The 72,089-nt window shown below is 44.0% G+C and overlaps 2 protein-coding genes and 1 long non-coding RNA gene across 4 annotated transcripts; 2 read left to right on the forward strand and 1 right to left on the reverse strand.

Moving 5' to 3' along the window:
- The first annotated feature begins 8,810 nt into the window (after nucleotides 1–8,810).
- On the forward strand, nucleotides 8,811–13,262 carry LOC119884198 (microfibril-associated glycoprotein 4-like). 2 transcript variants are annotated; one of them, XM_038694659.1, is made up of 7 exons: nucleotides 8,811–8,926; nucleotides 9,591–9,641; nucleotides 9,879–10,034; nucleotides 10,208–10,246; nucleotides 10,400–10,496; nucleotides 11,596–11,763; nucleotides 12,610–13,262. In XM_038694659.1, exons 2-7 carry the CDS (start codon nucleotides 9,636–9,638, stop codon nucleotides 12,861–12,863), a joined length of 720 nt encoding a protein of 239 aa, XP_038550587.1. In that variant the 5' UTR covers nucleotides 8,811–8,926; nucleotides 9,591–9,635; the 3' UTR covers nucleotides 12,864–13,262. The 2 variants fall into 2 exon arrangements, with proteins under 2 accessions (XP_038550587.1, XP_038550588.1); XM_038694660.1 differs by having other exon boundaries at nucleotides 8,832–8,912.
- Nucleotides 13,263–37,004: 23,742 nt separating this feature from the next.
- Nucleotides 37,005–42,693, forward strand: LOC119884196. Its single transcript, XR_005440954.1, has 2 exons — nucleotides 37,005–37,064; nucleotides 42,379–42,693. It is a non-coding gene; the product is annotated as an uncharacterized LOC119884196 (long non-coding RNA).
- On the reverse strand, nucleotides 39,038–58,817 carry LOC119884194 (arginase-1-like). The gene is made up of 8 exons (XM_038694657.1): nucleotides 58,654–58,817; nucleotides 58,492–58,564; nucleotides 44,769–44,943; nucleotides 42,590–42,749; nucleotides 42,406–42,500; nucleotides 41,821–41,925; nucleotides 40,406–40,542; nucleotides 39,038–39,483 (listed from the first exon to the last, which is right to left on the reverse strand). Exons 1-8 carry the CDS (start codon nucleotides 58,786–58,788, stop codon nucleotides 39,320–39,322), a joined length of 1,044 nt encoding a protein of 347 aa, XP_038550585.1. The 5' UTR covers nucleotides 58,789–58,817; the 3' UTR covers nucleotides 39,038–39,319.
- Nucleotides 58,818–72,089: the final 13,272 nt, after the last annotated feature.

Genomic DNA, 72,089 nt, shown 5'->3' on the forward strand with positions numbered 1-72,089 from the left:
CTGGAAGCCAATGCAGAGAAGCTAAGACAGGAGAAATGTGATCTCTTTTCCTGGTTCCTGTCAGAACACGTGCTGCAGCATTCTGGATCAGCTGAAGAGTCTTAATGGACTTTTTCGAGCAGCCTGATAATAAGGAATTGCAGTAATCCAGCCTAGAAGTAACAAATTCATGGACTAGTTTTTCTGCATCATTTTTAGACAGGGTATTCCTGATTTTCGCAATATTACGTAGGTGAAAAAAGGCGGTCCTTGAAATTTGCTTAATGTGAGACTTAAACGACATGTCCTGATCAAAGATAACTCCAAGATTCCTCACAGTGGTGCTGGAGGCCAGGGCGATGCCATCAAGGGAAACTATATCTTTAGATAATGCGTCACAGAGGTGCTTAGGCCCCAGAACTAAACTAAATAACTTCAGTTTTATCTGAGTTTAACATTAGAAAATTATAGGTCATCCAGGTTTTAACATCCTGAAGGCACATTTGAAGTTTAGCTAACTGATGAGTTTCATCTGGTTTGATCAATAGATATAACTTAGTATCATCTGCATAACAATGAAGGTTTATGGAATATTTCCTGATAATATTGCCTAAAGGAAGCATATTTAAAGTGAAGAGGATTGGTCCAAGGACAGATCCTTGAGGAACTCCATGACTAACGTTCATCGTTAACATGTACAAACTGAAATCGATCTGAGAAATAGTACTTAAACCAGCTTAGAGCGGTTCCTTTAATGCCAATGAAGTGGTCCAGTCTCTGCAATAGGATCTGATGGTCAATGGTATCAAATGCAGCGCTAAGATCTAATAAAACCAGTACAGAGACAAGTCTTTTGTCTGATGCAATAAGGAGGTCGTTAGTAATTTTCACCAGAGCTGTCTCTGTGCTATGATGAGCTCTAAATCCTGACTGAAAAACCTCAAATAAACTATTGCTCTGTAGAAAGTCTCACAGCTGTTTACCAACTGCTTTCTCCAGAACCTTAGAGAGAAATGGAAGGTTAGATATAGGTCTATATTTGGCTAAAACATCTGGATCAAGTTTGGGCATTTTCAGAAGAGGTTTAATTACAGCTACTTTAAAGTACTGTGCTACATAGCCTGTTGATAAAGATGGATTGATCATATCTACTATAGAAGTGCAGACTAAGGGTAAAACTTCTTTAAGCAGCCTAGTCGGGATGGGGTCTAAGAGGCAGGTTGATGGTTTAGACGAAGAAATTATTGAAGTTAGTTGGCAAAGATTGAGGGAAGCAAAGCAGTCCAAACATATATCTGGCTTTACAGTTGTTCCTAAGGTTCCTGAGTTTAGAGATAAGTCGGTGCCAGTTGAGGGCAGGTCTTGGTGAATTTTGTTTCTAATAGTTATAATTTTATCATTAAAGAAGCTCACGAAGCCCTTGGGTTGTTCCTATTTTCCTCCGGCATTACGGAGGGCATTCCTATAAGTTTTAAGACTATCTTGCCAAATTAAACAAGAATTTTCCAAATCCACACTGTTTGTTCACAACATTCATCCCATCTTTGGAAAGCTGAGTTCAATTCCTCTAGCCACACCATGGCCTGATTACTGCCACACCTGTTCTCAATTAAGAAATCACTTAAATAGGGCCTGCCTGACAAAGTGAAGTAGACCAAAAGCTAGACATTATGCTGTGATCCAACGAAATTCAGGAACAAATGAGAAACAGAGTAATTGAGATTTATCAGGCTGGAAAAGGTTATAAAGCCATTTCGAAAACTTTGGGACTCCAGCGAACCACAGTGAGAGCCATTATCAACAAATGGCAAAAACATGGAGCAGTGGTGAACCTTCCCAGGATTGGCCTGGCTCTTTGGTGTTGTGGTCAAGTTGCATGGTTGTACTCGTAGACCCGGGTTCAAATCTGGGTGGGGTTACTGCTCTTGCCTTTCCGTCACACATTACATCTGGCGTAAAAGTAACACAGCATTTCAGAAAAGGAACATCATACCAACAGTAAAATATGGTGGTGGTAGTGTGATGGTCTGGGGCTGTTTTGCGGCATCAGGACCTGGAAGACCTGCTGTGTGTTGGACCAAAATTATTTATCCTCTATATAAACAACATATGTAAAGTATCTGAACTACTGAAATTTGTATTATTTGCAGACGACACAAACATTTTTGGTTCTGAATTCAGAATTAAAAGAAAAATTAAACAAATTAAACAGTGGTTTGATTGAAGTTGCATTAAATTTGAGCAAAACTAAATTCATGATATTAGGCAATTGTAAATAAATCAATCAAGTTCAGTTACAGATAGAAGGTGTCAACATAGAAAGAGCATATGAAATAAAATTCCTTAGTATTTATACATGCGTTACATTCATTTAGACCTTGCTCCGGGCGGACCACAGTCCTTACAATTGCTATTTATGTCAGTGGTCGCACGCCTCTGGAGCAACTAGGAGTTAAGTGTCTTGCTCAGGGACACATACCAAAGGCCTGTGTCTTATCCACTGCTCCATCACCACCCCAGATTATAGATTACAAGATTTGCTGGAAATCTCACAAAACATATCCAAACAAAACTGTGTGTTTAAGTATTTCAATCCTTGCTAAAGCAAAGAACATTCTAGAGCACAAATGCATTTGTATTGTTCACTGGTGTTACCATATTTAAATTACTGTGTAGAGGTCTGGGGAAACAGAGTTCAATTTTCATTCATTGCATCGTTATTTATACTTCAAAAAAGAGCAATGAGAATAATTCATAACACTGGATTTTTGGAACACACCAACTCATTATTTTCACAGTCCAAAGCATTAAAACGACTCAATCTTTGTAAAGGCCCTTGTTCTTGCAACACCTCGTTTAGACATCTTTTAATTTGGCTGTGGATGCAAGTGACACCGGCGTGGGCGCTGTTCTTCCACAGAAAGGGGAATGATGAAGTAGAGAATCTGATTTGCAACTTTGCTTTAGAACATTTTGATGTTTATGTTGGCTCATCTAATGTCGCTGTGGTGGTTTAGACAGACCACAATCTGCTTGTTTTTCTGCAGAGAATGCAGAATAAGAACAGACGATTTATGAGTTGGAGTTTGTGGTTGCAGGTCGCGGGTTATGATTCAGATTTATTTGCGATATTGTGACTCATGATGTGATGCTCTGTTTTTTTTTCTCTCGTGTTTCAAGTCTGGGTGATGAATGGAGAAACAAATAAGAGGGGGCTGGTGCTTGCTTCGCTCTCTTGTCCACCTGGCCTCCCCAGGGGGGCTCCAAACATATTTATAGGAGGTTCAATGGTAAAAATATTTTTAGTGATCACATTAATGTGTGTGATTTGCTTAAAGAGATAGTTTCTTACTTTCCCAGAGACTAATAAATGCCTGAGGACAGACCTTTGGTGTTGCTTATTTACTTGTTAAGTCACATATTATTTACAGAAATTACAGAAATTAATGTTGCAGTGTAACAGTTAGCTAACAGTAAGTTACTTTTGTAGTTTTAGCTTTGTAAGCTTAATTTGGTATCAGGACAGTGGCTTAATTTTAACTTAAAGGTTCAGTGCGTACATTGTGGTGATATCTAGTGGTCACGTTGCGAATTGTAACCATCAGCTAAAGGCCCATTTATACTCCTGTGTAGGGTCTACGTGCGTACTTCCGCCGCAGGCTACGCAGGTAGCCATGCATTGATACTTTTGCGTAGGTCTGTCCGTCATTCTGCAATTACACCCCCAAACGCTATTTGGCAGTAGCGCTACAGCGTCCACTGTGTTGACTTTTGCCGGCCGAGCAGGCTAACTTCCAGTTTAGCACTCCACTAACGTAAATGGGGGTAAAATTGTAAACGTGCGGCTGGTGTTGCCTTTTCAAATGTTACCAACCGAATGAATCCCATTCTGATAGCGAAACGAGTCATTTTGCTCGGGTTGCGATGGTCAAATATATATATTGATTCACTGCGTTACAGCCGCCGTTTTGGCCGCTAGTAAATGTAACTTCAAAGCGCGGGTTACTTCCGGTCGGCTCGGAGGCATTGCGAGGCTTCCCAGCCGACCAATCAGAGCTTACGGTCCGCGTCGACTCGACGTGTAGTTACATTTTTGAGGAGGTGCACATCAGACGACGGCTTCGCCCTGCGTCTAACGCTCCATGGTTCTGCGAAGCTCCGCCAGATCTTCCTCAGAGGGACCCCCCTCTGAACCATCTCCTGTAGCAGGTCAGCTTGGTAGGCTTGAAGCACCGCCATGGTGTGCAAGCTCGCACCTGCCTGGCCCGCTGCCATGTACGCCTTCCCCCACGAGCGTAGATGTGGTGCGACATGGCTTGGAGGGTAACGCCGGCTCCTCCCAGGGAGGACGCAAGTCGAGAGGAGAGATAGCTCGCAAGCGCATCCTCCACCCGATGCATCCTCCCATAACCACGGTCCCTAACCCCCATCACATTACTGTAGTTCAGTGATTGGGGTGTGGAAAGCCATGTAGAGAAGGGTCTGCCCCATGATTACTCAGTTCATCATGTAAATCAGGAAAGAATGGCAGAGACCGGCGTGGAGGTGGCGCGTGGTGCTTAAGAAACCTTTCATCAAGCTTACCACTAGCCTGTGGTGTCTGCTCCTCCTGTGGCTAGTTGATGTTGAGCTTAGCCACGGCTCTAGTCACCACCTCCAGCAGCACATCATAGTCGGGCGCCGCCAGATGACGCTGCCACGACACCCGGAAGTCATCGTCCACTACGCTGAGCACATCCGCCTCCTCGGAGTCGGATTGCTGCAGCGTCTCCGGATCCAAACCGCGAGCGGGAGAAGCCAAGAACGGGCTCCCGAACAATGCAGTACGCACGGAAAGGGCTTCGCAACGGGCGCAGGCAGCCCCCTCGAGAGCTGCCCGGGCGTGCTCCATCCCCAAACATGAGACACACATCTCATGAGAATCTCCATCCGTGATGTACCGAGGGCAAGAAAAAACACACCTTCTGTACATCTGATTGCCGGACATGCTGGTAGACTTCTTCTTCAGGTAAGACACACTGCTTGTAGGACTGGAGCTTTCTTCAAACAACATACAGAGCGCCTGCTGAATAGAAAAAAGCTAATGATGAGTGTGTACAGGTGTGCTTTATACTCCTCCGGTTATTCCGTCACACCTTACCGTTCTAGCAACAAGCCAATAGGATTGGAGTGATTTCATTCACGTTCAGACCTGCTACGCCTAGAGGCGTTCCCATAGTGTCGTGACCGACGCAGTTCGAGTTCTCTCGAAGGGGAACTGTAAATGCCCAGCATCTTGTGCTGTGTGTTTTAAATGATACAGAAAAACTTAAATGTTTTCGTGTGGAAATGAGATCTGTTCGAGGCATAGTCCTTGTTCCTGAACCTAGTTATAAAACTTAATTTAGTGAAACTCACTGTTTTTACTAATACTAGTAGTAACTCTTGTTAACAACTATGAGATTTTAAAGAGGGTCGTTAAAAGATGGAAAGAACAGTGAGTGCTTAAGCAGAACTACTGTGAGATTAAGTGTGTAGTGAGCTGCTGTAATGAAGAATCAACACATTTAACGTCTTCTAGTATCTTCAACCAAGTCCAGTTGCCCTTGACCTCAACCTTCGCTTGATATTTAACTGGTATTCAGTGACCAGTGACACTGGCTGAGATGTGGTCCTGTTGACATCATCGGTCCATGACCTTTAGCACTCACCGGATCGGTTCGCAGCCCAGTGTGAAGCGGCTGGAATGAGAATTAGCACCTCTAAATCTGAGGATGTGGTTCTCAGCAGGATGGAGTGCTCACTACAGGTAGGGAATAAATCCTTACCCCAGGTGAGGGAGTTCAGGATGCCCACCAGGCACATCCAGCTGGGGGGAGACCTTGGGAAGACCCAGGAGTAGGTGGAGAGATTATATTGCCACACTGGCCTGAGAACACCTCAGGATCCCCAAGTCAAAGCTGACTAATGTGGCTTGAAAAAGGGAGGGGTCCCCTGCTGGAGCTGTTGCCCTCGCGACCTGACCCCAGATAAGCAGTTGATTTTTTTTTTTCTGTAGTAGCATTTCTACTAATACTAGTAGTAAAGTAAAGTATATATTGCAATGATCAAACTCAATGTAATTAGTTTCTAGGTATGTTCTTTTTTCTTACTGTACTGTAAAATGGCTGCCGTATCTTATTTTGAAAATGAAGACTTAATTAATTAAAATGACAATTACAACAAATACTACAGTTAAAACATTATGTACATTTCTGGCAGGCTTCGCAATCCATTCATCCATTATCTTTCACTTTTCCGGGGTCAGGTCAACTAAAGCTCAATTTTTGTCTGAGGGGAGGCCCACAGTCTCACACTTTGAAAACCCCTGTCTTGGGGGATCCGAAGGTCTTCCCAGGCCTGGTTCTTGGTCTACCCTGGGTGTGCCAGGAAAACCTCCAAAAGAAGGTGCCCAGGAGGATCCTGATGCCTGAACCACCTTAACTGACTCGTGAACAAGATGCATTTATAGTGAAATATTCATATGTTGCTTATTTACTTGTTAAGTCACACATTATTTACAGAAATAAATGTTGCAGTGTAACAGTTAGCTAACAGTAAGTTACTTTTGTAGTTTTAACTTTGTAAGCTTAATTTGGTATCAGAATAGTCACTTAATGTTAACTTAAAGATTCAGTGTGTACATTGTGGTGACATCTAGTGGTCACGTTGCGAATTGTAACCATCCGCTAAGTCTACCGCTCCCCCCTCCCCCTTATCAAAATTGTAGCATAGCTATGGTGGCTGACACAGGACAAAAGATTGAGTCATCTGAGACAGCAGAGAGTAGCCACTCAAGGAATGAGGTTTCTTTAGATAGATACAAGGTACAAGGTAGATTATTTATCATTATACATTTATCATTATACAGCACTTTGTGAAAGTCTGTAGTTTGTAGTCCCTTCATGCTACACACAGAGAACTTAACAGAAAATTAAAGCTGCAAGCAGCGTTGGGCGGGCCCTCGCACTTGTAGCGCGTCCGGGTGTGAGCCGGCCGAGTTGCACATTCTGGAGCTCTGCCGGTACGGCTGTGAATTTGCTACGCGGTTCCGACGCCACATGAAGATGCTATATGTCACCTCCTGTGTCCCCTATGTGGAGCTACATAGCACTTGCCGCTATGAATATAAATCGGTATTGGTGTGTAGATGTCTGCGGGGTGGGAGAGTTATCAAGCACGTAAAGTTTGGTGCAGATGTGAGCATGTACACTGAAGTTACAACAACTTCCTGTGTCGTGGTGAAGAGTTGATCTTTGACGCCACGCCACGGATACGGCCATTGACGAAAACTCGCAAATAGCAAAACTTTTCATCTTCAATGCCTTTAGAAGGCACAGCAGAAATTTGAAGTTGGTCGGACTAAATCCCTAGGAGGAGTTCGTTAAAGTACGAAGTGTGTAAATCATCCAAAATTTGACGTAAAATTCAAAATGGGCAGACTTCCTGTTGGGTTTAGGCTATGGCTCCAAGAGACTTTTTTGTGCGTCTGCACAAGATACACGTACCACAGAAAATTCGTGCACTTAGGTGAAACGTGCGGCGGGGGCTGCTTCGTTAAATGTCACTTTCTGTTGCCAGCAGGTGGCGCTATGACTGTGGGTGAATGTCGGCATGCACATGTGTTCAGGGCGGGACTCTCATCCTACATGTACAGTTTGGTGCAGATGTGAGCATGTACACTGAAGTTACAACAACTTCCTGTTTCATAGCGAATCATCGACGCAATGGACACGCCCATTGACGAAAACTCGCAAATAGCAAAACTTTTCATCTTCAATGCCTTTAGAAGGCACAGCAGAAATTTGAAGTTGGTCGGACTAAATCCCTAGGAGGAGTTCGTTAAAGTACGAAGTGTGTAAATCATCCAAAATTTGACGTAAAATTCAAAATGGCCGACTTCCTGTTGGGTTTAGGCTATGGCTCCAAGAGACTTTTTTGTGCATCTGGACAAGATACACGTACCACAGAAAATCCGTGCACTTAGGTGAAACGTGCGGCGGGGGCTGCTTCGTTAAATGTCACTTTCTGTTGCCAGCAGGTGGCGCTATGACTGTGGGTGAATGTCGGCATGTACATGTGTTCAGGGCGGGACTCTCATCCTACATGTACAGTTTGGTGCAGATGTGAGCATGTACACTGAAGTTACAACAACTTCCTGTTTCATAGCGAATCATCGACGCCATGGACACGCCCATTGACGAAAACTCGCAAATAGCACAACTTTTCATCGTCAATGCCTTTAGAAGGCACAGCACAAATTTGAGGTCGGTCGGACTAAATCCCTAGGAGGAGTTCGTTAAAGTACGAAGTGTGTAAATCATCCAAAAATGGCCGTAAAATTCAAAATGGCCGACTTCCTCTTGACTTTAGGGTATGGGTTCTTGAGGCTTTTTTGTGCGTCTTGACATGATACATGTCCCCAGCAAATTTCGTGCATGTAGGTTGAATGTGAACGAGGGGCTAATTTTTTCCAATTTTCTAGGTGGCGCTAGCGAGTCATTTTGCAACGCCCATGTGCGAAACTTGTAGAATACGAAATTTTTCACCGGTTCTGACATGTTTGCAAATTTTGGTGAGTTTTCGAGTATGTTTAGGCCATGTCAGTTGAGCCTACTTTGCAGAAAAAAATAAAAAAATAAAAAAATAAAATCCGAGCAAATTCAGTAGGGACCTCACACGGTCGTGCTCGGGCCCTAACAAGAACAGGACGTCCTGGAGGTCAGTTACACTGTTCCATGGAATTGTCTGCATTTATTTAATGTGTTTTTCTAAAAGGTGTGTCTGCCTTGACATCACAGCGCCTTCTGTAGATATAAGTAGTGAAGTTGTGAGAGTGTGACAGACTGAAGGAGAAGCAGCAGTTTGTTTCCTCTGAAGGTGAAGCCGCAACATCTCCTCAGTTCAACCTGCAGGTGAGTTCAGACAGGTAAGCATCCAACCAGGAGACATTATACATGTCTGATAAATCAGCTGTGTGCAGTATTATTCTCAGCTCCTCCAGGATCTCACAGAGGCTTTGGGCAGTTTTTTTAACCAAAATGACTGAATTAGCAAAACATAGAGCTGAACTTCATAAACATTTAGTCATGTTGCAATAATTTGCAATATTTAAATATTGCATTTCAATTAAAAATGCAACTGTTTTATGAACTTTATATAATCATGTGTGATATTCCCAAATACTGATGAGCTTTGGTTGAGTATGTGTTGATTCCTGAGTGACTGCAGAGCGTCTGTAGAGCTGCAGACTGTGGTTGTATGAAGTGATGGCGGTGAAGTCAGTCAACATGTCTGTAGTTTGTGATGCTGCAGAATTGTGTTTGATTTTACTGAGAGGTGACTCTAATATTCTAAAAATCCTATATTACCATGAAATAACAGTTCTAAATCACAGAAAGACTTTGAACCCTGATAAATTCTATTCAACAGTCGGTGTCATGATTTGTATCTAATCCCAGCTTAGTGTATTGGGGAGTGACGGAGCTACAACCTAAACACCAAATTTAAATTCTACTTATTCTGCATTCACATAATAATCTGTTCCATGTGAGTTCAGTGACGGAACAAATATATTGTTGCTGTATTTTCAGAGCATCAGACGGATCCACATCAGCAGTTTCAGCAGAAATCTGACAATGAAGGTGAGTTTGTGAACTGATATTTTACAGATCTCAAAGTCCTGTTAAACTGTGAAGAGGCTTGTGACATCGGTAGCTTAGATGGTTGCTACAGCAACAACCCAGGCAGATAATTATTGTCAGTTAGCTCCACCTTAGAGGTGTCTTTGCCCACACCGCCATGAAACTAGAGGCCAAACTGTTAAAACAGTGTGTAAGAGTCAAAGCTCAGTCAGAACGACAACATGTGCTCTGTTCCAGCTGGTATCAGTCGTCTTCCTCCTCCTGGCTCCTCTGTTGACCAGCTGCCAGCAGCTCGTCCAACCGGTGGACTGCAGTGACATCTACAAACAAGACAAGAGCCTCCCCAGTGGAGTGTACACCATCTATCCCCTTGGAGAGAGGTCTGCTGTCCAGGTACACTTCACCTCTAACAGAAACATAGCTACAAGTTCTGACTGATACTTACTAATACAACAGATATGGATAACAGATGTTATTGGATGGATAAGTATGTTAGATAGTTGTTGCACCAGTAGCATGTTTGAATATGCCGTGTTAAGTTTCCTACTGAATGTGTTTGTGTGTAGGTGTACTGTGACATGAAGACAGAAGGAGGTCGCTGGACGGTGAGTATTACCACAGAGTGACTTTCAGTATCAGCACTTCCTGTTGGACTTTCACAATAAATGACATAGCAGTAAAACCTTGTTGCCTGGAAACATGAGCTGTCAGGTATCTGGTGTGTTTAGCTAGTTCTCCCTCCATCCCGTCCCCCCCAGGTGTTCCAGAGGAGGATGGACGGCACCGTGAACTTCTACAGGGGCTGGGATCAGTACAAGCTGGGCTTTGGTAGCGCTGCTGGAGAGCACTGGCTCGGTGAGAAACCAAACCTAACTAACACTAATGTGACTTTGTGAAACTTTGTTGTGTGAATCCAGAAATGAGACTGATCAAGTTTTGTGTCTAAAGTCTAGATCAGTTAGTGTGAGAGTGTTTTAATGAATTATCTCCACGTCTGTCCAAAATGTCAAACTGTGCCCAGTGTGTACATGTATATATACACTCACCTAAAGGATTATTAGGAACACCTGTTCAATTTCTCATTAATGCAATTATCTAATCAACCAATCACATGGCAGTTGCTTCAGTGCATTTAGGGGTGTGGTCCTGGTCAAGACAATCTCCTGAACTCCAAACTGAATGTCAGAATGGGAAAGAAAGGTGATTTAAGCAATTTTGAGCGTGGCACGGTTGTTGGTGCCAGACGGGCCGGTCTGAGTATTTCACAATCTGCTCAGTTACTGGGATTTTCACGTACAACCATTTCTAGGGTTTACAAAGAATGGTGTGAAAAGGGAAATACATCCAGTATGCGGCAGTCCTGTGGGCGAAAATGCCTCGTTGATGCTAGAGGTCAGAGGAGAATGGGCCGACTGATTCAAGCTGATAGAAGAGCAACTTTGACTGAAATAAGCACTCGTTACAACCGAGGTATGCAGCAAAGCATTTGTGAAGCCGCAACACGCACAACCTTGAGGCGGATGGGCTACAACAGCAGAAGACCCCATCGGGTACCACTCATCTCCACTACAAATAGGAAAAAGAGGCTACAATTTGCAAGAGCTCACCAAAATTGGACAGTTGAAGACTGGAAAAATGTTGCCTGGTCTGATGAGTCTCGATTTCTGTTGAGACATTCAGATGGTAGAGTCAGAATTTGGTGTGAACAGATTGAGAACATGGATCCATCATGCCTTGTTACCACTGTGCAGGCTGGTGGTGGTGGTGTAATGGTGTGGGGGATGTTTTCTTGGCACACTTTAGGCCCCTTAGTGCCAATTGGGCATCGTTTAAATGCCACGGCCTACCTGAGCATTGTTTCTGACCATGTCCATCCCTTTATGGCCACCATGTACCCATCCTCTGATGGCTACTTCCAGCAGGATAATGCACCATGTCACATGTGTGTGTGCAGGTCTTGAGAACATCTACCAACTGACTAAGCAAAGAAAATATGAGCTGCTGGTCGACATGGAGGACTTTGAGGGGAAGAAAGTGTTTGCTCGCTACTCTTCATTCTCCATCGATTCAGAGTGTAACGGATATAAACTGAGTGTATCTGGATTCATCGATGGAGGGGCGGGTGAGTAAGATGTGTCTTTCTACACTTCTACATCTTGAGCAGGTTGCTGCACCCCAAACTCCCCCTCTCTCTAGCTCACACACACACACACGCACACACACACACACACACACACACACACACACACACACACACACACACAGATATATATCTACATGTATATATATATAGATTTATTTACTTACTTCTGTGTAGTGAAGCTTCATTTAATGTAGAGTAGCTAGTAGCTTAGCTCACTACATTTTCCAAGTAGCTTGCCCAACACTGCTGGGTGCAATCGTAAAACCGCACCGCTAGTGGTCGCTGAAAACTCATAATGCCCCTTCAACACAAGTCAGAAACATTTTTCCACTGGCCGCCTCAGCAGGGGTAGAGTGACCTCTGCTGGTTGAGCTTCCACATAGCAAGTATGAATTTGTTATGAAGGTTTAATTAAATAATAATATCTAAAATATATAATTAACTTAAGCTTCATATGAGACCAGTTCACTTTTCTTAATCTGAAGTTATAGGTCAGGTCTTTTGTTGAGTTTTACTAAAATTTTGGCTTAGTTTTAGTCTATAATAACCTTTCTAACTACACCGTACATGAGCCTACTTTTATTTTGAAAGTTTTACCTGTTACTTTCACTTACAAAAAAGGAATAGACCGTGTGATTTTCTTACGTTTCATCCAGGTGAAACACTGAGTCGATCAGAGATCGACCTGCTGGTGACTTCAGCTGTCTGGACCATAACTGGTCTCATCAGTCTGTCTGATAGAAGACTGCAGGCTGTGAAAAGTTCAGCTGATACTTATAGATAATGCAAATTTACTAACCCTGTGGTTCTTCTGTGTGTCTGTAGGAGACTCCTTTAGTCTTCACAGCGGACAGAAGTTCTCCACCTTTGACAAAGACCAGGACTCCTGGCCCGGTAACTGTGCCAGATCATTCTTGGGGGCGTTCTGGTACAACGAATGTCACTCTACAAACCCTAACGGGGTTTATCGCTGGGGGGCTGACAAAACTCTCTTTGCTGTTGGAGTGGAGTGGCGCCATTGGAAGGGTTATGACTACTCCCTGAAGGCCATCAGCATGAAGATCCGTCCTGTGCAGTAGTTCTCCAGGACCAACGTACAGCAGAATATCAGCAGCTGATCTCTCTCCTCATTTCTTTCTCTTTCTCTCATTAAGCATGTAATCTCACAACGGGCCTTATTTTCCTGAAACTGGGCACGAGCACAATCCACCAGCAGCAGAACACCAACTCAGATTAGTCCTTTTTGTTACCATCTGTGGCTCAAAGCGGTCGCAGCTCGGCGCAGCGTGGAAGAGAGGCTGAATAAATGATTAGTAGGAGGAGCACAGAATCAGCAGGTGGAGCTTCAGTAACGACCAATCACATGAGCTCCTCTCATCCTTTTTAAAAGCAGCAGACAGACCAAGTGGACCAGGACGAGTCAGGCCGAGGCGTCTATGAGAAATAAAGAAGGCTCCGAACACAAATGTGGAACATCCCAAATATTAATATACGTTAGCAACACATCAGGATTTCAGGCCAGTTTGAGAAGTAAAATGTCACTGCACCACCTGACCTGCTCCAACAGCCTCAGCTGCACCACTCCACCTTCCACCAGTGGAAAGTCAGCTGGCTGCAGTTGAGCTGCTGCTGGATTTGTGTCGGCAGGAAAGTAGGGCCCAGAATCTTGAAATCGTGTGAAAAGCTGATAGTGACAGGTTTGAAACCCTTGTGTGAATCATTATCTGCTGTACGCTGACAATAAATAAGAAGCTGAGCATTAAGATGATCTGATGTCTTTACTGTGTCTCCTGAGCCCGGAGGGGATGGGGGGGGGCCCTCTCCTCTGTCTGAACAGGGTGCGTGCCTGCAGTCACTGATATCTCTCATCTCACGCTATCCACACAAACAGCCCCTGATCTAGCAGTATAACTCATCACTTTACGCCCTAAACTCACTGAATAAAACACAGATAAAAACTAACCTACATTTGTATAATCCCAACTCCAACGGTGTCTTACCTTTGCTGTTTCTGTAATAAAAGTGGTCTGGTCACATAAAACTAGTGTTAGTTATAGTTGGTCAGAAAACTGGAGTAGACATTACAGCAAAGATCCATTTGAACACACGGTATTTATCTCCATCTTGCGGCTGACTCATAGTACTGAGACCTACAAGCCTCTTTAGCTCTGACTGAGACAAATGTTTTTCACACATCTTTTTATTCTCATTTTACCTCCCTGTGTAGCATTGATCTCTTCTATATTGATCGATATTCATTTGTGTTATTTGTAACATGACTACGTGTAAATAAACAGTATTTTACATAAAACTCCCAGTAAACAACATGTAAATAGTAAATATGACCAAAACATTCAATTCAATTCAATTCAATTTTATTTATATAGCGCCAAATCACAACAACAGTTATCTCACAGCGCTTTTCATAAAAGAGCAGGTCTAGACCGTACTCTGTGATGATATTTACAGAAGCCCAACAGTTCCCACCAAGAGCAGCACTAGGCGACAGAGGCAAGGAAAAACTTCCTTTTAAGAGGCAGAAACCTCGAGCAGAACCATGGCTCAGGGTGGGCGGCCATCTGCCTCGACCGGTTGGGGTGAGAGAGAGAGAGAGAGAGAAAGAGAGAGAAGAGAGTGAAGAGAGAGAGAGAGAGAAGAGAGAGAGAGAGAGAGAGAGGGATGTAAGGAGAGAGAGAGGGGAGGGAGGCAGCCTACACAATATACACACAGAGGTACAGACAGTGAAGGTGATGTTGCTATAAACTAAATGAAAAATGGTACAGATATTTATAATAGTGTTAATGGTAACCATCGTAATGTTAATGATTATAATAACAATAAGACCAGCACAATAGTCGTTGCAGCAGAGGGTGTCGAGCAGGAACACAGGGGCAGCAGGCGACCCGCAGCCACAGATCCAGACTCCACAGCTCCAGAGCCAGAAAACCTGCAGGAAGTGATAGGAGGAGAGAGGAGAGGGACGAGAAAGCACAAGACTACCAGAAAGGGGAGAAGTTGTGTTAGTAACATGCAATAATGGGATAAGGTTGCATACAGAGGGAGAGAAAGTAGAGGAGAGAGGAGCTCAGTGCATCATGGGAAATCCCCCGGCAGTCTAGGCCTATAGCAGCATAACTAAGGGATGGTTCAGGACTACCTGAGCCAGCCCTAACTATAAGCTTTATCAAAGAGGAAAGTCTTAAGCCTACTCTTAAATGTGGAGATGGTGTCTGCCTCCTGAACCCAAACTGGAACCTGGTTCCACAGGAGAGGAGCTTGATAGCTGAACGCTCTGGCTCCTAGTCTACTTTTGGAGACTCTAGGAACCACAAGTAACCCTGCATTCTGGGAGCGCAGTGCTCTGGTGGGGTAGTAAGGTACTATGAGCTCTTTAAGATAAGATGGTGCCTGACCATTAAGAGCTTTGTAGGTAAGAAGAATGATTTTAAATTCTATTCTGGATTTTACTGGAAGCCAATGCAAAGAAGCTAAAACAGGAGAAATGTGATCTCTTTTCCTGGTTCCTGTCAGAACACGTGCTGCAGCATTCTGGATCAGCTGAAGAGTCTTAATGGACTTTTTCGAGCAGCCTGATAATAAGGAATTGCAGTAATCCAGCCTAGAAGTAACAAATGCATGGACTAGTTTTTCTGCATCATTTTTAGACAGGATGTTCCTGATTTTCGCAATATTACGTAGGTGAAAAAAGGCGGTCCTTGAAATTTGCTTAATGTGGACTTAAACGACATGTCCTGATCAAAGATAACTCCAAGATTCCTCACAGTGGTGCTGGAGGCCAAGGCGATGCCATCCAGGGAAACTATATCTTTAGATAATGCGTCACGGAGGTGCTTAGGCCCCAGAACAATAACTTCAGTTTTATCTGAGTTTAACATAAGAAAATTACAGCTCATCCAGGTTTTAACATCCTGAAGGCACATTTGAAGTTTAGCTAACTGATGAGTTTCATCTGGCTTGATCGATAGATATAACTGAGTATCATCTGCATAACAATGAAAGCTTATGGAATGTTTCCTGATAATATTGCCTAAAGGAAGCATATATAAAGTGAAGAGGATTGGTCCAAGGACAGATCCTTGAGGAACTCCATGAGTAACTTTGGCGTGCATGGAGGACTCATCGTTAACATGTACAAACTGAAATCGATCTGATAAATAGGACTTAAACCAGCTTAGAGCGGTTCCTTTAATGCCAATGAAATATTCCAGTCTCTGCAATAGGATCTGATGGTCAATGGTATCAAATGCAGCACTAAGATCTAATAAAACCAGTACAGAGACAAGTCCTTTGTCTGATGCAATAAGGAGGTCATTAGTAATTTTCACCAGTGCTGTCTCTGTGCTATGATGAGCTCTAAATCCTGACTGAAAATCCTCAAATAAACTATTGCTCTGTAGAAAGTCACACAGCTGTTTAGCAACTGCTTTCTCCAGAACCTTAGAGAGAAATGGAAGGTTAGATATAGGTCTATAGTTGGAAAACATCCGGATCAAGTTTGGGCTTTTTCAGAAGAGGTTTAATTACAGCTACTTTAAAGTACTGTGGTACATAGCCTGTTGATAAAGATAGATTGATCATATCTAGTATAGAGGTGCTGACTAAGGGTAAAACATCTTTAAGCAGCCTAGTCGGGATGGGGTCTAAGAGGCAGGTTGATGGTTTAGATGAAGAAATTATTGAAGTTAGTTGGTAAAGATTGAGGGAAGCAAAACAGTCTAAACATGTATCTGGTTCTACAGCTGTTTCTAAGGTTCCTGAGTTAGAGATAAGTCGGTGCCAGTTGAGGGCAGGTCTTGGTGAATTTTGTCTCTAATAGCTAGAATTTTATCATTAAAGAAGCTCATGAAGTCGTAACTACTGAGAGCTATGGGAATACTTGGCTCAATAGAGCTGTGACTCTCTGTCAGCCTGGCTACAGTGCTGAAAAGAAACCTGGGGTTGTTCCTATTTTCCTCTATTAATGACGAGTAGTACGCTGCTCTGGCATTACGGAGGGCCTTCCTATAAGTTTTAAGACTATCTTGCCAAATTAAACGAGAATTTTCCACTTTGGTGGAACGCCAATTCCTCTCAAGTTTCCGTGATATTTGCTTTAATTTGCGAGTTTCAGTATTATACCATGGAGCTAACCGTCTTTGTTTTAGTATTTTCTTTTTTAGAGGGGCTACAGAGTCGAGTGTCATTCGCAGCGAGCCTGCAGCACTATCAACAAGATGATCGATTTGGGAGGGACTGAAATTAGCATAGGAGTCCTCCGTTACTTTGTGACTAGATAATGTATTTAGAGCTGATGGAATCGCATCCTTAAATTTAGCTATAGCACTATCAGACAGACATCTTGTATAGAAATTTTTGCCCAATGGCGAGTAGTTCAGCAATACAAACTCAAAAGTTATCAAACAGTGGTCGGATAAAGAGGGATTCTGTGGGAACACCACTAAATGTTCAATTTCAATACCATACACCAAAACAAGGTCGAGGGTGTGGTTAAAACAGTGAGTCGGTTCATGAACACTCTGAGAGAAGCCGATGGAATCTAACAAAGAGATAAACGCAGTACTGAAGCTGTCATTCTCAACATCTACATGAATATTAAAATCCCCTACAATAATAACTTTGTCCGTTTTAAGGACTAAAGTTGACAAAAACTCTGCAAATTCAGATAAGAATTCAGAATACGGGCCAGGTGCTCGGTACACTATAACAAAAGAATTGGTTGCAGTGATTTCCAACTTGGGTGCGAAAGACTAAGAACAAGACTTTCAAATGAGTTATAGTTTAGTTTAGGTTTAGAGCTGATTATAGGCTAGAGTCGAAGATAGCTGCAACTCCACCTCCTCGGCCTGTGCCTCGAGGAATGTGAGTATTAATATGACTGGGAGGGGTGGATTCATTTAGGCTAACATATTCTCCATCACCCAGCCAGGTTTCAGTAAGACCAAATAAATCAATATCATAATCTGATATTAGTTCATTTACTAGTACACCTTTAGAAGAGAGAGATCTGATGTTTAAGAGTCCACATTTAACTCTCCTATTGTTTGCACTATTGCTCTTGTGGTTTTAATTTTTATAGGTTTTTATGCACAGCTCCTCTTCTGTTTACCTTTTTAAATAATTTCGATGGTCGGGGGACAGACACCGTCACTATAGGTTTTCACTAAGTAACTCCTGAAATGGAGGAGCAGAGAAGTGTGTTAGACTGCGACTCTGCGTAGGGTTTTGGGTGGGTAACTGCTGAAAAAGAAGGGCAGAGAAGTGTGTTAAACTGCGACTCTGCCTCCTGGTCTCAACTCTGGGTTGTCATGGATTTGGTCCACTAATAAACTTGGCCAGATTTCTAGAAATGAGAGCTGCTCCTTCCCAAGTGGGATGGATGCCGTCTCTCCGGATCAGACCAGGTCTTCCCCAGAAAGTCTGCCAATGATCAACAAAGCCCACATCGTTTGCTGGACACCACCTCGACAACCAGCGGCGGAATGACGACATGCGGCTATACATGTCATCACTGGTCAGATTTGGCAGGGGTCCAGAGAAAACTACGGTGTCCGACATTGTTTTTGCATATGTACACACCGACTCAACATTAATCTTAGTGACCTCCGATTGGCGTAACCGGGAGTCATTACCGCCGACGTGAATAACAATCTTACTGTATTTACGTTTATCCTTAGCCAGCAGTTTCAAATAAGACTCAATGTCGCCCGCTCTGGCCCCAGGGATGCACTTAACTATGGCCGCTGGCTTCGCTAAATTCACGTTTCTCAAAATGGAGCTGCCAATGATCAGAGTTGGTTTCTCAGCGGGTGTGTCGCTGAGTGGGGAAAATCTGTTAGAAACGTGAACAGGTTGATGATGCCCCGTGGACTTTGAATGCTTACTATTCCTCCTTCGGACAGTCACCCAGCCCCCCTTTCCTGGCTGCACAGGGGATGCCGGAGGACGGCTACCAGAGGCTAACTCAGGCCGTTCCGCACCGACTACCGGGGACTGGCTAGCTACAGTAGCTAAAGACTGATCTACCAGGTGCGGAGCCGGACTTCTAACTCACTGAGCCTCGCCTCCATGTCTATAAATAAACTACACTTATTACATGTACCATTACCGCTAAAGGAGGCAGAGGAGTAACTAAACATCTGACACACCGAGCAGGAGAAAGTAGAGAGAGAGAGGGAGAAGGAGAAGCCATCGCTAGCTGCTAAGCTAAAGTCGCTAACGGCTAAGCTAAAGTACTGTAGCGTCAGTTACCAAAACTTTAGAACAACTATGAGATTGAACAGCAGTCACTAAAAGATGGAAAGAACTGTGAGTGCTTAGGCAAAATTACTGTAAAGAATAAGTGTTTAGCGAACAGTTGGCCGCTGTAATCTAACAAATGTAACTGTTATTTAGCGAGAGCAGCACAACACGGTACCAACACACAAGCACCGGAAACGGAAATGAGTCGACACGCTTACCGCAATACGTCACCACCACATGGAGACTGGCTGATTATATCTTTAAACATTCTATTTTACTGTCTTTTAATCCAATTTACAGTTTGTCGTAGCAGATTTGTGTGTAAACTGTGTTACAGAACAAAAAGCAAAAGACTGTGGTGGTTTAGAACTGCCAAATTTTTATCATTACTTCCTGTCCAATAGACTACAATATATCTCAAAATGGATCAATCAGAGCCATCTCTCTCTCTCTGCATCTGGGAGTCTTTGTTTTGTTTTTTTTATTTTTGTTTTTATTTGATTTATTCTTTTTCTTTCTCCCACCCCTATTGGCTACTGGGGTTCTTGCCTGCCTGTTACAGTCGTGGCGTCTCACTCTCACTAACAACTACATTCTTTAACAGGCTTATGCGCACACACATGTACACACACACACATACAGACACATTCACCCACACGCACACAGACACAAACAAATTTAGTTTGTCCCTGGTAGAATTATTCCTGATGCTTTTCTTTCAATTACTTATTTAAATTAATTATTATTCCAGCTCTTGTGGCTGTGCTGTGTTGCTTATTTAGAGTGTGTGACTGTTTCTTGTTTTCATTGTTCTCTTAGTTGTCTTACTATGTCAGCTGTTTATTGCTGCTGTTCGGCTGGTTGTCTTTTACTATTATTATTTTTATTGTTTTTTTGTTTGTTGTTGTTTTTCTCCTCCCCAAGCCCCCCTCTCTGTTCTATTGCAGGTTTCGTTGCTTTCTGCAATTGGTGTTTCCCACAGCTTTTCCCTGTTGTCCCCACCTTCCATCCCCCTTCTCTTACAGGTCTTGTCCTTTCTCTGTGCTGTCTGTTTGTGCCCCCCCCATCCCCGTGTCTGCCCCCCTGTCCGGCCCGGTGACAAATCAATACATAATTAAATAAATAATAAAACAGACAAAGGAGTATTTTAATACTCTCTTGTTAAAGTAAAATCTGTCTGGCACAATATGGTATCCAGGTCATTATACTCTATACCAGGCTGCTGGGCAGGACAGGTTTAAAAAACAAACAAACAAACCAAAAAAAACTGTGTTACAGAACATATACCAACATATACTTATTAACTATAAACACATCTGAAGTTCAAAACTTTGTAGCTCTGTGACTGACTGTATGTGTGCTTCCTTCTCTACCTGACTGCCTCGAGTAAGAGAGAGAGCACTGTGAGATCAGCTGATCACAGAGTGTTGAGGCCGCAAGGAGGGCGAGGCGATGCACAGTGGTGCTGGGAGCTCTGGCCTCAGTACCGTCCAGTGTATCAGCTCCCAGTGCTTTAAAAAACAGCCACCTACTCTCTATGTAGGTAAAATTTATCTATTTCTGCTAACCAGTACTGACCTGGAGAAGCTTCCTCATGCTATGGCTTTTCTCTGACCTGTGACCTAGTAAGAACCTTGGGGAACCTCTCCTCCATGTCAAACCTTCCCTTCGCAAGTTGGGTGTGATGTTTGACTCTGAGCTCGATTTTGACACACAGATCAGCCAAGTAATACAATCATGCTTCCTCCAACTTCAACAAATATCACAGAAGCTAAAAATGTTTTATCTCATGCAGGCCCTGAAAAAGTCATCCACGCTTTCATCTCAGCCCGTCTGGATTACTGGAAATCCCTGTATAAAGGCCCGATCCCGTCTATAGCTCGTTCAGAACTCGGCTGCCTGGCTTTTGACAATTTGACAAAAGTTTGACAAAAGAGACAAGAACATACCACATCCATCCTGGCAACGTTACCCTGGCTACCTACCCGTGCTCTCAGACAAGCATGTCAGCAACCTGAGAGAAGGTGGAAGAACAAACTCAGAGTGTCAGATGAAACCCTACAGCACCATCTGTCTGTCCATCAGAGAGCTGTAAAATCTGATACTTCTAACCTGGTTTCTAATAACTGTCACAGGCCTGTAGTTCTTTTTAATGTGTTTAACACCCTCAGAAACCCCCGTAATTCTGTTCATATTATACCTACATTAGACCTCTGTGACTCCTTCCTTAAATTCTTTGTCGAAATACTTTGATCTTCTGTAACCACACCCTCTGACCGTGACCCCTCTGTTCTTGCTATTTGGTCCTGGATCAGTTTGAGCCCATTTCAATCTCCCTATCTGAGGTGATTCATCATCTGTGGCTCACAAATTGTTCTTGTAATGCCTAAAGGACATCAAAACAAGGATGAGTCTAAACTTCCTCAACCTAAACGAGGTCGAGGTCATAATGTTTTGACACCATGAACTGCTTTGTGTCGGTACTCTCGGCCCTTTAGCTTTTAATACTTGCTCAACTGTGACAAGTGTTGATGTCTTTTTGGACAGTGTCTTTAAATTTGATGAACAGATTTCCTCCACTGTTAGATTCTACTTCTTCCAGTTAAGAACTATAGCCAAGGGAAAGGCCTATCTCCCTCCTACAGATTTAGAGAGGGTGATTAATGTCTTCATAACTTCCTGTCTTGCCTATTGTAACTCTTTTTAGGGGGGCTTAGATCAGTCATCAATTCTACGCCTGCAGCTAGTCCAAAATGCTGCTGCCCGCCTCCTGACAGGAAAGAAGAAGAGGGACCACATATATCTGTGTTGAACTCCCTCCACTGGCATCCTGTTCATTACAGGACTGATGTTAAAATCTTACTTTTCGCTTTTAAATGTCTAATTGGATTGGCGCCGCCCAGAGGTGGAAATTAAATTTTTGGCTGCCAAGGGGACTGGTAGATAAATAAATCCATCTGCCAAATTTTTTTTACCGGCCCGATTAATAAATTTCCTTTTTGTGTCACATATACATTGTTTCAGTACATTAAATTTAGATTATAAGGTATGATGTTGAATACGAAAAAAATAAGAGAAGAGAGAAGCAGCATTCATTGAGATTCAGCAAAAATATGCGGTGATAACCCCATCTGATCAGTGTGCAGAGCAAAGGATCTGAAAAGAACCTTTAAGAGGTGAATGCATAATTCAGCAGAACAGATGATGAAGGCTACCTGCCCAGATTTGCATCCACCTCTTTTCTCAGCACAAATGAGCGTTACCAGCCGCGAGGTGCATGAAATTCTCGGCAGGCGTGCAGAACTCTGCACAACCGGGCATCTCCCATTTAGAGCATTTACTCTTTTTCAACAAAGACAAAAACCACCTCAAGCGAGCGTAAAAACTTTTTTGCGAAATTAAGGATTTTTTTTCCCGGATTTTGCCGTTTCCATTAACCTTTTCTAATGCGATACCTCAAAATGCGCATTAAACGCTGATGGAAACATGGCTATTGCTGTTAAATAATCTTAGGACAAAACAGTAAAGTTTGTCCAACGAAGGTTAAAATCAAGGGCAACTGGACTCGGTTGAAGATACTAGAAGACGTTTCGTCCATCATCCAAAGGACTTCTTCCTTCTTCTTCCTGGACAACAGAACTAGACTCAGACTGCAAATTACTCGACCTCTGTCTAAACACCACCTACTTCCAGTACAACGGTGGATTCTACAGACAGAAGCATGGCTGCGCCATGGGCTCACCGGTATCCCCGATTGTGGCCAACATCTACATGGAAGAAGTGGAGAGTAAAGCCCTCAACTCCTTCAGAGGAATAGCACCGAGCCACTGGTACAGATATGTGGACGACACCTGGGTCAAAATTAAAAGCCAGGAAGTGCAAGCCTTCACAGAACACATCAACTCTGTGGACAGTAACATCAAGTTCACACGAGAAGATGTTCACAACAACAGTTTGGCCTTCCTGGACTACTGTACACATTGAAGAGGACAGGAGCCTGCAGATTGGTGTTTACAGAAAACCCCCACACACAGACCAATACCTACTGTTCGCACTAAGACAGATGCTGGTCCACCCCAAAGACCGCACACCCAAACACAAGAAAAGCAATCTAGTGTATGCGGTCCAATGCAGTGAGGAATGCACAGACCTGTATATTGGGGAGACTAAACAACCACGACACAAACGCATGGCTCAACACAGAAGGGCCAACTCCTCAGGTCAAGACTCTGCAGTCTACTTACATCTGAAGGACAGAGGACACTCGTTTGAGGACCACCAGGTGCACATTTTAGACAGAGAAGATGGATGGTTTGAAAGAGGTGTCAAGGAAGCATCTACACCAGGGTAGAGAAGCCGTCATTGAACAGGGGAGGGGGTCTACGCCACCACTTATCCCCCACTTACAATGCTGTCCTTTCATCACTTCCCAGGAAACTCAACAAACGTAACCTATTGGCCTCAGGTGAAGATACCAACGATGGTCGTTCAGTCTTGGCTACAGGTAGTCTTAACGACTGTAACGACTGTCGTTACAGCAACCAGGAACACTAACAAACCAGCGGTATCGATGACCCGGGCCAACGACCCCACTGAGGTTAAATAGCTGAGTTTCCCTGCCAGTCAGTCACAACTGAAGAAGTCCTTTGGATGAGGGACGAAACGTCTTCCAGTATCTTCAACCAAGTCCAGTTGCCCTTGATTTTAACCTTCGTTGGATAACTATGACCTGGATGACTGAGAATCTTCATAGACAGTAAAGTTTTGTAAACATACAAGATGCTTATTAATCATTTAACTTCAACCTCCTCATACCTATAACAGGAATTAATATCAATATCAACTTTTTCTATTAGCGTATACAGTGTATCATAGACTATATGATATATTTTGATAAAATTAAATATATGAAGGGAATGCAGCCGCATAGGGGCCCGTAGTTGTGGCAGGGCCTGTAATTTACCTCTGAAGTTAGTATAATTTAAATTTAGGTAGAGTAATCTGACCATGTACACTGATACTGGATACATCCAAATGATTTCTAGTGTGTCGCAGTGAGTTAAACCTCTTCCTCCGTGGTGTCTCTGTCTCACACTTGATTTCACTCATATTCAATACCAATAACATTAAAGTGGTGCAGTGGTTAGCACTGTTGCCTCACAGCAAGAAGGTGTGTGGAGTTTGCATGTTCTCTCCTTAGGTGTGGATGTGAGTGGTTGTCTTTCTGTCTGTGTGTGTGTGTGTGTATATAAATGTATCTAGAACATAATAATAATATAAAAATTGTTAATTGAAAGAATGTAAGAATTAAAGGGGTAGGAGTACATATGTTTTACTTCTTCCTACTCCCTTTCGCACATGTGATAGAAGTATGTTAACGCAGGAACGAAGGGTACTTTTGCTGCTCATCTGGTTTCAAAGATTTAAATTTAATCACTGTTTAAACACTGTCACCATTCATGTGTTCATAAAAGTGCGCTGTCACCAGTCGTGTTCATATGTGTGAAGGTGCGCTGTCACCAGTCATGTGTTCATATGGGAGAAGGTACACTGTCACCATTCATGTGTTCATAAAAGTGCGCTGTCACCAGTCGTGTTCATATGTGTAAAGGTGCGCTGTCACCATTCATGTGTTCATAAAAGTGCGCTGTCACCATTCATGTGTTCATATGGGTGAAGGTGCACTTTCACCAGTCATGTGTTCATAAAAGTGCACTGTCACCAGTCATGTGTTCATATGTGTGAAGGTGTGCTGTCACCAGTCATGTGTTCATAAAAGTGCGCCGTCACCATTCATGTGTTCATATGGGTGAAGGTGCACTTTCACCAGTCATGTGTTCATATGTTTAAAGGTGCTCTGTCACCATTCATGTGTTCATATGTGTGAAGGTGCGCTGTCACCAGTCATGTCTTAATATGTGTGAAGGTGCTCTGTCACCATTCATGTGTTCATATGTGTTCATATGGGTGAAGGTACACTGTCACCAGTGTTCACCCATATGAACACATGAATAGAGATTGGCATATGCCAATTGGCACATTGGCATTTGATCACTACATGGTAGGGATCACTAAATTGCTTTGAAGTTGTAGATTTACTACATAACAAATGTAATAAAAATTAAGAGTTAACCCTAGAGTTTGGGTTATCGATGGCAATCTGTTTTCCTCTTTTGTAGTGTCTCTGAAAAATGCTATGGAAGGGGACACTAGAAAAAAAAATAGAAACAGCATGGTCTCAAAAAAGAGGTCGCAGCAGAGACTTTTTACTAAAACCTTATTGTCAAGGGCAAACTAGCCACTAGGTTGAATGCATGACCTGCAATGAAACAGTGTAAGACTGCTGAACATCCTGTTCTGGCTAATCAAGAACTTTTATTTTCATCAACAGAAAACTACTGTCCTGTTATGTCAACAAAGTAGTTAACTAGCATTTGAATACTTCATCCCCAAGGGAAGGGTTCTGGATTTCATGACCTCTGTAATAGTCTAATAAACCCTAATTAGCAAAAGGCAGCTGGTTCTCAGTAGAAGGATCAAACTTTAGCTCTTGAAGTTTTCAGTTGATGAAGTTGTAAACTATATTTTGTTATAATTCTAGCTTTTCTAGGAAATCCCATACAAACAAGGAATTCTAGGAAAGAGGAGGCCTGTTAGCGTGACTAGTGACTTAGGCTTTAGTTTAGAATGAGGGACATAGTCTATATGTTACTGAAAGACTACATTTAGAGTTATTTGGACGCTGTAAACACATTTGGTTTTTTTGCTACTTAAGAATTGTCCTTATTTTGTAAGTGTAACTAAAAATTAAATATATAGTTTAGATTACAATATTCTCTTAATAGAAATATCCCATTCTTTATTCATCCATGCTGGAGTGTCGCTCCATGCTAGCTAAGAAGGAACTAAGAGGGAACTCCGTGTCATTACATGCCAGCCAACAATGGACGTTTCTGTAATGCAGTCAATAAATAAAATGCAATCCTATAAAATTTAGATCGAAGAAACAAGTACATTGCAAAATTGATAGAAATCTTGTCCATAACTGGTCAATTTCATTTCACAATATTGGGGGACAGAATTATTCCAAAGGTTTAGTAAAAGTTGATAAACCTGTTTTAGTGATTACTTACAAAAAAATAAAAAAATAGGATCATGCTGCTGAGCATTTTAATCCTAATTTATAATTATGAAGAGCAAATACAAAATAAGATAAAGATGAAGGCCCTTTAAAAAGGCCTACTTCACCATTCAACAAAGGTCATAAAGCACCACAGACAAACCTGAATTCCCCTAAGAGAAAGTTTAAATGACAGCACTAATAAAACATTTTATATAATTGAACCCTGGATAAAGTACCTTTTGCTGCTAATACTGCAATCTTTGATATTTGTGCATGCATCCAAGTTATTTCTGAATAACAGGTAAAACTGTAAATTCTCAATAAAGTGAATATTGTGAATATTTTTGTATCACAGAGAAATGTTTAAATATTACTAACACTGATGTCCATTTTTGAAAGAAACAAGAAGTCTTTAACAGATACAAACACTCATTAGCTGAAAAAAATTAACCGCATGGAGGTCCCCTCTTTGGTAGGTAGATACTGCTCAAGGATCCAAGTGCCCTCTTGGCAATTTCTTGAAGACAATGTTCTGGTTTTATTTTCACAGACCCCATCATTGGCCTATGGTAACCCCTCTTAGTCTCTTATCATTGGCTCACGGTAACTCTGCCCACCCTCTTATTTGTATGTGACAGCATGTGGGAGATAACTGGTGAGGGGTTGGGGACCGTTACTTCTGGTACAACCAGATTATTATATATAGTCTGTAGTTCCAAACTCTTGTCTGCGACTGATAAAAATAGGTTCCCCTTCGAGGGAACTCGAACTGCGTCGGTTACGACACTATGGGAACGCCTCTAGGCGAAGCAGGTCTGAACGTGAATGAAATCACTCCAATCCTATTGGCTTGTTGCTAGAACGGTAAGGTGTGACGGAATAACCGGAGGAGTATAAAGCACACCTGTACACACTCATCATTAGCTTTTTTCTATTCAGCAGGCGCTCTGTATGTTGTTTGAAGAAAGCTCCAGTCCTACAAGCAGTGTGTCTTACCTGAAGAAGAAGTCTACCAGCATGTCCGGCAACCAGATGTACAGAAGGTGTGTTTTTTCTTGCCCTCGTACATCACGGATGGAGATTCTCATGAGATGTGTGTCTCATGTTTGGGGATGGAGCACGCCCGGGCAGCTCTCGAGGGGGCTGCCTGCGCCCGTTGCGAAGCCCTTTCCGTGCGGGTACTGAGGTACAGCATGGCTCTCTTTCCGAGGATGGTCGGATGTGTTTTCCCCGTGGTGCGGGCCCTGCGGCCGCTGAGGCGGCCCGGCGGCTTCACTCATGGGTTCACAGCGTGATCTGTCGGAGGATTTCGGGACGGCTGAGGCTTTTTCCCGACCTTCATCCGCTGGCTCCGACGCTTCCTTTCCTCGTTCGGGAGCCCGTTCTCGGCTTCTCCCGCTCGCGGTTTGGATCCGGCGACGCGGCAGCAATCCGACTCCGAGGAGGCGGACGTGCTCAGCGCAGTGGACGATGACTTCCGGGTCTCGGGGCGGCGACATCTGGCCGCGCCCGACTATGACGTGCTGCTGGAGGTGGTGACTAGAGCCGTGGCCAAGCTCAACACCAAGAGACAGGAGGAGCAGACACCACAGGCTAGTGGTAAGCTTGATGAAAGGTTTCTTAAGCACCACGCGCCACCTCCACGCCGATCTCTTCCTGATTTACATGATGAACTGAGTAAATCATGGGGCAGACCCTTCTCTACACGGCTTTCCACACCCCAATCACTGAACTACAGTAATGTGATGGGGGTTAGGAACTGTGGTTATGGGAGGATGCCTCGGGTGGAGGATGCGCTTGCGAGCTATCTCTCCCCTCGACTTGCGTCCTCCCTGGAGAAGCCGGCGTTACCATCCAAACCATGTCGCACCACATCCACGCTCGTGGGGAAGGCGTACATGGCAGCGGGCCAGGCAGGTGCGAGCTTGCACACCATGGCGGTGCTTCAAGCCTACCAAGCCGACCTGCTACAGGAGATGGTTCAGAGGGGGGTCCCTCTAGGGAAGATCTGGCGGAGCCTCGCAGAACCACGGAGCGTTAGACGCAGGGCGATGCGTTCCGCCGGTACCTCCCTCGCCGGTCTGCACCCCAGGCAGCTGAGGCTGCCGGGCGTAGGTCCCTTCCCTCTACGAGCTCCTACCGAGAGGAGAGCAAGCAAAGTGTCGCTTCTCGGGGGCCCCCCCGAGGGGCTGGGGCAGCGAGGCGGCGCTCTCAACCTCAGCCTTCTGTGAGACGCGATCTGAGGACCGTCATCCAGTCCCGACGGAGCTCAGGGAAGAGGTCCTGAAGACCGGGGTAGGGGAGTTTTTTCTCCCCTCCCGCACCCCCCCCACCCCCCCCGGAGGCCGACCGAGGTCCCCTCCGCCGTGGCAACAGGTGATGTTATCCCGCCGTTTACACGTTCAGGACGCACCTTCCACCAACGAGTCCGCGCCGTACTGCCTGCCCCGAGGGTCTGCAGGCGGACGGCATCCCGACTCACTCACCGTGGATCTTCGGCGGCTCCCCCCTGCCGTTCTGGGGCTTCAGGGGTCCACCAGAAGAGCACACGAGACACCGACCACCAGCCCTGAGGGGCTGGTTCCGTTGGCAGACTTTGCAGAGGCTTGGCGGAGCCTGACAAACATTTCTCCGCGGGTCCTGCGCACTGCCATAGATGGGTATCGACTACAGTTCAAACCCGCCCTCCAATTCAACAGAACAGAGGGGGTGGCTTGGACTGTGGTCCGCCCGGAGCAAGGTCCGGTGTTGGGACAGGAAGTTCGTACTCTGCTGAGGAAAGGGGCCGTGGAACGTGTCTCCCCCCAGACAGAGACGCCGGTTCTACAGCCGTTACTTCATAGTCCCCCAAGAAGGACGGAGGGCTGCGTGCCCTATTTTTGGATCTGCGGGTTCTAACCGGTCTCTGAGGAGATTCAGGTTCACGATGCTCATCATCCCCGCCATCGTGACGCACACCCAATCTGAGGATTGGTTCGTCACGATAGATCTAAAGGACGCCTATTTCCAGGTCTCCATCCGTCCTTCTCACAGGAAGTTCCTGAGGTTCGCCTTCGGGGGTGTGGCTTACCAGTATCGGGTTCTTCCATTCGGCACCCCCCCCGGAGGCCGACCGAGGTCCCCTCCGCCGTGGCAACAGGTGATGTTATCCCGCCGTTTACACGTTCAGGACGCACCTGCCACCATCGAGTCCGCGCCGTACTGCCTGCCCCGAGGGTCTGCAGGCGGACGGCATCCCGACTCACTCACCGTGGATCTTCGGCGGCTCCCCCCTGCCGTTCTGGGGCTTCAGGGGTCCACCAGAAGATCACACGAGACACCGACCACCAGCCCCGAGGGGCTGGTTCCGTTGGCAGACTTCGCAGACGCTTGGCGGAGCCTGACGAACATTTCTCCGCGGGTCCTGCGCACTGCCATAGATGGGTATCGACTACAGTTCAAAACCCGCCCTCCAAATTCAACAGAAGAGAGGGGGTGGTTTGGACTGTGGTCCGCCCGGAGCAAGGTCCGGTGTTGGGACAGGAAGTTTGTACTCTGCTGAGGAAAGGGGCCGTGGAACGTGTCTCCCCCCCAGACAGAGACGCCGGTTCTACAGCCGGTACTTCATAGTCCCCAAGAAGGACGGAGGGCTGCGTGCCCTATTTTGGATCTGCGGGTTCTAACTCAAAACCCGTCTCTGAGGAGATTCAGGTTAAAGATGCTCATCATCCCCGCCACCGTGACGCACATCCAATCTGAGGATTGGTTCGTCACGATATATCTAAAGGACGCCTATTTCCAGGTCTCCATCCGTCCTTCTCACAGGAAGTTCCTGAGGTTTGCCTTCGGGGGTGTGGCTTACCAGTATCGGGTTCTTCCATTCAGCCTGGCACTTCCCCTAGCACATTCACCAAGTGTATGGATGCAGCACTGGCCCCGCTGAGGCTCCGGGGCATCCGGGTTTCAACTTCATCGACGACTGGCTCATCCTAGCCCAGTCTCGAGAGTTGGCAGTTCGGCATCGAGATGTCGTTCTGGCTCGTCTGCTGCGTTTAGGGCTGAGGCTCAACGCAAAGAAGAGCGTGCTGGCGCCCACCCAACGGGCTACGTTCCTAGGGGTTGTATGGGATTCGACAACGATGCGGGCACAATTGTCTCCGGCACGTGTCGACACCATATTGGCTGCCGTGAAAGGGGTGAAGTTAGGCCACGCCATCACTATGAAACACTTTCAACGAGTGTTGGGTCTCCTGGCGGCTGCGTCCAGCGTAATACCATCTGGACTGCTGCACATGAGACCCCTGCAGTGGTGGCTAAGGAACAAGGGTTTTTCCCCGAGGGGAATCCTCTCCGTCTGGTTTGGGTTACGCACAAGTGTCTTCGTTCCCTATCAGTTTGGAAGGAAACTTGGTTCCTGTCCCAGGGGCCCGTGCTGGGAGGGTCTTGTCGCCGGCTGGTTCTTTCAACAGACGCCTCCCTCACGGGCTGGGGCGCGGTCATGGAGCGATGTATCTCCTGGGGACGCAGAATCAGGGAGCAGACCTGCTGTTGAGGCAGGGGCTGAGGCCCGGGGAATGGAGACTTCACCCCGAAGTGGTTCGAGCCCCATAGACGTGGATCTGTTTGCGTCTCAAGAGACTACGCACTGCCCGCTATGGTTTCTCTCGTTCCTCCAGCCCCGTTGGGTCTGGACGCCATGGTACATTCGTGGCCGAGGCTACGTCTGTACGCTTTTCCCCCAGTCGCTCTGCTCCCGGGGTTCTGGAGCGGGTCCGCCAGGACTATGTCGGCCTACTGCTGGTAGCCCCGTTCTGGCCAACCCGGGTGTGGTTCTCGGACATCATGTCGCTCCTGGACGGCCCGGTTCTTCACCCTTGCCCCGCCATATGGCGACTGTGGGTCTGGCCCCTGAGGGGGCACAGTACCTAGAGGCGGGTCTAACAGCCGGAGCAGTCGAGACCCTCCTGAGCTCCAGGGCCCCGTCCACACGGAGGATGTACGGCCTGAAGTGGAGTGTTTTCTCCACTTGGTGTAGGGAGCGGTCGGTGGACCCTGTTACCTGCCCGGTGGTTCAGGTACTTGAGTTCCTCCAGGACCGGTTCTCTGCTGGTCTTTCCCCTTCCACCCTCAAGGTGTACGTGGCAGCTATTTCATCTTTCCACACCCCTCTGAGGGAGGGGTTCTTGGGGAAACTTCCCTTGGTTGTACTTTTCCTCCGTGGTGCCCGGAGGATGAGACCTGCGACTCGGTCCAAGGTTCCCACTTGGGATCTGGCAGTGGTTCTTGGGGCGTTGGCTGAGGCCCCCTTCAAACCCCTGGAGTCAGCTGAGGCTAAGCACTTGACCCTCAAGATGGCCTTTCTCCTTGCTATCACCTCTCTGAGGAGGGTGGGGGAGCTCCAAGCGCTTTCGGTTTCCCCGCAAGCCTGGAGTTTGCCCCGGGGAATATTAGGGCTATCCTGCACCCTCGTTCAGGATACATCCCTAAATGCCTTCTTGTGCGGCAGGGTCCACAGTGCTGCAGGCATTTCATCCTCCACCTCATGTGACGGCGGAGGACGGGAGACTTCATCTGCTCTGCCCTGTCAGAGCACTGAGTATTTACACTCTGAGGTCCTCCCGTTGGAGGAAGGCTGACCAGCTGCTAGTGTGTTTTGGGTCTCCCAGGGCCGGGCTCCCTGCATCCAAACATACTATTAGCAACTGGATTGTTCAGACTATTTCCCTGGCCTATCAGGTGCGTGGTTTGCCTTCACCTGTGGCTGTGAGGGCTCATTCTACCAGAGGCAAGGCGGCCTCTCGAGCCCTCCTTTCCGGGGCCTCTTGCAGGATGTTGTTTAGCGGCTGGCTGGGCCACTCCGCACACATTCATTCGGTTTTACAGTCTTGACCTTCCTTCGGCACCGGGCACTCGTGCGCTCTCCTCTTAGTAGTGTCACTTTATTGCACACAGGGGCAGGCGGGGTTTTCGGCACGGTTTAGTGGGTATCTCGTTCCCATAGTGTCGTAACCGACGCAGTTCGAGTTCCCTCGAAGGAGAACGTCTCGGGTTACGTATGTAACCCTGGTTCCCCGAGAAGGGGAACGAGAGACTGCGTCGGCCCGCCGCACCTCTCTCCCTGCCTGAAGCGCCTGCTTCATAGTTTAAGCTAATGATGAGTGTGTACAGGTGTGCTTTATACTCCTCCGGTTATTCCGTCACACCTTACCGTTCTAGCAACAAGCCAATAGGATTGGAGTGATTTCATTCACGTTCAGACCTGCTACGCCTAGAGGCGTTCCCATAGTGTCGTAACCGACGCAGTCTCTCGTTCCCCTTCTCGGGGAACCAGGGTTACATACGTAACCCGAGACGTTCCCCTTCGAGGGAACTCGAACTGCGTCGGTTACGACACTATGGGAACGCCTCTAGGCGAAGCAGGTCTGAACGTGAATGAAATCACTCCAATCCTATTGGCCTGTTGCTAGAATGGTAAGGTGTGACGGAATAACCGGAGGAGTATAAAGCACACCTGTACACACTCATCATTAGCTTTTTTCTATTCAGCAGGCGCTCTGTATGTTGTTTGAAGAAAGCTCCAGTCCTACAAGCAGTGTGTCTTACCTGAAGAAGAAGTCTACCAGCATGTCCGGCAACCAGATGTACAGAAGGTGTGTTTTTTCTTGCCCTCGGTACATCACGGATGGAGATTCTCATGAGATGTGTGTCTCATATTTGGGGATGGAGCACACACGGGCAGCTCTCGAGGGGGCTGCCTGCGCCCGTTGCGAAGCCCTTTCCGTGCGGGTACTGAGGTACAGCATGGCTCTCTTTCCGAGGATGGCCGGATGTGTTTTCCCTGTGGCGCGGGCCCTGCGGCCGCTGAGGCAGCCCGGCGGCTTCACTCATGGGTTCACAGCGTGATCTGTCGGAGGATTTCGGGACGGCTGAGGCTTTTTCCCGACCTTCATCCGCTGGCTCATCTCGCGGTTTGGATCCGGAGACGCTGCAGCAATCCGACTCGGAGGAGGCGGACGTGCTCAGCGCAGTGGACGATGACTTCCGGGTGTCGGGGCGGCGTCATCTGGCCGTGCCCGACTATGACGTGCTGCTGGAGGTGGTGACTAGAGCCGTGGCTAAGCTCAACATCAACTGGCCGAAAAAAAAAGAGAAAAGAGGAGCAGACACCACAGGCTAGTGGTAGCTTGATGAAAGGTTTCTTAAGCACCACACGCCACCTCCACGCCGGTCTCTGCCATTCTTTCCTGAAAAGAAAGTACATGATGAACTGAGTAATCATGGAGCAGACTTTGCAGACGCTTGGCGGAGCCTGACAAACATTTCTCCGCAGGTCCTGCGCACTGCCATAGATGGGTATCGACTACAGTTCAAAACCCGCCCTCCAAATTCAACAGAAGAGAGGGGGTGGTTTGGACTGTGGTCCGCCCGGAGCAAGGTCCGGTGTTGGGACAGGAAGTTTGTACTCTGCTGAGGAAAGGGGCCGTGGAACGTGTCTCCCCCCCAGACAGAGACGCCGGTTCTACAGCCGGTACTTCATAGTCCCCAAGAAGGACGGAGGGCTGCGTGCCCTATTTTGGATCTGCGGGTTCTAACCGATCTCTGAGGAGACCCCGCCACCATGACGCACATCCAATCTGAGGATTGGTTCGTCACGATAGATCTAAAGGACGCCTATTTCCAGGTCTCCATCCGTCCTTCTCACAGGAAGTTCCTGAGGTTTGCCTTCGGGGATGTGGCTTACCAGTATCGGTTTCTTCCATTCGGCCTGGCACTTTCCCCTCGCACATTCACCAAGTGTATGGATGCAGCACTGGCCCCGCTGAGGCTCCGGGGCATCCGGATTTCAACTTCATCGACGACTGGCTCATCCTAGCCCAGTCTCGAGAGTTGGCGGTTCGACATCGAGATGTCGTTCTGGCTCGTCTGCGGCGTTTAGGGCTGAGGCTCAACGCAAAGAAGAGCGTGCTGGCACCACCCTATGGGCTACGTTCCTAGGGGTTGCATGGGATTCGACAACGATGCGGGCACAATTGTCTCCGGCACGTGTCGACACCATATTGGCTGCCGTGAAAGGGGTGAAGTTAGGTCACGCCATCACTATGAAACACTTTCAACGAGTGTTGGGTCTCCTGGCGGCTGCGTCCAGCGTAATACCATCTGGACTGCTGCACATGAGACCCCTGCAGTGGTGGCTAAGGAACAAGGGTTTTTCCCCGAGGGGAATCCTCTCCGTCTGGTTTGGGTTACGTGCAAGTGTCTTCGTTCCCTATCAGTTTGGAAGGAAACTTGGTTCCTGTCCCAGGGGCCCATGCTGGGAGGGTCTTGTCGCCGGCTGGTTCTTTCGACAGACGTCTCCCTCACGGGCTGGGGCGCGGTCATGGACGGCCGCTTTGCAAGGGGATCCTGGCAGGTGCATCGATCCGAGTGGCATATCAACTGTCTCGAGATGTTGGCGGTGTTCCAGGCTCTAAGGAGTTTCCTGCCCGATCTCCAAGGCCACCACGTCCTGGTTCGTTCCGAGGAGAACAACACAGCGGTGGTGGCCTATCTGAATCACCAGGGCGGTATGCGCTCGGGCCTTCTGGACAGACTGGCGCGTCAGATCTTCCTGTGGTCCAAGCAGAGGTTACTATCGCTCAGGGCGATGTATCTCCTGGGGACGCAGAATCAGGGAGCAGACCTGCTGTTGAGGCAGGGGCTGAGGCCCGGGGAATGGAGACTTCACCCCGAAGTGGTGGAGCTCTTGTGCGAAGAGTTCGGCCCCATAGACGTGGATCTGTTTGCGTCTCAAGAGACTACGCACTGCCCGCTATGGTTTCTCTCGTTCCTCCAGCCCCGTTGGGTCTGGACGCCATGGTACATTCGTGGCCGAGGCTACGTCTTCGGTTCTGGAGCGGGTCCGCCAGGACTATGTCGGCCTACTGCTGGTAGCCCCGTTCTGGCCAACCCGGGTGTGGTTCTCGGACATCATGTCGCTCCTGGACGGCCCGCCGTGGCGGGTCCCTCTGAGGAGAGACCTGCTGTCCCAGGCGCAGGGCCGGGTTCTTCACCCTTGCCCCGCCATATGGCGACTGTGGGTCTGGCCCCTGAGGGGGCACAGTACCTAGAGGCGGGTCTAACAGCCGGAGCAGTCGAGACCCTCCTGAGCTCCAGGGCCCCGTCCACACAGAGGATGTACGGCCTGAAGTGGAGTGTTTTCTCCACTTGGTGTAGGGAGCGGTCGGTGGACCCTGTTACCTGCCCGGTGGTTCAGGTACTTGAGTTCCTCCAGGACCGGTTCTCTGCTGGTCTTTCCCCTTCCACCCTCAAGGTGTACGTGGCAGCTATTTTATCTTTCCACACCCCTCTGAGGGAGGGGTTCTTGGGGAAACTTCCCTTGGTTGTACGTTTCCTCCGTGGTGCCCGGAGGATGAGACCTGCGACTCGGTCCAAGGTTCCCACTTGGGATCTGGCAGTGGTTCTTGGGGCGTTGGCTGAGGCCCCCTTCAAACCCCTGGAGTCAGCTGAGGCTAAGCACTTGACCCTCAAGATGGCCTTTCTCCTTGCTATCACCTCTCTGAGGAGGGTGGGGGAGCTCCAAGCGCTTTCGGTTTCCCCGCAAAGCCTGGAGTTTGCCCCGGGGAATATTAGGGCTATCCTGCACCCTCGTTCAGGATACATCCCTAAAGTGCCTTCTTGTGCGGCAGGGTCCACAGTGCTGCAGGCATTTCATCCTCCACCTCATGTGACGGCGGAGGACGGGAGACTTCATCTGCTCTGCCCTGTCAGAGCACTGAGTATTTACACTCTGAGGTCCTCCCGTTGGAGGAAGGCTGACCAGCTGCTAGTGTGTTTTGGGTCTCCCAGGGCCGGGCTCCCTGCATCCAAACATACTATTAGCAACTGGATTGTTCAGACTATTTCCCTGGCCTATCAGGTGCGCGGTTTGCCTTCACCTGTGGCTGTGAGGGCTCATTCTACCAGAGGCAAGGCGGCCTCTCGAGCCCTCCTTTCCGGGGCCTCTTTGCAGGATGTTGTTTAGCGGCTGGCTGGGCCACTCCGCACACATTCATTCGGTTTTACAGTCTTGACCTTCCTTCGGCACCTCGCACACAGGGGCAGGCGGGGTTTTCGGCACGGTTTAGTGGGTATCTCGTTCCCATAGTGTCGTAACCGACGCAGTTCAAGTTCCCTCGAAGGAGAACGTCTCGGGTTACGTATGTAACCCTGGTTCCCCGAGAAGGGGAACGAGAGACTGCGTCGGTTACGACACTATGGGAACGCCTCTAGGCGAAGCAGGTCTGAACGTGAATGAAATCACTCCAATCCTATTGGCCTGTTGCTAGAACGGTAAGGTGTGACGGAATAACCGGAGGAGTATAAAGCACACCTGTACACACTCATCATTAGCTTAAACTATGAAGCAGGCGCTTCAGGCGGGGAGAGAGGTGCGGCGGGCCGATGCAGTCTCTCGTTCCCCTTCTCGGGGAACCAGGGTTACATACGTAACCCGAGACGTTCCTGTTTCAAAAATGAACTCTGTCTGATAAAACCAGACCGATTTTAATCAGAGTCTGGGGTTATAGATAACTCTATTCCATAACTGGTCTACAAGATTACCTGAAGATGCTAATGACAGTTAAAACACACAACACGGCTCATTGAGAAAACAGAGGGAGGGGAGGGATGGAAGGAGGTGCGGGGGGTGGAGCACATTCCTCAATTCACCCTGCACAGCCTATGCTACACCAGAAAGAGAGAGGACAGAGAAGAAGAGACACAGACTCTAGAAGGATTAAAGTTTTAAGACTCACAAGTTTAAGACTAGGCTACAGCTTTAGAGTGATAATGATAGCAAGTTTGTCACACAAAGCTTTAGCAAAGATTATAACAAGTTTAATTTTGGACCTCTCTCTTATTTTGCTGCATGCTGTTGAAGGTAATTTAAAAATCTGTTTAATTTTAACTCACTGTTATACTATTTTACTGTAATTATTTCATTTTATTCTTTAGTTCTTTAATGATGGTAAGTTTGTCACACAAAGCTTTAGCAAAGATTTTACAAAGTTTAATTTTGGAACTCTCTCTTATTTTGCTGCATGCTGTTGAAGGTAATTTATAATGCTGTTTAATTTTTACTCACCATTATACTATTTTACTGCTTTAATGTCATTATTTCAATTTATTCTTTACTTGTTTAATAATAAAGACTGACTTGATTCCAAATCAATGAAGAAACCTCCTACTGATCCTTTGCTGGCCCCGGAGATTCCTCCTTTACTTATAACTCACTGCTATACTTTTTTAATGATAAATTTATTGTCATAAACACCTACTAGTTCATTCAAGTTTTATTACTTAATAAAGTCTTTAAATCAATGAAAAACCTCCAATTATCAGTCAAAAACACACAACGGAAGGATGTACGCACCCAAATTATTGAAGTTAGTTGGTAAAGATTGAGTGAAGCAAAAAAGTCTAAACATGTATCTGGTTCTACAGCTGTTTCTAAGGTTCCTGAGTTTAGAGATAAGTTGGTGCCAGTTGAGGGCAGGTCTTAGTGAATTTTGTCTCTAATAGCTAGAATTTTATCATTAAAGAAGCTCATGAAGTCGTAACTACTGAGAGCTATGGGAATACTTGGCTCAATAGAGCTGTGACTCTGTCAGCCTGGCTACAGTGCTGAAAAGAAACCTGGGGTTGTTCCTATTTTCCTCTATTAATGACGAGTAGTACGCTGCTCTGGCATTACGGAGGGCCTTCCTATAAGTTTAACAGAATCTCGGGTTGTGCTCCGCGAAACGAGAAGCTTTATGAATTAATATTTTCTGAATATTAAAATTCATAATTTGGTTTTAATTCTCATAAGTTTATTAAAACATAACTATGCATGCTACAATAGATACTTAAGGAATAATCATAGTGTATTGGATGCCTGAGCTATTGGAGAAGGCAGATCATGTGTAGCGCCCTCATTTCAAAGCAAGTGCTTTGGGTTTTCTCCATGTCCTTCAGAAAAGACACAGGCAGGCAACAATAGTAGGCTCGGCAGCCAGATCGTTTAAAGTGATCTCATCAATACCGTGATGTAGATTAATAATGGAAAATAATTGTATTAAAGAGAGCTCAATTAGAGATAACCAACAAGCAAAGTGCATTCCCTAGAAATAACCATGCAACACAGAGGCTGTTTCAGACCCGATACACAAGAAGAGAAGATCTCTGCCCTGCACACACTTTACAATATTAAAACACAAGCAAACTTGTACTTTGAGTAGTTTATTATAAATACTTTTACACTTTTACTGGAGTAGGTTTGTCATTTTGTACTTTTATTTCAAGTGATTTTTATGGGGATAACTGGACTTTACCCACCACAGGCCGGCGCTGACATGAGTGAATATTAGACAGCAGAGATAAGGACAAGCGTCACAGCCAGTCAGTGATGTGTTTAGATTGATGATTTATTTAAATTGAAGTCTCAGGCCTCAGCAACAGTGATTGCTTTACTCAAGAAGAGCTAGATCGTTGTTTCTAGTTTTGAAAATGTATTTTAGTGGCTCATTTAATGATGAACTGCAAAAATTCTCAAGAATGCAGGAATAAAAGTCTCTAAAGACACAGAGCCCCCAACAAATGCTTTGTCCAGAGCGTGGCCTGACCAGGGACACAGGTCCAGCCCTGACCTCTGCATCCTGTTTGGCTTGAAAAGATTAAAACATTGATGTAATTTGTTTAAAAGTTTGAGCTCAGACAAGTCATCAATCAACAGAATACTATTTATCAAGCAAAAAATGACAAACATTTGCAAGATGTGACCGTTTAAATGTGAGGATTTGCTGCTTCTTTCTATTTTATATAACTGTAACTGAATATCTTTGGGTTTTGGACAAAATGAGCAATCAGAGGACGTCAAATTTGGAATATTTTATTGGAATATTTAAAAAAGAAGACGTAATTGATACAGTAGATGAATCAAGAAATGACATAAAAAGTGCTTTTTGTTTCACAGGGAGTTTCTTTGGTTTAAACTTTCACTGATCAGAAGCTTTGGTAAACAAGTGCATTATGTTCTGACATCTCGTAATCTGGCTGTTGAAGTTTAAAATTTGGAAGTTTAATCATCTCTGAGGTGCTTAAGTATGAATCTGATCGTCGGTTCAGTTCCTGCTGGTGATCAGAGACCTTTAGGTATCAAGGCCGGGGCAGCTGGTAATCCTGCGGGTGGTTTCCCTCACGTAGGCGTCCGAAACATCCGAGCAGCAGGTCCACCGCCGTGCTGACTGTAGACTGGACGTCCTCTTTGGACTGACCCCTCAGAGGATTCACCTCCACCATGTCCACAGCCGACAGACGGCCTGCAGGACAAGCACAGCAGTGAGGCTACCTTTAAAATACTTAAAAAGTAAGGGCACTAAGGGCCACCTGAAAGTCGGCACCAAGCTCCAAACCAAAGTTTGTGTTTTGATGCATTTGGTTTGGTTTTACACTGTAATTATGCAAACGCACTAAAGAACTTCACATGCTTGCGTCCTGTTGTGATCATTTATGTGGGCTGCGTCTTGGCTTGTAAACGGACGTGTGTCTGTCTTGTCAGTAGCTTTGACAAGAATGTCAAGTGTGACATATGTTGTACTTTGTACTTCATGGACTGGATCCAAACCTACTAAATCGGTTTACTGTTGAACTGAAACACTACTGCACCTCAATTGAACCTTTTCTGGAAGAACTGAATTTCAATGTAAGATGTAAGTGATAAATCATTTGCATTTGTGTTGTTTTAACGCATCAATAAAACCTAAAAGATCCTGCCGCACAGGTTCAAGTTCAAACTTGCTAAATAAATGTCCTTGCTGCCGGCAGGAAAGGAGGAGTCTGTTTTTTAGATGAGCAGTCGTGGCTTATTTATAATTGAGTCCTTATTTCAGAGCATTTCTCCCTGCATTTTATATTTCCAGCTGATCTTCCTGTAAATGGTCTTAGTCCAAACCATGCAAAAACTGCTTTCGGGTTGGTTTGATCCGGGCCGAGGCTCCAGACCACGTCCAGGGAAGGTTTCACACTTGTAATTTTGGTTCAGATCAAACTGAAAAGTCTGGTCCAAGCTGTATCTATATATATATACAGCTTTAGAGCTTCTGGCAGGTGGAGTTTGCTTCTTGTGGACCGAGCCAGTCTAGCTGTTTAGATGTTCAGCTAACCAGCTGTAGCCTCAGATTTACTGTATAGCCGTGACAAAATATTGTCTGGCTCCATGTTTGTTGGTATTTTGAGTCGTACCTGTCTGACAGAGGTGTTCAGTGATGTAGACGCCCTCTCTGTAGGTGAGTCCTCCCACCACAGGTGTCCCGGTCGCCGGGGTAACAGAGGGGTCGATGGCGTCGATGTCGTAGCTCAGGTGGATCGGTTTCTTCACACTGTGAAAATTAGATTATTAGAATTTATTTTTACAGTGCAGACATGTGCTCAACAAAGGGAAGCAAGCTTAAAATAATCATTGTGGTAGTTTCCTCTGCTTCATAGTTTAAATCCATGCTGTGGTTGGACTTCGGACCCTGAGGGAGCTCACACATCCCGACAACACACAGACATCGTGAATACTGATTCAGGGGATATTTTAGTGTCGGTAGAAGTGAACCGATCTCTAGTAGCCTATTTCAAAACAACATCAGTCAAATCAGCCACAGACTGTTGTTTACAGTGAAAACTAAATGTTTTCACTGTAACAGTGTCGCTGTTAATGCTGTTGTACCGGTGTGACCTCAGTAGTGGTCTGTAGTGGTCTACAGGTCTGTGGTGGTCACTACAGGTCTGTAGTGGTCACAGGTCAGTAGTGGTCTACAGGTCAATAGTGGTCTACAGGTCTGTAGTGGTCACAGGTCAGTAGTGGTCTACAGGTCTGTAGTGGTCTACAGGTCAGTAGTGGTCACAGGTCTGTAGTGGTCTACAGGTCAGTAGTGTTCTACAGGTCTGTAGTGTTCTACAGGTCAGTAGTGGTCACAGGTCAGTAGTGGTCTACAGGTCAGTAGTGGTCTACAGGTCTGTAGTGGTCTACAGGTCAATAATGGTCTACAGGTCAGTAGTGGTCACAGTTCAGTAGTGGTCTACAGGTCTGTAGTGGTCTACAGGTCAGTAGTGTTCTACAGGTCTGTAGTGTTCTACAGGTCAGTAGTGGTCTACAGGTCTGTAGTGGTCACAGGTCAGTAGTGGTCTACAGGTCAGTAGTGGTCACAGGTCTGTAGTGGTCACTACAGGTCTGTAGTGGTCACAGGTCAGTAGTGGTCTACAGGTCAGTGGTGGTCCACAGGTCAGTAGTGGTCTACAGGTCAGTAGTGGTCTACAGGTCTGTAGTGGTCTACAGGTCAGTAGTGGTCACAGTTCAGTAGTGGTCTACAGGTCTGTAGTGGTCTACAGGTCAGTAGTGGTCTACAGGTCAGTAGTGGTCTACAGGTCAGTAGTGGTCTACAGGTCTGTAGTGGTCTACAATCCACAGTGCAGGAACATTTATTAGTGTAATTAAATAGCATTCTTTGAACCTGCAGATTGTGCCCAAACCTTCCTAAACTAATTATTTATCTCACTTCTGACTAATTTTCATTGAAAATCATCTGCAGCTCCTTTGGTGTTGTTAGGATGTAGCAAGGTGGCTCCTGAGAGTGCTAATAGGTGATTGTTATGCAGGAGGTGGAGCTCACCTGGCAGAGAGGTAGTCACATGTCTCCTCCATGACTCTGGCCACACCGAGATGATCCACGTCCGACATGGAAAACACCTTCACACCCAGCAGCTTCAGGATGTAACTGGGGAAACAAAAGAATGACTCTTTTAATTCCTCACTTATTATGTTCTACAAAAATGTCCAATACCTGTTGGTTTGGACCAAATACCTGCAGAGCTGATGCCATTCCCATCAGTGTTTGCTACTAATGTTAGCATGCTAACACGCTAAACTATGATGGGGAACAGGGTAAATATTGCAGATTAGCACTGTTACTGTGAGCATGTTAGCATTTAGCTGAACGCCTTGCTGTGACTGCATACAGCCTGACAGAGCAGCTGCAGACTCTTCCACCATCCAGTCTGTGGATGCAGAGTCGTCTCAGTGGAAAGACTAGGACGCATTAAGATCAGAATATCCTGGTTCCACAGTAGTATTGAATATTAAATCTTGAGACAGGAAAAGACGTTAATCTTCTCTAAACAGTTAAATGAACTCGTTTAAATGTGGATCTTCTCTGTCTTTCCCGTCTAAGTGACTCCAGATCAGCTCAGAAACCTACTGCTCCCCGGGATCCACGTCTCTCAATCCGATGTAGACGAGATCTTTGGCCGAGACACACGGCTTGATCCAGGAGAAGTTTGGCAAGACGGGAACCTGGTGAGGAAGGAACAACATTCAGCACCCGGTCTGCGTGATGAGAAGATACGCTCTGAAACAAACACGCATCTCGTCTCAGGACTGACCTCTGAGTGCAGCTCGTGGAGGAGGTAGGACATGGGCTGCCCGTGGATGTTTCCGGTGGACGAGGTCAGCGGCGTGTTGATGTCGGCGTGGGCGTCGACCCACACGACGCTCAGCTCCCCGACCGCCGCCGCGTGACCGTGGATCGAACCAATCGCCAGACTGATGGACACATGACGAACCACAGGGAGTGAGAGCTCAATATCCATATATTAAATGTTTTAATTTCAGTAGCACTTCACATCATAAAATAATAATAACATGTTTGACTTCCACGTGATTTTGAAGCTTTACGCTCATAGCAGCCGATAATACTGTGAAAAACCTGTTAGTACCTATTAATTACCCTTTAATGTCACTATATTACCAAATATTGCACTGATTTAACCTATTTATTGCTACAAGGTTACCAAATTGTTTCCAAAATATTACTAAATCGTTTTTCTCAGTACTCCCCTTTGTTTCCGGCCCCTTGTCACCCTGTTACATACATTTCAATATACACATTGTTAATACCAAGCTATGACCTGCTTATTACTTTGGTAAATAAATGGTATTACTATTATATTATCAAACTAATATAACACCTTAACTTATTTTTGTGCAGGTTCACAGGGTTGTTGATGTGAAAAGACCAATTAAATGTATCCACAGTTCACGAAGTGACTGACTGAAGTTTAAATGAAAGAGTTCATTACAGGCAATCTTTTAGTTTTAAACTTCACTGGCATACATGATTAAAATGTCTTCATAAAGCCCTGAAACTGAGAAATAAGATGTTTGTTTCCTGCAGTTCAGGTGATTTTTCAGGTGTAACCTTTGTGACTTAAATGTTCTCAGAGAATATGAACAGCAAGCAGCCTTTTGTCCCGACCATGTAAATCTTCTGTATTTTGTTGTCTGTACACGTGCGCTCTAAATAAAACCAACCAGAGAACTTCAGTATTGAAAGGTCCAGTGACCCCCCACGGATCGATCACTCGGTTTGATCTGGACTGTGTCCTGCAGGTGGATGATTGACAGACTGCTGTTCTTGGACACAAACCAAAGCCAACAATCTACGTCTTTAAATATTTACCACAGTAAAACTGAGATTCAGAGTGTTGGTATCAGCAGCATGTAAAAGATAACACACAGACTCTTAGTCAGTAACAGACCTGTTAGTGCAATACTCTCTACTCTTAATACATTCCACCTCAACACTACCTGGACTCATCATTATTATTATTTGTCTTTACACTTCTGGAAGCGCATCACCTTCAAGCACTGCCGTTAGACCCGAGTGTAACACATCCTGCCCATCAACAACTCAGACGTAGAAAAGTTCCCTCTGGTACCAAAACGTCCAGCACTGCTCCACCTCATCTTTCAGACCTGAACCTTCGGTTCGAGAATACTTTCTGTATTTTTAAACCTGAGCTCTATTTTCATGGACTCCCTGCAGTACATGCTGCAGCAGCTGTAACGTATTCCTTCAGGGTGATTGCGCCCCTCAAAATGGCGTCCACAACAAGCATTTCTTTTTGCCCTGACAGGCTCAGACTGTTACACCAAGTGTCTGACGACATCCCAGAAAGGATCCCTGAGAGGGACCCCAGTGGCCCCCTTTGTTTTTACATTTACATTTACTCATTTAGCAGACGCTTTTATCCAAAGCGACTTACAACATCCAAGCATCAACAGAGCATCAAATACAACAACAGGAAACTGAAGTCTCGCTCTGAAATCTCGTGAGAGGCGAGTTGTTGCAGGAAGACGAAGGTGCGAACACGAGTCAGAGCTGGAGAGAGAAGTTTGTCACGTTGGAATATTGTTAGGAATTAAAGTCTTGCTGCTCCTCAAAGGACACAACAAACTCCTCTCCCTCGTTTTCACCATGTGTTCCTGCAGCAACTTGCACGGATTCCAAAACCTTTTATACCTTCTTGTCATTTTAACACCAACATATTTAAAAAGAGGGCCCCTGTTTAGAAAAACCAAAAATTATCCTTTAAACCAACGTCAATTAAACATTCGGTCTCCTGTCTAAACAAGCAGCTGGGTCACTTTTCCATTAGCAAAAGATGTTACAACATCATTTACACTTTCAATGCAATTCTAGTCTAAACTACATGCTGACGAACTGACTTCCCACCAGGTGTTTTAGTAGGTAGTGTCTCCAGAGGGAGCTGTGAGACTCACCTGTGGTCTCCTCCCAGCATCACCGACGTGTGTCCGTCCCGCTTCACCGCCTGCACCGCCGCTGACAGCCTCTGGTTGGCGCTGCCCACCGCCCGCGCACGTTTCACCCGACCCACCGGCTCGTCGTCCGCCACTTCCTCAAACTTAAGGTTCCCATAATCCTTCACTGCACAGCCTGCAGACACAAACACAAACGCTCTCAGTAGAAACCTCAGAGGCGAGAGGAGCTGCTCACTAGATTCAGTTTAACAACCTGAAAAGGCTTCATTACAGGCAGATTTCTCTCTGAGTGAACATTAACAGCTGGCAGATCATTGCTGCTGCTGCTGCTGCTGCTCTGTGTGCAAATCTTTTCATTTTGCAATGCAAAGTAAACAGGTGAGCGCAGACAGAGCGGCCTGCTGCTGGTGAAATGAGTGACTTGTGAAACATCGACACATACTGCAGAATCAAACAGGTTGTTTAAGTTTTAGTTTCGTCTGTTTCATCTGCAGCAAGTTACTCGTTAACTGAGTGTCCTTGTAGCTACATCAGCTGGTAATCCTCAGAAGTCAGCCAAAGTCGGAGGCTGCATTAACAAACGTTTTGAACATTTTCCTGAACAACTTTTGGGACGACTTTCAGAGATTCTTTACTGGAACCAGCTGCCTAATAATACTGACAAAATAGTTCTGCATCAATTTACATGCAGAGCAAGTTTTACTGTTTGATACTAATATGCATTATTTTAATTTAATCCTTTCCTTTGCCTTTTAGTTTACGGTTTACCAGTTACAGTGTGAGCTTCCGTGGGCGCTGACACTGTTGTGTGACGCTGCCACTCCTGAAGTCGAGGTTCATATTTTTTCTCTGAGTTCACAAGTAGGAAATCCAACTTCAGGTGGCGTCTAGTTGGAAATTTCCCCCAGTGTCCTGCATAAGAACTGAACGTCTGTCCAACCACCTGTTACTGTAGGAGGAGTTCGGATCCATTTCAATCACCAGTAACTGTTTTGTTTTTCTACATTAAAATCTCAGATTACTGCCAGTATAGACGGAGACCACCCTCAAACATTTCATAAGAAAAACAAGGTATTCATTCAGGTTGTAATTTCAAGAGTTTGCTTATTTATGAATATATTAACATCCAAGCACCTCTCGTCAGTCCTGGACAGCCTCTCGTTCTCAGCTGTTAGGTGTTAAAGTTCAAATGTTTTTGTAAAGGAGTCCATGTTGAAGTCAATTATGGGATTATTATGGGATTAATTGTTGTGGGTTTATTTAACGTGGTATCGGAATCGACTACTAAATTTCTGGTATCAGGACATCCTGACGTCACTGTTCACACGGCCACTAGAGGTCCTCGTCGGGTAAGAGTGTCGCTTCAGACAGGTGGAGAAACATGATGACATCATGTGTTAATGTTCTTCAGACAGTTTTTGGATGAAGTTTTAAGTTTCCTCTCAGGTACTTATTAATGTTCAGGTGGACTGAAACCCCAGGGAAAGAAAAGCCTGCAAGTGGAAGATGACTTTGCAGAGCTGACCTGTGCTTCGTCCTGTAATCTAATGATTTACATGTGGAGTCCCCACATGTGGCTGTGTAAACAGACTCATGTCCCCACAACAGCAGCAACACCCGCCTGCTGCTGCAGGATCAAGGTTGCACACACACACACACACACACACACACACACACACACACACACACACACACACACACACACACACACACACACACACACACACACACACACACACACACACAGACACACACACACGCACGTCAGTCTCCTCAGATTAACGTCGTGTCGCAGCACTGATTGCTAATAAAGTTGAGTGAAGACATCGACACTGTGAACAATTATTTTAAATATTTTTACACATTTTTATAATTTAAAAGTTTATTTTTTAAAACTGTTTTCTTACAGATAAATAACAGGAACGATAAACAAACAGTCTGTTTTCATTTTAAAATGAAATGTTATTCATTTAAATGTAATAACATTTATGTGTTTGTGTACTTTTACTGCTGATACTTTAAATACAAGCTCATAATACATGTGTACTTTTACTGCTGATACTTTCACTTTTAAGCTGTTACTGTGTAACGACGTCGAGGTCCACTGTTAGATAGGTTGGTAAGTGCACCACACACACACAGACACACACACACACAGACACACAGACACACAGACACACAGACACACACACACACACAGACACACACACACACAGACACACAGACACACACACACACACACAGACACACAGACACACACACACACACACACACAGACACACAGACACACACACACACACACAGACACACAGACACACACACACACACACAGACACACAGACACACACGCACACACACACACAGACACGCACACACACAGACACAAACACACACACACAGACACACAGACACACACACACACACACACATACACGCGTACCTATCCAACAGTGCACCGTCGGAGTAAACTGCCAAGTGTGGACCTGTGTTTCCAGTCCTTTTGAAGTAAAATAAATATAATACAAAATTTACTTTTACTGTCTTTTAACATAATATTACTGTAAATTTGCTTTTTTTTGCTTTTTAAAGAAATTGCCAAGAGGGGACTTAGATCCTTAAACGATAGCTACCTATCCAAGAGGGGACCTCCATTGTTATGCAGTGGAACTGTCTGTGCTCATTCTCACCTAATGACTGTTTTTACCTTCAAAGACTTTCTTTGTTTCTTTCAAAAATGGATAATTTAACTTTAATGTGAGCGATGTGTAAACATTTCACCGTGATCCAAACTTTAATCACTTTAACTGAAAATAAATAAACTTTAAACTTTAATTCAGAAGTAACTTTGCTGCATGCATTGATATCAAGCACTACAGTATTACCAACAAAAATTACTTGATCTAGGTTTCAAATACCGTTTAAATAATAAATATCTTATTACACTAGTGCACTTATTTTAATTTTCTCTTAGGGGAATTCATATTCTTCTGTGTGGGATGGTCATTTTTATGACCTGTGATGTATGCATTTTAAAGAGTTACTTTGTATTTGCTCTTAATAACTGAATCTTAGACTGGTTTTGAATCAAAAACAATAATACTTATGAGAAAAATATAATCTCAACTAAGCAGTCTGTTGACACATGATTTGATAATATGCTTTTGAAACAAAACTTAAAGGCTCAGCAATAGTAGATTTCCTAACTAGTATTAAGCTTCAGACTGTAAGATAAAAGGCAACCCAAATAAAATGATGTCCTGATGGGTTTTCATCAGGAATGCATGGTATTTTCATGTTTGCATTAGGCCTACAGAAAAAAGGTCCACACTTGTATGGCATTTAATGACATGAGTCCACTGTTGGTTGCTACATAACGACACATGTCCCCTCTTAGATAGTATGGAGCAACAGTCACACTCCAACATCCAGCATCAATAATTATTCCGCATGATTTGTTATGTTTTTGTAATGAAATATAAAGTCTCAGCTTTAATGGATGGCTTAAACATGTACACTGTATTATAATGAAGGGCTGCCCACAAGTTTGGGGAGTCATAAGTAAAACTTTACCAACTTAAACCTTCAAGAGCCTGAAGTTTGATCCTCCACCTGAGAAGCTGCTGTCCTTTGCTAAGAAATGTGTAACCCACATTACCCATGAGAAAAAGACTATTACCGATGACATGACATCCAGAGGCAAAGTCGATCCCTTGTTGAAGTGTGGAATGAAAATGCTGGTTTAGTTACAGACATGCAAGCTTAGATGTACCTGTGTACTTTATGGACAAGCCCTAATATAAAGGGCTACCCAAATTAATTCATGAAGCATTAATGTCCTGATGAGTTTTCATCAGGAATGCATAATATTTACTGGTCCGCATTGCCTACAGAAAAAAAGGTCCACACTTGTATGGCATTAAATGACAGGAATCCACTGTTGGTTGCTACATAACGACACATGTCCCCTCTTAGATAGTATGGAGCAACAGTCACACTCCAACATCATTAAATATTCCTCAAGCATGATTTGTTATTATTGTTTTGTAATGAAATATGATGTCTCAGCTTTAGTTGATGGCTTAACCATTTTCAATCTTGACACTGCATCAAAATGAAGGGCTGCCCACAAGTCAGGAGAGTCATAAGTACTTTAAGATAAATAAATAAAAAGTAGGAACAACATGGTCAGCAGCAAGATACTTTGTATTAATTTTTTATTAATTGCTAAAAACATATTTATTAAGTTTTACTAGACCTTTGAAATGGTTTAGCCCCCAAATCTTCCAAATATGATATTGACCAATTAGGACATGATTTTAATCAATTTTACAATGTACTTGTTTCTTTAATCTATATTTATAGGTGTGCATTTTGTTTGTTGATTTGCATTACAGAAATGTCCACTGTTGGCTGGTATATAATGACACAAATTCCCTCTTAGATAGCATGAATCGACACTCACACTGCAACATGGATGAGTAAAAAAGAAATGTATGATTCTTAAAAGAAAATTATAATGTAACCTAAATAGAATCTTTAGTTATACTTGTAAATAAGGTCTATTGTTATGTAACAAGTAATAGTTTCCAAATAACTCTCAATTAAGTCTTTTCCAACTCATAATATGTTCTTCATTCAAAAGTATTGCTCATAACTAGTTCACTGGTATTTGACGCTTTTTGACCCACACACATTCCCTATTCTGAACTTGCCTCCTTTCTCCAAACAAAACATTAAAGCACAAAATTTTACTTACTTAAAAATTCAAGAGCCTGAAGTTTGATCCTGCACCTGAGAAGCTGCTGTCCTTTGCTAAGAAATGTGTAACCCACATTACCCATGACAAAAAGACTATTACCGATGACACATTAAATGACAGGAATCCACTGTTGCTACATAGGGCACATGTCCCCTCTTAGATCCTATGGAGCAACAGTCACACTCCAACATCATTAAATATTCCTCAAGCATGATAAATAAATTTAAATTAGGAAGTAAATAGTCAGCAGGAAGATTCTTAATGTTCTTTTTTTATTTGCTAAAAACAGATTTATTATGAACTTTCACCAGCCCTTTGAAAGGATTTAGCCCCCCAATTTTCCCAGTATATTGACCAATTATGACAATCACAGGATTTCAATCAATTTTACAATGTACATGTATCTTTAATCTGTATGTAACGGAATGCATTTTGTTTGTTGTTTTGCATTACAAAAATGTCCACTGTTGGCTGGTACATAATGACACAAGTTCCCTCTTAGATAGCATGGATTGACACTCACACTCCAGCATGAATAAATAAAAAAGAAATTGATAATTTCTAAGAGAAACTTATAATTTAAACTAAATATAATCTGTGGTTACTTGGGGTTTGAAGAGACACTAAGTTTACAAGACTAGGCGAGACACAATATTGGGTGCAAGTGTGAAATGTTAAGTAGTTCAAGTTCAAAGGCCTAACGATCATCATTGGTCGCAAGAAACCCTCCCCCACACTGCAGACAATCAGACACAGATTCTCACTGCAGACAATCAGACACACGTTCACACCCCTCACCTGCTCCAGGTCACCTCTCAGAGACAGCACTCACACTTTCTCCAGGATTTTGTATTTAGCTTAACTCTGCATTGGATGCTAATTCATAACAGTTTCCTACAACCACAAAAAGAAAACGGTAGAAATATATGTAGACATATGTTTAGTAAAAGTGCCCAAACACCCAATTCTAATAAAAATCTGATGATGGTACAGCCAAAGAGAGAAAATAAATACAGGAGAGAGGAGATGCATGCTAATAAGCCACAGGTTTGATTAGAACTGGGCCACTGCAGTAAGAACTCATTTGTGTATGGTGCACATGCTCCTGAAGACACACGCTCATAAACTGAAAGTTTCTTGCTCTCTTCTCTCTTAACTTTGACCCTCAATTTACTGTATACTGCACTATAATGGCCACTCTACATTTTGGGTTTCAGCAATACGCTTAAAAGAAATGTATGCCAGTTTGTATAGCATATTTACAATATTGGTAAGCCTCAGAGAAGTTCTCACCACTGTTAAATTATAGTATCCCTGACACAAGTGGCATGTAACACAAAATAAATTAAACACTCAATAAACACAATTAAGGCAAATAAAACAGAAGCCTTTTAACTACATAGCCTAAATACCTATGGTAGAAGCACAAAAAGCAAGGACAAATGACCAAATAATAAAAATCTGAGCAAGACAATAAGGCATTATGTTGGTTCTGAGACAGGCTGTAGGTAACTCCACCACTACACTTAATATACGTAGAAGTTTAAATTCATCAGAAGAGAGTGACCTAGAATTTGAATGACTATGAATGCCTGGTTGACATTCATTGTAAGCCTTACATATTAAATGATTCCCACTGCTTGTAAACCTTTTCAGTGACTTTAAGCATTGTTGATCATGTGTCAGACCAATCAGAGAGACCATCAGTCTTCTTTCTTTTGAGATAGATTTCCATCCAAATACACTATATGGGCAAAGGTGCTACCCCTGTCCTAATAAATTTGGTAGGGGCTGTGTTTTCATGGGTTGTTAAGGGAAATCTTGCCTATGGATTTAGAATGGGATGTCATAAAAGTAATGTGTAGGTGTTGCTGTATTTTTGTCCATACTAGTGTAATAAATTAACTCCATATTATACACAATCGCTTAAAATTCATTTGGTGATATTTTAAAAGTTATTCAACCCCATTATTTTGGGGGTGTACTAAATCGCACATATGTATGGTTATTATACTAATTCTTAGTAGATGTTTTCTGGTGTAAAACACCTTATTTAGCTACTTTTTGTGAGTAGCTTGTAACATAGGGTACAATTTTCAACAAAAGTGGAGTATTGTACATCTGCTTTACAGTTTCAAAATATCTCCCACAAGACTCCAGAGAAGTTGCATTACAAAGGCCAAGTCACTGGTTTGCGATCTTGACGCCCTAACGACCATCGTCAGCAACAAGAAACCATCCCCCACGCTGCACACAATGGAGAACAATGACTGAAACTTCACAACCCTCACCCAAGATGACTTCTCAGAGACAGCTCTCAACATTTCAACCTTAAAACATTTGTGAATCACATAGGCTCTAGTCACTTAAATGTAGAGGATTCTTTTAAATCTACATCATTAACTGAAGACATGTGTAACTCTTTCTAAAAAATCCACAACAATACCTTCAAGCAGTATGTCTGACATGTCTACCACAGTAAACAAAAGTAAATCAAACCTATATCTAATTGCCAGAGAACATTTGCATTACTATGCCAGCAGTAGTTAGCATTTGATGTCTTATCCTAAGAACCAATCACTGTCCAGATAGCTAGTCAGGATTGTGTATATATATTCTGGGCTCCTCAGAGAAGGTGCATGGCAGTCTTTGGTGTCTTGTGGAAGTGTTGACAAGTATGCAGTTTTTTGAAGGAGAAAACCAACTTTAAAATTTCTTTACTATTCTTACTAATCGTTTACCAGTCATCCATTTATCTATCTGTCTATCTTAACGGTATGTAGACATATTTCACCTGTGTTGTTCTTTTGAAAAACTTTTTCATCTTTCCATCCTGAAGACCAAAGCGAGAGGTAAGTTGAACATTTTTACCAATACCCCTTGTATGTTTTCATCAAGGCTGTTTGTAACTAAACTATCAAATTTAAATATAAACATGTACATATATATATACAGTATATATATAGTATTGTATAACATAGTATATTCTGACTGTATCAGATTGTACAGACAGTTTGTTATTGTATATTGATTGCTTAGTGTGTAAATATTTTTACACCTATGTAGAATGTTACCTGTATATTGTATATAGGGTGTATATAGTATGAATATTATTTATACTAATACATAGAATTTTAACTGATTCTACTTTTATTGTATTTTATTCCTTACATTCCTATATACATATATGTACACAGAAAAAGTACTGATAGCTTATATTGTTTTACAAAGTCACCCAAGTTATCATATTGTAAAACATTTCACTGGAAAATGAGAACCAGAAGGGTTTTTCCTAAAAAGGAAGCCTTGCAACTTCACTGCATCTGAGAAAGAAAAAGCCAAATTTCAGAAAGGATTCATCTACAAGGAGAAAGGTATTAGATCAGAACATAAGATTCTCTATTCAATACTATTTAACTACAACTTTCTTGGTTGCTAATGAATTATAAGGAAATGGAGCATTGTTAAGTGTGTGCATAGTATTATACACTATATATAGTTATATGTTGCCATGTAAGGAGCAACCTGAAAATGGTTTAAAGGCATAGCTTGATTTTGTGTTCAGATATGAGAACAATATTGATCTCTCAGCAAGTCAGTCAAGCTAAGCAGGCAACAATTAAAATAAGAAATACCCACTGCCATCATACATAGTGTACAATTTTGATGTGTATTATATAAATGTAGATACAAATCCAAACCCTTAGGGTGACATTGCATAAGATCCTCATCGAGTGTTAGAACTGCTGAGATAGTGTTGGTCGTTCATGGAATTTGATGACAGACAGACTGACAGATAATTCATTTAATCAGTATAAAAATCACCACCAAAAACACTGAGCCAGGAGAATTCTTGCAGGAATATATTTGAAGACACATCACTGACTCCAAAGAAGGGGCCCGGTTCTGAGAGTGCTCCTTGTTATGGTACTAAAGAAGTCCTCAACGATTACACAGTGGCATTAAAGTACTATAAAACAAATGTCTGGGTTTGATAACAAACCGATTCTCTATTCCCTCAACAGCCCAGGACCTCCACATCCAGCATCTTCACCACCAAGATTGTCTGAGACCAGCCAGCCGGACAGCTGCTGCAAGAATCGTTTAGCATCCTCAAATAATTTCTGCACAAACTGTCAGGAACCATCTCAGGGAATCTCATCTGCATGCTCGTCATCCTCTTTGGGGTCTCGACCTGACTGCAGTTTGCCATCATAACCGACTTGAGTGGGCAAATGCTCACATACGTCTGGCACTTTGGAGAGGTGTTCTCTTCATGGATGAATCCCAGTTTTCACTGTGCAGAGCAGATGACGTGTGTATGGCTTCGTGTGGGTGAGCGGTTTGTTGATGTCCTAGATGTGGATCGAGTGGCCCATGGTGGCGGTGGGGTTATGGTATGGGCAGGCGTGTTTCATGGACAACAAACACAGGTGCATTTTATTGATGGCATTTTGAATGCATAGAGATACCATGACGAGATCCAGAGGCCCATTGTTGTGCCATTCATCCACAACCATCACCTCATGTTGCAGCATGATAATGCACGGCCCTATGTTGCAAGGATTACAATTCCTGGAAGCTGAAAACATCCCATTTCTTGCATGGCCAGCATACTCACCGGAGGAATTGGGGCAAAAACAAAAGTGTTGCGTTTATAATTTTGTTCAGTGTAAGAACACAGAAGAGGGTGGGCACATGAGGAACTTTCAGTTTAGGAGTTTGTGTGTGTCTTAGCTTAAAAGCACATTCAATAAAGTTTGCTTCAACATAGTTCTGTATATTTTGTACTGTTTTCTATTTGTGGTTGAACAACTTGTGTTATGAATAGCCATCCAACGTTGTGATGGTTCTGAGATGATCTATAGGTAACTCATCACTATTTCAATGGCTATTAAAATCACTAACACACATTTAAACTGTACATGCTAAAGAAAGAAGTTGAAAATATGAGATGTAAAAATCTATAAAGACAAATACCTGCCAAATATCAGTGTGAACTTAATGCAGCACTGGTTGTGTGTTCTCCAGTTGATGCAAACTCTAAGTTCCATTGTTACGATGCTGCACCATTTGACAGCCCTCAAATATGCTTCTCTATTCGCCAACAAATGTTTAACCCCACATTTCAAAAAGCTACAATGAGAACATTGCTGGTGACACTTTTCTAAAAAACAAAAACAACAACACTACAGCTTATATATTTGGTTTAGATTATAATTTTCGAATTGTCCATTTTGCTTATTTCATATTATTTGTAAAGTGTGTCTGAATGTCTCTGTGGACCTTTCTCTAAGGCTAAGAACAAATGTACTGCCGAAGCATTTTAGAAAGATTTTCAATTTTTCAGAGACAGGCTTCATTTAGCCCCTTAATTACCACATCATAAAACCTAAACACGCACATATGAACTTGTTCATTTGTAGCTAAACTAACCTTTTCAACATTTCACACTTTAGTTTCGACATGATGTGATTTCAACTGTACAAAAGTAGCTCATCTCGGCCACACCTACTGACTACCAGTTATGCACAGCGTTCTAACTTTGACAGCTGTATTCAAAAACTAACATAGCTATCCTTATTAGCTAGGCTCCTTACATGCTTGCTGATAACTTTTTTGAAGGTGGGTCTCCGACATTGACAACATTGTGTTGGATAGATTTGTGCAGCGGTGTTTAGGAAACTAACTATTCAATTGACAGACAGGTCTGTTGTCAATGTGTTTGCGAGCAACAACTTCCTAAATATAGATTTAGGACACATACAAACACTGGTCATGTATCATGATAATTAACAGCATTAAATCCATTGATTAAAAATGAAGAGATCTTGCAGCTGACCTTTGTATTCATTTTGTTTTTACTTTCACTTTTTGTGCTTTTAAAATACTCATTCTGCTGTCTACTGGGTAGTCTATCATTTTAGTAGTCTGAAGCTTGAAACAATTTAGGAATTTCACTAAAACTCAACCTTTGTATTTTGTTGAAAATAACTTCAATAAAAACTCAGGCTTTATATTTTCTTACAATAACAGATTATACCAAATAAAGACACTCTGTAGTTAGTTTCTTCTCATAAGTATGATTAAATTTGCTTATTTATTTTTTCTCACAAGTTGGAGTGTGATTATCGCTCCATGCTATCTAAGAGGGAACTTGTGTCATCATGTACAAGAGAACAGTGGACTCCTGTCGTTCCACACAGTACAAGTGTGGTCCCTTTTTCTGTAATTCAAATCAATAAATAAAATGCATTTCTGTAAGTGTAGACTAAGCACATAGATATGATGACAAAATGTATTGACATTCAGTGGTTGTGAAAACTGGTCAGTTTAGTGTTTTAGGACTGAACAAGTTTAAAGCTGTAGTCAAAGTCTGATGTGAAATACTTTTTAACAATTAATTAAAACTGAATAGAAAGTATCTTACCTCTAATCATTTAATTTATAATTCAACTCTGGTTGTTTTTCTATTTTTGTTCCTTTTTTTGGAATCTAAAATCCATTTTACTCTCCAGGCCTTCAGTGTAGCCCTTTATTTTAATACATGTTGATCTTAAAACACAAGACATCCACTAAACCTCAGCCTTTATATTTTGTTTTAAAAGAATGTATAGAAAATAAAGAGACTATTTAGTTAGTTTATTTTGTCTCAAAAGTATGATTAAATTTGCTTATTTATTATTTTCACACAAGTTGGAGTGTGATTATCGCTCCATGCTATCTAAGAGGGAACTTGTGTCATCATCTACAAGCGAACAGTGGACTCCTGTCGTTCCACACAGTACAAGTGTGGTCCCTTTTTCTGTAATTCAAATCAATAAATGAAATGCATCTTTAAGTGTAGACTAAGCACACAAATATAATGAAAAAATTTTTTATTGATGTCCAGTGCTTGTGAAAGCTGGCCAGGTTAGTATTTTGGGACAGAACAAGTTTAAAGCTCTAGATGTCAAATGTCAAATATTTTTTATTAATTAATACATTTTTTTTATAATTAATTAAAACTGTAAAGAAAGTATCTTTATACTGACCATTTTATTTCTAATTCTACCCTGGTTGTTTTTCTATTTTTGTTCCGGTTTTTAGAATCTACAATTCATTTTACTCTCCTGGCCTTCAGTGTAGCCCTTTATTTTAATACATGTTGATCTTAAAACACAAGACATCCACTAAAACTCAGCCTTTATATTTTGTTTCAAAAGAATGTATAGAAAATAAAGAGACTATTTAGTTAGTTTATTTTGTCTCAAAAGTACGATTAAATTTGCTTATTTATTATTTTCACACAAGTTGGAGTGTGATTATCGCTCCATGCTATCTAAGAGGGAACTTGTGTCATCATCTACAAGCGAACAGTGGACTCCTGTCGTTCCACACAGTACAAGTGTGGTCCCTTTTTCTGTAATTCAAATCAATAAATGAAATGCATATCTTTAAGTGTAGACTAAGCACACAAATATAATGGGGGGGGGGAAGTATTGATGTCCAGTGCTTGTGAAATCTGGTCAGGTTAGTATTTTGCGACTGAACAAGTTAAAATCTCTAGATAACAAATGTCAAATAATTTTTTATTAATTCATTCATTTTTTATAATGAATTAAAACCATAAAAGTATCTTTATACTGACCATTTTATTTATAATTCTACCCTGGCTGTTTTTCTATTTTTGTTCCCTTATTTAGAATCTAAAATTCTCCAGGCCTTCAGTGTAGCCCTGTATTTTAATACATGTTGATCTTAAAACACAAGACATCGACTAAAACTCAGCCTGTATATTTTGTTAGAAAAAATTAAGAAATTGTGTTTCAAGTGACAGCTTTCTTTACTGAGTAGCTTGTATAATAGCCCCTCTACAGTCTGATAGACTCCCTGGGGCTGCAAGCCATTCACTCTATAGGGGAGTGTTAAGAACGACGTGTGTGAATGAGTCGTTAAAATCTTTGCTTGATCCACTAGAGGCACTGCTGAGTATGGACTTAAACACTCACACACCTGCAGGTCCCCTCTTGACAATAGTTTAAAAAATTTACCAGATGGTTTTAGACATGATTTTAGCATGATTTAAAGCATGTCCAACAGGGGACCTAAAAAATGTCCCCTGTTCACTTTTTAGTCCCCTCTTAGTGGGTGTGTAACGACGTCGAGGTCCACTGTTAGATAGGTTGGTAAGTGCACACACACACAGACACGCACACAGACACACACACAGACACACACACACACACACACAGACACGCACACACAGACACACACACACACACACGCACGTCAGTCTCCTCAGATTAACGTCGTGTCGCAGCACTGATTGCTAATAAAGTTGAGTGAAGACATCGACACTGTGAACAATTATTTTAAATATTTTTACACATTTTTATAATTTAAAAGTTTATTTTTTAAAACTGTTTTCTTACAGATAAATAACAGGAACGATAAACAAACAGTCTGTTTTCATTTTAAAATGAAATGTTATTCATTTAAATGTAATAACATTTATGTGTTTGTGTACTTTTACTGCTGATACTTTAAATACAAGCTCATAATACATGTGTACTTTTACTGCTGATACTTTAAATACAAGCTCATAATACATGTGTACTTTTACTAAAGATATTTTAACTACATGAAGTAGAAATACTTGTGTACTTTCACTGCTGATACTTTAAATACAAGCTCATAATACATGATGATCCCTGAGGGGAAATCAAATCTTTTTGTCGCAGTTGCTCATCAACAGTAAAAGTAGGAAGATAAATAAATATATAAAGAGTATCAATATAAAAATGATATGTACAATATTTACATTATTAAATAATATAATGTTAAATGCAGTATTTGCACTCTGCAGTACTGGTAAGCGACTTTTACTGCTGATACTTTAACTAGCCTACATGAAGCTGAGAATACTTGTGTACTTTTTACTTCAGAGTAAATGCAGCGGCTGTAACAGAGTATTTTACTCACCTTGCTCCTGCAGTTTGTGCAGCAGCCCCGCAGCTCGGATCTGGTCCGGTCCTCCCTCCACTCCGCCTCGAGGCTGCAGAAGAAGAAGTACAGCTGTGACGGCAGCGCGCGCACACACACACACACAAACACACACAGGTGAACCGCGTCTCGTGCCCTCACCTGTCCCTTGGAGAAAGGGGCCCCGATGATCCCCACGGACCTCTCCTGGTGATTATGATGATAATGATGATGATGATGCTGAAGGCTCCGCCTGGAAAGCGTCGCGAGCTGCCGCAGCGTCCTCGCGCTCATCATGCTGACTGATCCGCAGACTCACCGTCACCGACAGGCGGCTGCTTTAAACTACCCGGTGACGTCACCGAGCTGACGGTGGGGGCGGCCGGGAGAGGAGGTGATTGTCATTTCGAAACCAAAACAATGTGCACAAATACTCGATTACAATTCAAAACCCTACTTAGCAGAAGTGTTACACAAGGAAACAGATGCATACGGGAATAAAGTAATAATGAAACTCAGAAAGAATAAATATAGAAAGAGGATTTTATGAAACCGATCACATGACCTCTGAGCTGAACATTACAACATCCAAACTAATTAAAATGAAGTTGATTGTTGATTAAGCTCCAGCTGCAGTCATCTCCCTGTTTTCATCTGCATGTTGACGGAGCTGTTGGTGTCTTGGGTGTTTGTCAACAGGTTGGTACTGAAAAAGATCCATTTAAGCTGACCTCAGGACAGTTCTGGTGAGTTTTTAAGAGTGTCACAACAGGCATTGCGGTTGATGAGTCACAGCTGGGGAGGATGTGACCTGCCTGAAAGGTCACCAGTTTCTCGACAGTGTTACACAAGGAAACAGATGCATACGGGAATAAAGTAATAATGAAACTCAGAAAGAATTAAAGCTGCAAGCAGCGTTGGGCGGGCCCTCGCACTTGTAGCGCGTCCGCGCGTGAACCGGCCGAGTTGCATATTCTGGAGCTCTGCCGGTGCAGCTGTGAATTTCCTACGCGGTTATAACACCGCATGAAGGTGTTATATGTCACTTCCTGTGTCCCCTATGTGGAGCTACATAGCACTTGCCGCTATGAATATAAATCGGTATTGATGTGTAGATGTCTGCGGGGTGGGAGAGTTATCAAGCACGTAAAGTTTGTTTCAGATGTGAGCATGTACACTGAACAATAATGTACCCAAACAATAAAATAAATTCCTTTTATATTTCCCTGCCTTGTTGTTTATGTGTACATACAGAGGAAGAATGTGAGAACAGCACACATTTCATCGTTACTGTGTGTTAGAGCATGGGAGAACAGTGGATACTTTTAATACAGCCCACACCCCTAATACTGTGTAACTATAACAAGTAGGGAACAGAAGAAAAAGATGTTCTTTCTTTACAACTGTCTGCATAGCTTATTCATATTGTGTAATGAATGAAAATAAATAGGCCTACTAGGCTCCTCTCTACTTTGACATTTAAGATTAGCTGGTTTGATCCACCTTCATACACATGTGACATTACTGTACAACTTGAGAAAGGTGAGTTGTTTTCTGCTCCAGCCTGCCTAAAAGAAAAGCGTTTTTGGGATTAAATGGACTTTATTAGCTGCTGCAGTGCAGGATGAACTCAGAATAGACCCATTTCTCACCTTATTATTCTAAATCATGCAACGAAGAAGAAGAAATGCATAAGAAATCCTGGGACAAAATCTGTCCACAAATACTGTACAGCATGTAGTCTGATGATCAAGACTTGTGTTATAGCTGACTTGGGCAGTGAAATGTTTAATTTTTTTAATTCATGTGGTCATAGTTGTCCACAACTCAAATCAGAATATAAGAAGAAATGTTTTATACCACCTCAAGAAGGCTTCCTATCAGAAAGGTAGGAAGGTATTTCAAATGTACAACTGCAGTACTTAAATCTAAGTAAAGTAATTTCCCTGACATTTTTGTTACTTTACTTTTAATAGACGCATGTAACAGGTTTTATACTTCCTGTGAGTATAATCCAATCAATCTTATTTTCATACTGTATATCCGTTGTGTAATTTGATAAATTGTGTTGTATGTCGTGCTCGCATCTCAGAGAAGACTCTGACTGCAACATGCGTCTTTGTAAAGAGAGAAACGGACAGAAAAAGTCTCTAACTCTGCCTGTCAGCTCGCTCTGCTCCGTTAAAACTGAATTTACCATACAGAATTGAATACGAGTGCACTCCAGATTTAGCTGCAGCCAGCTGACCCTATACCGCAGTTCTGTGTCCATGCATGCAGCAAACTGAAAGCACTGTCTGTCGGAGCGTCTACATGAAAAGAGAAAGAAGACATGGCTGGTAGTGTCTTCAGAGTTGTTAAACACCTCAGCGCACTGAAGGAAGCCATCTGACTGTGTGAGGGGCAAGATCGTTGATGTCTGCAGGCAGAGTAGGAGCTCTCCTGTCTGACTGGTCCACCAATAGCAGAGAAGATGACCCCTTGAGACACAGCACCTCCTCATTTGCATAATGAGGCAGAAATGCATACAGAAATTTAAAAAGGACAGGAAGTAATAAAAGAGAAAGAAAATAAATAAGGTAAATAAATACAAAGGATGAATAAAACAGACAAAAATATTAAAACACACATAAATAAATACATTAAAAAAATTAGTAATAAATAAAGTTGAAGATTATAACGGAGAATAAATAAATAAGGTAATTATAACAAAGGTGAATAAGTAAAGGCACTAATTAAAATATATACATTTATGTCTCCTTGTATAATTTAATTACTACCTACATTTATTTATTTACTTTATTTTTTTGTGTATTTAATTGGATGCTTATTTATTTATTGAGCATTTATTTATTTCTGTATTTATTTCTGACTGTGTCAGGATCGGTCCTCCATAGCGGGGTGGGAGAGTTATCAAGCACGTAAAGTTTGGTGCAGATGTGAGCATGTACACTGAAGTTACAACAACTTCCTGTGTCATGGCGAAGACTTGATCTCTGACGCCACGCCACGGACACACCCATTGACGAAAACTCGCAAATAGCACAACTTTTCATCTTCAATGCCTTTAGAAGGCACAGCACAAATTTGAAGTCGGTCGGACTTAATCCCTAGGAGGAGTTCGTTAAAGTACGAAGTGTGTAAATCATCCAAAATTTGACGTAAAATTCAAAATGGCCGACTTCCTGTTGATTTTAGGGCATCGCTCCAAGAGGCTTTTTTGTGCGTCTGGACAAGATACACGTACCACAGAAAATTCGTGCACGTAGGTAAAACGTGCGGCGGGGGCTACTTCGTTAAATGTCACTTCCTGTTGCCAGCAGGTGGCGCTATGACTGTCTGTGAATGTCAGCATGTACATGTGTTCAGGGCGGGACTCTCATCCTACATGTACAGTTTGGTCCAGATGTGAGCATGTACACTGAAGTTACGACAACTTCCGTGTCATGGCGAAGAGCTGATCTTTGACGCCACGCCACGGACACGCCCATTGACGAAAACTTGCAAATAGCACAACTTTTCATCTTCAATGCCTTTAGAAGGCACAGCAAAAATTTGAGGTCGGTCGGACTAAATCCCTAGGAGGAGTTCGTTAAAGTACGAAGTGTGTAAATCATCCAAAATTTGACATAAAATTCAAAATGGACGAATTCCTGTTGATTTTAGGGCATCGCTCCAAGAGGCTTTTTTGTGCGTCTGGACAAGATACACGTACCACAGAAAATTCGTGCACGTAGGTGAAACGTGCGGCGGGGGCTGCTTCGTTAAATGTCACTTCCTGTTGCCAGCAGGTGGCGCTATGACTGTGGGTGAATGTCGGCATGTACATGTGTTCAGGGCGGGACTCTCATCCTACATGTACAGTTTGGTGCAGATGTGAGCATGTACACTGAAGTTACAACAACTTCCTGTTTCATGGCGAATCATCGACGCCACGGACACGCCCATTGACGAAAATTCGCAAATAGCACAACTTTTCATCGTCAATGCCTTTAGAAGGCACAGCACAAATTTGACGTCGATCCGACTAAATCCCTAGGAGGAGTTCGTTGAAGTACGAAGTATGTAAATCATCCAAAAATGGCCGTAAAATTCAAAATGGCCGACTTCCTGTTTACTTTAGGCTATGGGTTCTTGAGGCTTTTTTGTGCGTCTTGATACGATACATGTCCCCAGAAAATTTCGTACATGTAGGTTGAACGTGAACCAGGGGCTAATCTTTTCCAATTTTCTAGGTGGCGCTAGCGAGTCATTTTGCCACGCCCATGTGCGAAACTTCTAGAATACGAAATTTTTCACCGGTTCTGACATGTTTGCAAATTTTGGTGAGTTTTCGAGTATGTTTAGGCCATGTCATTTGGGCCTACTTTGCAGAAAAAAAAAAAATATATATATATATATATATATATATAATCCGAGCAAATTCAATAGGGACCTCGCACGGTCGTGCTCGGGCCCTAATAAATATAGAAAGAGGATTTTATGAAACTGATCACATGACCTCTGAGCTGAACATTACAACATCCAAACTAATTAAAATGCAGTTGATTGTTGATTAAGCTCCAGCTGCAGTCATCTCCCTGTTTTCATCTGCTGTTGATCCAAACTCAACTCGTGCTCCATGTTCACCTGCTCGTCCTGATGAATCCAGTCTGTTTCCACACATTCAGAGGTTGGCTCGTCTAACATGGACTCCCTCTCTCATAGTCAAAGAAAACTGTTAAAGATCCGTAAGGAACAAAGGAGGAGATTTGGAAATCTCACAAGCTACACTATATTGCCAAAAGTGTTGGGACACCTTCCTTTACATGCACATGGAGGTTAATGACATCGCAGGAGTGTGTTCATGGGAATTTTTGACCATTCTTCTAGAAGCTTATTTGTGAGGTCAGGCACTGATGTAGGATGAGAAGGCCTGGCTCACAGTCTGCTCTAATTCATGCCGAAGGAGTTCTATCGGGTTGAGGTCAGCAACTATGATGGGGAACAGGGTAAATATTGCAGATTAGCACTGTTACTGTGAGCATGTTAGCATTTAGCTCAAAGCCTCGCTGTGACTGCATACAGCCTGACAGAGCAGCTGCAGACTCTTCCACTATCCAGTCTGTGGATGCAGAGTCGTCTCAGTGGAAAGACTAGGACGCATTAAGACCAGAATATCCTGGTTTCACAGTAGTATTGAATATTAAATCTTGAGACAGGAAAAGACGTTAATCTTCTCTAAACAGTTAAATGAACTCGTTTAAATGTGGATCTTCTCTGTCTTTCCCGTCTAAGTGACTCCAGATCAGCTCAGAAACCTACTGCTCCCCGGGATCCACGTCTCTCAATCCGATGTAGACGAGATCTTTGGCCGAGACACACGGCTTGATCCAGGAGAAGTTTGGCAAGACGGGAACCTGGTGAGGAAGGAACAACATTCAGCACCCGGTCTGCATGATGAGAAGATACGCTCCGAAACAAACACGCATCTCGTCTCAGGACTGACCTCTGAGTGCAGCTCGTGGAGGAGGTAGGACATGGGCTGCCCGTGGATGTTTCCGGTGGACGAGGTCAGCGGCGTGTTGATGTCGGCGTGGGCGTCGACCCACTGCGGCCGGGAAAGGAGGGGATGTCAACAACTGATTTTCATTTCGAAACCAAAACAATGTGTACAAATACTCGATTACAATTCAAAACCCTACTTAGCAGAAGTAGCTACACAAGTATTCTCAGCTCCATGTAAAGTATCAGCAGTAAAAGTACACAAGTATTCTCAGCTCCATGTAAAGTATCAGCAGTAAAAGTACACAAGTATTCTCAGCTCCATGTAAAGTATCAGCAGTAAAAGTACACAAGTATTCCAGGAACAAGGAACCCAGGACCCTCTGCAACGGGAGGAACCCAGGACCCACTGCAACGGGAGGAACCCAGGACCCTCTGCAACGGGAGGAACCCAGGACCCTCTGCAGCGGGAGGAACCCAGGAACCCAAGACCCACTGCAACAGGAGGAACCCAGGACCCACTGCAACGGGAGGAACCCAGGACCCTCTGCAGCGGGAGGAACCCAGGACCCTCTGCAACGGGAGGAACCCTGGACCCTCTGCAGCAGTCAGGGTACCGTTAGCTAGCACGTGGAGGTCTGTGCAGCCCTTCAAGGATATGCCTCCCCAGACCATCAGTAGTCCCCGAGAACAGGCAGACTGTAGAGAGGCATTTCAGTCAGTGAGGCTGTCAGTTCAAGTCGGTCAATGAACTGTAGGTTCATCTCTGTGTTCTTTTTTAGTAAAGGGAACCCTCCTCTATAAAATCATCATCACCTCTTTAGATGAAAACGGCTTACGACTATTGGGAAAGAGAGAGTTATTAAGTTATTCTGTCTAATCGAATTGCTCTTGGAGACAGACAGCCTTGCGTGTGCTCTCATTGTGGGCTAAACGCTTTTAGCAACACATCGGTCGTCTCAGCATGCTTCTTCCGAGCAGCTCACCAACAGAGAAATGTGAGGTGTTTGTGAAACATCATTTCAAGCATCAAATCATCAACTATAGCTATAGACTCAGACGTGAGGTCACAGTTTGGTGTGTAAGAAGATCTTACAGGAACTAGTTCAAAGGTTCTTTTAACCAGAGCAGAACTTTGGCTCTTTGCTGTGTAGTGTTCTGTGATTCTGTCCTCTGTCAGCCCACTCTGGGTGGACTTACATCCCCAAATCCATCCATTTCCAGCCCACTTGGCTTCACTTGTCATGTGCAAATGCCCTCCGTGGAACAGCTGACGTCAGAGAAGTAGAAAAAGAAACAAAACAACAGCGGCAGCGTCCTTGTCCTTGGCTTCACTCATGGGTTCACAGCGTGATCTGTCGGAGGATTTCGGGACGACTGAGGCTTTTTCCCGACCTTCATCCGCTGGCTCCGACGCTTCCTTTCCTCGTTCGGGAGCCCGTTCTCGGCTTCTCCCGGTTTGGATCCAGAGACGCTGCAGCAATCCGACTCCGAGGAGGCGGTCGTGCTCAGCGTAGTAGACGATGACTTCCGGGTGTCGGGGCGGCGTCATCTGGCGGTGCCCGACTATGACGTGCTGCTGGAGGTGGTGACTAGAGCCGTGGCTAAGCTCAACATCAACTGGCCACAGGAGGAGCAGACACCACAGGCTAGTGGTAAGCTTGATGAAAGGTTTCTTAAGCACCACGCACCACCTCCACGCCGGTCTCTGCCATTCTTTCCTGATTTACATGATGAACCGAGTAATCATGGGGCAGACCCTTCTCTACATGGCTTTCCACACCCGATCACTGAACTACAGTAATGTGATGGGGGTTAGGGACCGTGGTTATGGGAGGATGCCTCGGGTGGAGGATGCGCTTGCGAACTATCTCTCCCCTCGACTTGCATCCTCCCTGGAAGAGCCGGCGTTACCCTCCAAGCCATGTCGCACCGCATCTACGCTCGTGGGGAAGGCGTACATGGCAGCGGGCCAGGCAGGTGCGAGCTTGCACACCATGGCGGTGCTTCAAGCCTACCAAGCCGACCTGCTACAGGAGATGGTTCAGAGGGGGGTCCCTCTGAGGACGCACCTGCCACCATCGAGTCCACGCCGTACTGCCTGCACCGAGGGTCTGCAGTCAGGCGGATCTAAAGGACGCCTTTTTCCACGTCTCCATCCGTCCTTCTCACAGGAAGTTCCTGAGGTTCGCCTTCGGGGGTGTGGCTTACTAGTATCGGGTTCTTCCATTCGGCCTGGCACTTCCCCTCGCACATTCACCAATTGTATGGATGCAGCACTGGCCCCGCTGAGGCTCCAGGGCATCCAGATTTCAACTACATTGACGACTGGCTCATCCTAGCCCAGTCTCGAGAGTTGGCGGTTCGGCATCAAGATGTCGTTCTGGCTCATCTGTGGCGTTTAGGGCTGAGGCTCAACGCAAAGAAGTGTGTGCTGGCGCCCACCCAACGGACTACGTTCCTAGGGGTAGTATGGGATTCGACAACGATGCGGGCACAATTGTCTCCGGCACGTGTTGACACCACATTGGCTGCCGTGAAAGGGGTGAAGTTAGGCCACGCCATCACTATGAAACACTTTCAACGAGTGTTGGGTCTCCTGGCGGCTGCATCCAGCGTAATACCATCTGGACTGCTGCACATGAGACCCCTGCAGTGGTGGCTAAGGAACAAGGGTTTTTCCCTGAGGGGAAATCCTCTCCGTCTGATTTGGGTTACGCGCAAGTGTCTTCGTTCCCTATCAGTTTGGAGGGAAACTTGGTTCCTGTCCCAGGGGCCCGTGCTGGGAGGGTCTTGTCGCCGGCTGGTTATTTCGACAGACGCCTCCCTCACGGGCTGGGGCGCGGTCATGGACGGCCGCTTTGCAAGGGGATCCTGGCAGGTGCATCAATCCGAGTGGCATATCAACTGTCTCGAGATGTTGGCGGTGTTCCAGGCTCTAAGGAGTTTCCTGCCCGATCTCCAAGGCCACCACATCCTGGTTCGCTCCGAAGAGAACAACATCTGGCCTATCTGAATCACCAGTCGGTCTGCTCCCGGGGTTCTGGAGCGGGTCCGCCAGGACAATGTCGGCCTACTGCTCGTAGCCCCGTTCTGGCCAACCTGGGTGTGGTTCTCGGACATCATGTCGCTCCTGTCCCAGGCGCAGGGCCGGGTTCTTCACCCTTGCCCCGCCATATGGCGACTGTGGGTCTGGCCCCTGAGGGGGCACAGTACCTAGAGGCGGGTCTAACAGCCGGAGCAGTCGAGACCCTCCTGAGCTCCAGGGCCCCGTCCACACGGAGGATGTACGGCCTGAAGTGGAGTGTTTTCTCCACTTGGTGTAGGGAGCGGTCGGTGGACCCTGTTACCTGCCCGGTGGTTCAGGTACTTGAGTTCCTCCAGGACCGGTTCTCTGCTGGTCTTTCCCCTTCCACCCTCAAGGTGTACGTGGCAGCTATTTCGTCTTTTCACACCCCTCTGAGGGAGGGGTCCTTGGGGAAACTTCCCTTGGTTGTACGTTTCCTCCGTGGTGCCCGGAGGATGAGACCTGCGACTCGGTCCAAGGTTCCCACTTGGGATCTGGCGGTGGTTCTTGGGGCGGTGGCTGAGGCCCCCTTCAAACCCCTGGAGTCAGCTGAGGCTAAGCACTTGACCCTCAAGATGGCCTTTCTCCCTGCTATCACCTCTCTGAGGAGGATGGGGGATCTCCAAGCGCTTTCTGTTCCCCGCAAAGCCTGGAGTTTGCCCCGGGGAATATTAGGGCTATCCTGCACCCTCGTTCAGGATACATCCCTAAAGTGCCTTCTTGTGCGGCAGGGTCCACAGTGCTGCAGGCATTTCATCCTCCACCTCATGTGACGGCGGAGGACGGGAGACTTCATCTGCTCTGCCCTGTCAGAAGCACTGAGTATTTACACTCTGAGGTCCTCCCGTTGGAGGAAGGCTGACCAGCTGCTAGTGTGTTTTGGGACTCCCAGGGCCGGGCTCCCTGCATCCAAACATACTATTAGCAACTGGATTGTTCAGACTTCCCTGGCCTATCAGGTGCGCGGTTTGCCTTCACCTGTGGCTGTGAGGGCTCATTCTACCAGAGGCATGGCGGCCTCTCGAGCCCTCCTTTCCGGGGCCTCTTTGCAGGATGTTTGTTTAGCGGCTGGCTGGGCCACTCCGCACACATTCATTCGGTTTTACAGTCTTGATCTTCCTTCGGCACCTGGCACTCGTGCGCTCTCCTCTTAGTCGTGCCACTTTATTGCACACAGGGGCAGGCGGGGTTTTCGGCACGGTTTAGTGGGTATCTCGTTCCCATAGTGTCGTAACCGACGCAGTTCAAGTTCCCTCGAAGGGGAACGTCTCGGGTTACGTATGTAACCCTGGTTCCCCGAGAAGGGGAACGAGACACTGCGTCGGTTACGACACTATGGGAACGCCTCTAGGCGAAGCAGGTCTGAACGTGAATGAAATCACTCCAATCCTATTGGCTTGTTTCTAGAACGGTAAGGTGTGACGGAATAACCGGAGGAGTATAAAGCACACCTGTACACACTCATCATTAGCTTAAACTATGAAGCAGGCGCTTCAGGCGGGGAGAGAGGTGCGGCGGGCCGACGCAGTGTCTCGTTCCCCTTCTCGGGGAACCAGGGTTACATACGTAACCCGAGTCGTTTTTCCCCGAGGGGAAATCCTCTCCGTCTGATTTGGGTTATGATGATAGATATTGTTACAGACTTTTGTTGTTGAAGCTGCTGGTTCCTGTTGAGCTTTGGAATGTGCAATAAGTGTTATTAGCACAGATCACGGTTGAGCCAAAATAGAGAAGCTGATTTTTATTCTTTTACCTATAGGAGATTTATTATAACCTTCTGTTTTATTTTCATCAACAGAAAACTACTGTCCTGTTATGTCAACAAAGTAGTTAACTAGCATTTGAATACTTCATCCCCAAGGGAAGGGTTCTGGATTTCATGACCTCTGTAATAGTCTAATAAACCCTAATTAGCAAAAGGCAGCTGGTTCTCAGTAGAAGGATCAAACTTTAGCTCTTGAAGTTTTCAGTTGATGAAGTTGTAAACTATATTTTGTTATAATTCTAGCTTTTCTAGGAAATCCCATACAAACAAGGAATTCTAGGAAAGAGGAGGCCTGTTAGCGTGACTAGTGACTTAGGCTTTAGTTTAGAATGAGGGACATAGTCTATATGTTACTGAAAGACTACATTTAGAGTTATTTGGATGCTGTAAACACATTTGGTTTTTTTGCTACTTAAGAATTGTCCTTATTTTGTAAGTGTAACTAAAAATTAAATATATAGTTTAGATTACAATATTCTCTTAATAGAAATATCACATTCTTTTATTCATCCATGCTGGAGTGTCGCTCCATGCTAGCTAAGAAGGAACTAAGAGGGAACTCCGTGTCATTACGTGCCAGCCAACAATGGACGTTTCTGTAATGCAGTCAATAAAATGCCTAAAAATTTAGATTGAAGAAACAAGTACATTGCAAAATTGATAGAAATCTTGTCTATAACTGCTCAATTTCATTTCACAATATTGGGGGACAGAATTATTCCAAAGGTTTAGTAAAAGTTGATAAACCTGTTTTAGTGATTACTTACAAAAAAAAAAAAAAAAAGGATCATGCTGCTGAGCATTTTAATCCTAATTTATAATTATGAAGAGCAAATACAAAATAAGATAAAGATGAAGGCCCTTTAAAAAGGCCTACTTCACCATTCCATAAAGGTCATAAAGCACCACAGACAAACCTGAATTCCCCTAAGAGAAAGTTTAAATGACAGCACTAATAAAACATTTTATATAATTGAACCCTGGATAAAGTACCTTTTGCTGCTAATACTGCAATCTTTGATATTTGGGCATGCATCCAAGTAATTTCTGAATAACAGGTAAAACTGTATTCTCAATAAAGTGGCCCTGAATATTTTTGTATCACAGAGAAATGTTTAAATATTACTAACACTGATGTCCATTTTTGAAAGAAACAAGAAGTCTTTAACAGATACAAACACTCATTAGCTGAAAAAAATTAACCGCATGGAGGTCCCCTCTTTGGTAGGTAGATACTGCTCAAGGATCCAAGTGCCCTCTTGGCAATTTCTTGAAGACAATGTTCTGGTTTTATTTTCACAGACTCCCATCATTGGCCTATGGTAACCCCTCTTAGTCTCTTATCATTGGCTCACGGTAACTCTGCCCACCCTCTTATTTTGTATGTGACAGCATGTGGGAGATAACTGGTGAGGGGTTGGGGACCGTTGCTTCTGGTACAACCAGATTATTATATAGTCTGTAGTTCCAAACTCTTGTCTGCGACTGATAAAAATAGGTTCCTGTTTCGAAAACGAACTCTGTCTGATAAAACCAGACCGATTTTAACAACCGGAGTCTGGGGTTATAGATAACTCTATTCCATAACTGGTCTACAAGATTACCTGAAGATGCTAATGACAGTTAAAACACACAACACAGCTCATTGAGAAAACAGAGAGAGGTGCGGGGGGTGGAGCACATTCCTCAATTCACCCTGCACAGCCTATGCTACACCAGAAAGAGAGAGGACAGAGAAGAAGAGACACAGACTCTAGAAGGATTAAAGTTTTAAGACTCACAAGTTTAAGACTAGGCTACAGCTTTGGAGTGATAATGATGGCAAGTTTGTCACACAAAGCTTTAGCAAAGATTATAACAAGTTTAATTTTGGACCTCTCTCTTATTTTGCTGCAGGCTGTTGAAGGTAATTTATAATGCTGTTTAATTTTTACTCACCGTTATACCATTTTACTGCTTTACTGTCATTATTTCAATTTATTCTTTACTTGTTTAATAAAAAGACTGACTTGATTCCAAATCAATGAAGAAACCTCCTACTGATCCTTTGCTGGCCCCGGAGATTCCTCCTTTACTTATAACTCACTGTTATACTATTTTAATGATAAATTTATTGTCATAAACACCTACTAGTTAATTTATTCAAGTTTTATTACTTAATAAAGTCTTTAAATCAATGAAAAACCTCCAATTATCAGTCAAAAACACACAACGGAAGGATGTACGCACCCAAATTATTGAAGTTAGTTGGTAAAGATTGAGTGAAGCAAAAAAGTCTAAACATGTATCTGGTTCTACAGCTGTTTCTAAGGTTCCTGAGTTTAGAGATAAGTTGGTGCCAGTTGAGGGCAGGTCTTAGTGAATTTTGTCTCTAATAGCTAGAATTTTATCATTAAAGAAGCTCATGAAGTCGTAACTACTGAGAGCTATGGGAATACTTGGCTCAATAGAGCTGTGACTCTGTCAGCCTGGCTACAGTGCTGAAAAGAAACCTGGGGTTGTTCCTATTTTCCTCTATTAATGACGAGTAGTACGCTGCTCTGGCATTACGGAGGGCCTTCCTATAAGTTTAACAGAATCTCGGGTTGTGCTCCGCGAAACGAGAAGCTTTATGAATTAATATTTTCTGAATATTAAAATTCATAATTTGGTTTTAATTCTCATAAGTTTATTAAAACATAACTATACATGCTACAATAGATACTTAAGGAATAATCATAGTGTATTGGATGCCTGAGCTATTGGAGAAGGCAGATCATGTGTAGCGCCCTCATTTCAAAGCAAGTGCTTTGGGTTTTCTCCATGTCCTTCAGAAAAGACACAGGCAGGCAACAATAGTAGGCTCGGCAGCCAGATCGTTTAAAGTGATCTCATCAATACCGTGATGTAGATTAATAATGGAAAATAATTGTATTAAAGAGAGCTCAATTAGAGATAACCAACAAGCAAAGTGCATTCCCTAGAAATAACCATGCAACACAGAGGCTGTTTCAGACCCGATACACAAGAAGAGAAGATCTCTGCCCTGCACACACTTTACAATATTAAAACACAAGCAAACTTGTACTTTGAGTAGTTTATTATAAATACTTTTACACTTTTACTGGAGTAGGTTTGTCATTTTGTACTTTTATTTCAAGTGATTTTTATGGGGATAACTGGACTTTACCCACCACAGGCCGGCGCTGACATGAGTGAATATTAGACAGCAGAGATAAGGACAAGCGTCACAGCCAGTCAGTGATGTGTTTAGATTGATGATTTATTTAAATTGAAGTCTCA

This window comes from Micropterus salmoides, unplaced genomic scaffold (assembly GCF_014851395.1).
Source record: "Micropterus salmoides isolate LMB-PRFRI ecotype aquatic unplaced genomic scaffold, ASM1485139v1 Ms_hic_scaffold_3266, whole genome shotgun sequence".
Taxonomy (NCBI): domain Eukaryota; kingdom Metazoa; phylum Chordata; class Actinopteri; order Centrarchiformes; family Centrarchidae; genus Micropterus; species Micropterus salmoides.

Excerpts from the sequence above, each read along its gene's own strand:
- LOC119884194 (XM_038694657.1), bottom strand. The coding sequence starts at position 58,788 with ATGATGAGCGCGAGGACGCTGCGGCAGCTCGCGACGCTTTCCAGGCGG. Across the intron at positions 58,565-58,653 it reads CCCCTTTCTCCAAGGGACAG|CCTCGAGGCGGAGTGGAGGG; the intron begins GTGAGGGCACGA and ends CTTCTTCTGCAG. Across the intron at positions 39,484-40,405 it reads TGAACACCTCTGTCAGACAG|GCCGTCTGTCGGCTGTGGAC; the intron begins GTACGACTCAAA and ends CTTGTCCTGCAG.
- LOC119884198 (XM_038694659.1), top strand. Across the intron at positions 10,035-10,207 it reads GAGAGAGGTCTGCTGTCCAG|GTGTACTGTGACATGAAGAC; the intron begins GTACACTTCACC and ends GTTTGTGTGTAG. Across the intron at positions 11,764-12,609 it reads ATTCATCGATGGAGGGGCGG|GAGACTCCTTTAGTCTTCAC; the intron begins GTGAGTAAGATG and ends GTGTGTCTGTAG.